Source organism: Paramisgurnus dabryanus, chromosome 10, assembly GCF_030506205.2.
Source record: "Paramisgurnus dabryanus chromosome 10, PD_genome_1.1, whole genome shotgun sequence".
Classification (NCBI taxonomy): Eukaryota; Metazoa; Chordata; class Actinopteri; order Cypriniformes; family Cobitidae; genus Paramisgurnus; species Paramisgurnus dabryanus.
In genome coordinates, this window is record NC_133346.1 from 39,035,565 (window position 1) to 39,107,653 (window position 72,089).

The window sequence follows — 72,089 nt, forward strand, 5'->3', positions numbered from 1 at the left end:
TCTGCAGAGGCATCACCTCATTACATTGATACTATGTTGTCTTCGGCATCTTTGAGAAGTGTGGTGAGTCAGGAGCCAGTGGAGAGGTGTCTAATGACTCTTGGCACAATACAGAACATGGCTTTCCCACCAGATGATACAGATCGCAGAGCTTTTGTTGAATATCCCTCTGCTTCTAGAGGGATTACAACAAGCTTGCATCTACCACTACCACCTTTGAAAACAAAAAAGCAGAATTGTAGGTTTGGCAGGTGAATACAGTGTAAGACTAGCCGAAGTCCTGCACACCTGTTGCTTTGTGTAAGAGTCAGCCCTCACAAAGGCTCTCCATCTTTGGAAAAGTTTCCTTTAGGATTCTTGAGATCTTGAAGAATAGCAAAAAGTTAAGCAATCAGTGAAACCAAGACAGAATAATATTATACAAGATTAGCTGTTAATATGGGGTAATGAATTTAGTCATAAATGGCAGACTGCATGATGTAAACAGAAACTGGCACAAAGATTTGTGCATAAAGAGTTGTTTGTCATAGGAGATGGCACACTGCAGGACTGTGTCTCAAAACTGACATTGTCAAAGGTTTGGAGGAAAAATCTGATTGTATTTGTCAATAATTGTGGCATAGGTCTCCAGGAATTGTAAAATTTACAAAATTTGTGACAAAACTACAAACCTTATAAAAAGACCTATAAACCTGTTAGCTACATTTCAATAATTTATGTATCATTTACTTACTTAAAAAAAAAAAAAAAACATTACTGATGTGCATCTGGGCACTGCTATATTTTAAGATATGTTAATGGAAGGTGTTTTCAGCTCCAACATGTGTTTTAGTTGAACACAAAAGATATTTAGATAAATGATGGTAAGCACACAGCTGATTGTAACCATTGACTTCCATAGTACGAAAAACAAATATGATGGAATTCAATGGGCACTGTCAACTGTGTGCTTACCATCACTTATTAAAATATCTTATTTTGTATTTATCAAAATAAAGAAATATTACAGGTTTAGAACAACATGAGGATGAGTAAATGATGACAGAATTTTGGGTGAACTGCCCCTAATGTCCCAAACCGTGTCAGTAAATTGTACCTCTGTGTGTTCACCAGAGGTGGGTAGAGTACCCAAAATCTGTACTCAAGTAAAAGTACAAGTACTTACACAAAAAATTTACTCAAGTAAAAGTAAAAGTCACAATCTTAATTATTTACTTGAGTAAGAGTAAAAAAGTATTAGATGAAAAAACTACTCAAGTAGTTAGTTACTCGTTACTTCCAATCTGATGGAAAAGAAGTGTAAAAACACTGAATTTCAGACTATTTGGAGGGTTTTCACAAACCTCTCCTTGAAAGTCTCATTGTTCTGCTTATATACTGCTTATAAACCTAGGTTAAAGTAAAGCAGCCTATCTCAGTCCTGCAACATCACATAACGTGTCATTAAAAAAAATCTCAAACTCACACGTTTTTCTGATGGTTAACTGTGTCTTTATTTTCAAGTTCACAACACAATCTTGGCAGCATCTGCCTTTAAACAAGCTAACAGTAAACAAAAAAGAACGTGTGTGTCTGTTTGTTATCATGTTTTTATATGAATAGGTTATTAGGGCCCGAGCACCAAGGAGCAGGCCAGAATGGCCTGCACCAAAAGGTGCGAAGCCCAATTGTTTTTGCCCGGATTTATTTATTTATTTATTTTTTACACTTTTGGGCATTTTGGATGCCTAAACATACTCGAAAACTCTTGAAGTTTGGCACAGACGTCAAAGTCGTCCGTCATTGCGACCGGGTAAAGGCTGGAACACGGGCGTGGTAAGGGAGCTCCGTAGCGCCCCCTGTAATGCAAAAAAAACATTGGTGCACAAATCGAGCAAACATGTACGCACATGTACGAAAGTTGGTACGCATATAGATCTCACCGACCCGAACAACTTTCGCACTCAAACCTATTAGCTCTGCCCAACAAGAAGTCGGCCATTTTGGATTGTTTCAAAAACGCATGTGATGAACTTTTAAATACTTCTCCTAGGGGATTTGTGCGATTGACACCAAATGATGCCGAGACATTGGAGATGCTAAATTGCGAAGGGATTTTTTATATCTCGAACGGTTCTGCCATGGTGAGGCGACAAATTTATGGCAAAATCAGAGAAACAGGAAGTGTCTAATATCTAAGGCAAAACATTTCTTATTGGGATGCCATGCGGGGTGTTTGTTTGTCTGAAGATTCCGATCGCATCGATGTGCCTATTGTGAGTCTCAGGTATAGCGCCACCACCAGGCGCCAGGAAGTGTGTCAGTCATGAACTTTAAAATACTTCTCCTAGGGAATTCATACGATTGACACCAAACGTGGTGAACATGATGCTGAGACATTGGACTTGCTAAATTGCGAAGGGATTTTTGATATCTCGAACGGTGTTGCCATGGCGAGGCGACAAATTTATGGCGAATTCAGAGAAACAGGAAGTGTCTAATATCTAAAGCAAAAAATGTCTTATTGGGATGAAACGCAGTCTGTATGTTCGGCCAAGGATTCCGATCGCATTGATGTGCCTATTGTGAGTCTCGGGTATAGCGCCACCAACAGGCACCAGGAAGTGTGGCAGTCACAAAAGGTAGATTTTTTGACAGTTCCATGCGATGTTCTTTTAAATACTCCTCCTAGGATTTTCATGCGATTGACACCAAAAGTGGTCAACATGATGCTGAGGCATTGTAGATTATAAATTGTGAAGGGATTTTTGATATCTCGAATGCTGCTCCCATGGCAAGACGTCAAACTTTACTTTAATTTCAGGCATATTTAAGGCTCTTGGCGTGCTTAAATTAACTTTAAATTTAGCACAAACATGAGAGTTGTCGGCTGTTAAAGGGATACTTCACCGATTTAGCATTCAGCTTTGTGTCTGTAGAAACCCGGCAGTATTACTGAATGACCATGTTTCCCTCCATCATTTCCCCCTGAGAGGAGAGATATCTGCATTTTGGTTCTGCAAAAAAGTCCTCCGATGATGCAAAAATCGTCATATTACATCATCGGAGGACTTTTTTGCAGAACCAAAATGCAGATATCTCTCCTCTCAGGGGGAAATGAGGGGGGGAAACATGGTCATTCAGTAATACTGCCGGGTTTCTACAGATACAAAGCTGAATGCTAAATCGGTGAAGTATCCCTTTAAGTGTTGACAAACAGGGCAGATAAAGGCGTGTCTATTTAGTGGCTCACTAGGGCCCTCGTTTGTCTAAAATGTGGGGTTTCTTTTACCTACAGTACCCAAATTGGTCAGTAGCAACTAGGGGTGTGACGAGACACTTAATCCACGAGACGAGACGAAACACGAGATTGGGTTCACGAGAACGAGACGAGACGATATTTTTACAGTTTTTAACCCTCTGGGGTCTAATGGGTTTTTAGGGCCCTGGGGAAGTTTTGACATGCACTGACATTTGTGCTTTTTTCAGTTGCTTAAAAACATAATAATGGAAAAAGTCTCATAACACTGTGTTCATCACAAACTGGGCAACAATATTATATAATCAACATGTATATACATGTTTGTATTTTTGAGAGAAAAATGTTTATGCGTGGTTTTTGAAAAAGCAAAAATTTTATGTCACTGATATAAATCCACAAAACTCATTCTAAACATGTTTTCCCAAGACTTTTCAAAACAGGATCTAGTAGTCTAGAGTTTTTTCTTCAAAATGATGTGAAAATCATATGGCCTACTCAATCACATAAAGAAAGATATTGATTTACAATTTCTAAGACACTTTTTCTTGGGAAAGGCTGTATGCGTGGAGGCGGAAAGCTCCTGAATAATCAGTGATTGACAGCTGAGAGACAAAAGAGTTGAATAATGAGCCACATAATGAGCCTTGTGGGGATGTTCAACAGGAATGTAACTTCCTCTGTAGTAAAACCATGAAAAGGTTTACTTTTCAATATAATGTAAATACACACACACACACATTATATATATATATATATATATATATATATATATATATATATATATATATATATATATATATATGTATATGTTACTCACCCCTACTGGCTGAACTGTTTTGTTTTAAAACTCAGCTTTAATATTAAAGTCATGAAAAGTGCAATATCATCATTAAATTACATAAAAAAAGTAAAGGGGTGAGTAACAGTTGCAGGTTACCATGGTGATGCGTTGTGTGTACTCCAGAAACTACTGAGCTACGCAGAGGAAAGCCACTTAACTCTGTTTCTCCTTGCTTTGTTTTTTCCTGTTAACTCAGGTATGTGAATTTACTGTACAAAATGAAACCTGGTTTATAGTCATGAACAACAACTACATGCAAGTGCATATCTTGATAGTATATAAGTTTTAGTAAATCGATTTCTAGTTAGTTTATAGCGATGGGGAATCTGTATTATGTTTGTCATTCAGTTGGACTTTAAAAATATAAAGGGGTTTAGGATACAAACAACAGATACAGAAATTGTGATTTTATTTGTATATATGTATATATTTTAGAGACTTTCAGCATACAATAATCAATTTTGTAATGTAACTTGCAGTTTGAGTAAAAGTAAACTAACAGCTGTATCACAATGCAGGAGATACAAAGTATAATTTTGACTGGTCACATTGAGCCAGTGTTTAAACAGATTTATTCTGAGTTGAGAAGTACTTTTAATGTGTATTAAGAAGATGCATCTTTTGAACTTTTTATTGTTTATTGTAGTAGTGCAGAACTGTGTGTTGATAGATAATTGTAATTTATGTGTGACATGTGATTGAAGATATTAAAATAGGATTTATTGTATGTTGTTAAATTATAGATATGTGTTAATAAAAGAAACTACTGAGCTACGCAGAGGAAAGCCACTTAACTCTGTTTCTCCTTGCTTTGTTTTTTCCTGTTAACTCAGGGCATTTCAACTATTTAAATTTAGTAATCTGTTCGCGAGTCCCACGTGACCTGGGACCCGTAACATATATATATATATATATATTGTTGGACTTTAAGGCGTCCATTGCATGTTCATAATTTAGAGGAAAGGCACAAGATACGAATATCTAAGTTCAAATATTTATTGATCAGATATGAAAAAGTTTAACAGCGCGCTGGGTCCTCTCAAGTAGCGAACAACCAGCTCAGGAAGTAACATGCATATTTATAAAATATGTGACGTCGATCTTTCTTCAGAAAATCTCCACCCACAAAGGCCGTTCCCCTCGTCCATCTGACTCCATCACCACACCCAATTTTAGCCTGTAGGCAAAGATGGACACACATAGACAAAGAAAAACAAACTGTTCTCCTCTCATCCCTGGGAGCCCTGCAGTTCCTCTCTAGTACTCCTCCACTTCACATAGCATGTTATAATGCTTTCTTAAAAACAAATCATTAATAAAACATTCATTTATAAAAAACATAAGCTGTAAGATGAAAGTGATTATTATGTAAAACATATTTCAATATCATGACATCATTTCATTATTCGTAAAATAGGTTATATGAATAAGGCACACATTAACTTCTTTAGATAGATAAACACATATTAAATCTTTTACTGCAATACTACTTCTAAGGAAACACTTTAATCATTATTAAAAACCATCTGTTAGGAAAGAAAACACACACACACACACAGGAGATTCTGTTCTTCAAGGTTGAGCTGCCCTGCCCCCATTAGGTTATTCTGTATGCAACCTTCATTTCATTGGTTGATACAAATTTATCAAAGACAACATCTTATATTTATTACATCAATTATTCAATGATTAATACTGATTAAGTAAGAAATACATTGCATATTTTATCCTGTGAACATAAAATAGTTGCCTGTTTGCTTTTCCCCCTCAGGCCTCTCTCTTATCTTGATCAATGCCAGGCGTAAATTCCTAGCTGATGCTCCTTGCAGCTTTTACACACATACAAAAGCTGGTAACTTTCCACTCTCAAACATAAACACCTCATTTTTACATAATAGCTCAGTGCATATATGAAACACACAATGTTTATAGAATAAAATGATTAATTAAAGAAATATAAAATGGAACAAAATCAATTTCCACAGTCCTTATTTGGACATCTTTGTAACTTTAACACTTTTAGCAATCAGCATGAAATGTAGGCAGTAAATATGTAAAACATAATTATTCAACAACACAACAGTACTCCATTGTTCATGAATTGGTTAAATGCATTCATTAGTTAAACATACTAATTTTTACTTTCTCTAAATATAACATAATTATAAAGCAAACAACTTGTTTATTGAAACCATCTGTTCTGCGTGTTTTCCCTTCAGGGCTTTGTTATCAGCGTTTTCGGGTTTCTCCCCCAACCGAAACCATAGCCTCTCAACTTTACACACAGACAGTCTCTCACATATCTCAGCACAGAAAGCATAATGGCACATATCAATTATATATGACATACTGATTAATAAAACAACATAAAAATCACACACATACAAATTATATCAAATTAAAGAACACACCCTTTGCTTTCAAACAAACAATAAACAAACAAACAAACAAACAAAATGGGGAAAAAACGTTTCATTATATATTTACTTTTTCCACTTAATTTAACCACTGAAATATGGATATTTCTCTTCAAAAATACAACATTTTGAGCAAAAAGCTTAAAAAATTGCGTTTTTGTAAACAAATTTATGTTAGATATCAGACTCAGAATGACTATCAAACATAAAGGCAGTTAAAATAAATCTTGAAATCTTTTTAACTTCAGTTTTTGATCAATTCGGTTTTGGCGCCATCCAGTGGATAAAAGCGGTATTACACTTTCACTTTGAAATTCGTCCAGAAAGGCATATTATTAGTTAAATATTAACTCATAATTGACGAGATAACTCGTCAATGGCGGGGAATGAGTTAAGAAGCTTTTTCTTGATGAGCAAATTGACCTAAGTAAATAAGTCTAGTTTTAAGACAAATAATATACAATTTAAGTGAAATTGTCTTTAAAACAAGCAAAATTATCTGCAGATGGGGTCAGAAAAAAATGTGTGAAATAAGATTTCGTTTTTCTTAAACACTTAATTCAAATAAAATTTTCTCACCCCATTGGCAGATATTTTTGCTTGTTTTAGGCACAAATTCGCATGAATTGTATATTTTTGTCTAAAAACTAGTATTATTTTCTTAGGTCATTTTTCTTATCAAGAAAATTTTTAAGACACTGATATAACTCCACAAAGCTCATTCTAAACATGTTTTCCTAAGACTTTTCAAAACAGGAGCTAGTAGTCTAGAGTTTTTTCTTCAAAATGATGTGAAAATCATATGGCCTATTCATTCACATAAAGCAAGATATTGATTTACAATTTCTAAGACACTTTTGCTTGGGAAAGGTTGTATGCGTGGAGGCGGGAAAGCTCCTGCATAATCAGTGATTGACAGCTGTGAGACAAAAGAGTTGAATAATGAGCCACATAATGAGCCTTGTGGGGATGTTCAACAGGAATGTAACTTTTTCTGTAGTAAACCATGATAAGCTTTAGTTCAGAGCCGGCCTTAAGCATCTGGTGGCCCGTTTCAATAACTAATAGGAGGCCCTCCCCACATAAAACATAAGCATAATAGAGCAAAAAGCAAGGATTCCTGTTGGTTTGCATCAATGGTATATTATTTTATTACGTGCACTTTTAGCTTCACGAACAGGCAGCTCAAAAGAAATGATCCAACCTTATTTAATTACAACTATACAATTATAGTTGCCTCGCCCTTTCATGGACGCTAAATTCTCTGCTTAATTGATTTGCGCAGTATATTTTCAGCTGTCTGGGCTGACTTTAAAAAAAAAACATCTCAAACATCCCCTCAACTTGAATTATTTAACAAAAGCAAACAAGACAAGTGTCTGACTGACACTGAACCGAACTTATAAATAAGGATGGGCTCCGCGTTTTTTCAGCACCGTAGACAGCTCACCTGGCGGCGAGCGTAGATTTCACCTAAACCTTATTAGAAATCCACCTTTCTGTGTTTGGGTGCTGAGAATTCCCTGATAAGTTTATCTTTGTCCAGCGATTTTGTCACCTCGTGCTCTATAAAAATCTGAACGAGAGCTGACGGCATCTATGTTCAATAGGCTATTATAAAAACAGTTTACATTGTTATGCGGGAGCAAAACAAAAATAGACGTTTTTCAAGCCACTGTAAAAAAAAATCACCCCTCATTTATCTAAAGTTCTTGGTCATTATGTTCATTTAATGGAACATTGTGTGGATATTGCGTTAGAGGAAAATGCCGTCATGCACAAAATATATTAAAGGCAGTCAGTAAATGCACACAGATGTTATACACATATTTTAAATACAATTAAATACTGCATTAAGGTTAGTATAAAATCCAATAATATTATTTAAAAAAAAAAACCCATTGAAATCAGTCCCTAAAATAATGTATTATTAAAAACCTGGAATCGCACTTGCACAGACAAGCCTGATGAGAGAGCATGGTCGAATTCAAAACTGCGTTTTTGCGCCCTTCGGGAAGGGAGCCGCTTAAACTTTCACTCCAGATAAAATGAAAATGACGTTGCTTTCATTGCTCTATTCTCCAAGTGTATTTTAGCGGTCACAGTCACGCAATGAGACACAATTGCGCAACTCTCTGCACAGCTCTGATATTTGAAGGGAATAAATAGGGCATATAGCGATGAGTACTTCAAATTGATATTCTCTCCATTTGTGACGGAAAATTTGTCGGAATGAATGCGCACGGGCTAACTACGACAGGTAACACATTTAAGAAATGTCGGTTTTCACAAAAATAAGGCTATTAAGCTCTCGTCTAGTGATCCCGATGCTAAAGAATAATTAAACCTCTAGAATTATCCACATGTGCACGTTTTCTTAGAGTTTTTATGAAGCACTGTGATGCTGCTGTAAACGATTCTACATTGATTTATAAAAATGAAAGAAATTACTTTTAAAAATAATTTAAATGACATATAATAAATATTAATGCAGTTCTATATTTTTTTTATAAAATACATTCATTTCATATTAATAATCCGATTTCTACAGGCTAAAGCGCGTATGAACGTCCGAGAGAAAATAAAGAGCAGAAATTAATTGATTTAAAATGAAAGATATGTAATTGCTTAACATCCACAGGCACTGACAATGTGAGCTTCCCCGTGCAGGAATCATAGCCCCACGTTCAAACATTCTTGCGCCGGGCTGGGGCCCTCCTTTAGGGCGGGGCCCGTTTCAATTGAAACGGTTGAAACATAGCTAAGGCCGCCTCTGCTTTAGTTTTCAATATAATGTAAATACACACACACACACACACATTATATATATATATATAATGAAATATTATATATATATATATATATATCTAATGAAATATTTTCTATTAATTTCACAAGTATAAGTTACCTTTTAAAAACCATAGTAGCCTAATCATGGTAAAGGTACTGTTTGGCCATCGTAAAGTGAACACACTTCAACACAGGGTTTGTGTTTGGTTGGCCTGCGAGAGGTTTACTTTTGTGCAGTAAAAAGCTCAAAAGAACAACTGCCTATCGTTGTCTGGACTCTTATTTGTGTTTTTGTAATCATTATAGTAGAAACACAACAAGGGACACGCGTGATAAACTTATCAATGTTTGTTTACAGCCGCCGCCATTACCTCACTAGACACTTTAACGTTTTAAATGATGTATAAATCATATCTGTATGTCAAAAATCAGCAGAGTAATTTAAGTCTCTTTGCGGAGTGATTGAAAAATAAAGAGTTTGCGGTGCCGCCGCCACCTTCGACCCCAGAGTGTTAAGTCTCATTTACTCAGATTCAATAATCTGTACTGAGAAGTCTCAGTTTGATGCAGCCACTAAAACCCTGTTTGGGGCTTTAAAACAAAGGAATTGTTGAAGGTCCTTTCTGAGAAACATTTTGAAGTCCTTTCTTAAACCAAACCTAATGTTCAACTTTATGATCCTCCCAGAACCAAAATGATTCCTCAGGTTACCAGGTTTTGTGACACGAGTATCCATCTAAATAGGAAGGTCAAGGAAAACTTTTGAGGAACCTCAAAAAACTTGCAAAGGCATAAACCCATTAGCCTGGTATAACCAGACTCTCGTACATTCATTTCATTTGTACAGAGAGTCTGGCCAGGCTCCATTGGAAAGCGTTACTTCCGTTAAGGAGGGTCCATTGTTGAAGTTTAAAACTATTGGATCTGCCCAGAGTCACTCAGGATCTGCCAAAGCCAATCGCTAACATGTGGTCGTGACGTATATCATGCACCGGAACCGTCCGGAAACAACAAGTCAGAATAATCAGACAAACAAAAGTTAGCAAACCTGGTTCTTGCTCCGGCTTTAACTTCTGTATATTCGGCAGTTTTGCAACAACGGACCGAATAGCTTTTCTCACGTCTTTGTCTCTGTCCCCCTACACATCTAACTGTGTCAATTTTTTGCTCCAAATGAATGGAAGTTCTTCTCCAGTCCCCAGATGTGGCAAAATGGTAAACTATCTTGTACAATGTACATAAACTACATTCAGAACATCTCAAATAAACATCTGCAGTGATTAGTTATATAATCCATTTTGCAAAATGTAAACATTGGTCCAGATAACACCATAGATGCTCACAAGTCTCTGAGCTCGAGTCCAAGTCAAGTCTCAAGTCTTTGAGCTCGAGTCAAAGTCAAGTCTCAAGTCTCCGGGCTAGAGTCCAAGTCAAGTCTCAAATCTCGTTTTAACAAATAAATCTCTAATAACAAATAAAGAAATTACAAACATTTATAAAAAGAAACAAAGTTGCACATTAAGTAAGGTCTAAAATTAGCATTAGGTACCGAAATCGAATTAAATGTGATTTTCTCTTTGTTTTGGGTTGTTTGATTAACATTAATGAAACAGACTTAAGTAGGTTAATTAAGGTTACTGTCTCTTCAAGAACAAATAAGCACAGACTGGTTTCTGACTGTATAATTCACTTAAGACATAAACATTTAATGGCGGATATCTGTTACATGTTGTACAGTGTTAGACACAGTTATTTACTTTCGTATCCTTCATGGCAACTTTGAGTAATGCTGCACTGCGAGATCTGCTGTAATATGATTCCATATTGTTTACATGCAAGGCAATTCCATACATTGCGCTTTACACATGACACCGTTTTTATGAGCGTCTCCGTGTACGCGGCGCGAGCTCGCACACATGGACACCATATGCAATGTGTTTTTAAAGTTCATACGCGCTTACAGAAACGCGTTATAAACAGAAGCTAGAAGATAAGGGGATGGGCATCTGAAAGAAGTCATCTGAAAACAGCTTTTTATAAAACTAATCACTGCAGATGTTTATCTGAGATGTTCTGAATTTAGTTTATGTGCATGATAGTTTATCTGAATGTAGTGCTAGGGGTATTTCTGTGGACAATTTATGCTGACAGCTGTTCATAACTCTCTTACAGGTCTGCATCCCTCTCATCAGTACAAAACTATGAAGTGGAAAAACATATTCACAATTTTTGGACAAAAAGTTATATGGTAACATGAGCCACATGAAGTTTGCAGCTCTGTTGTTTATCAGTTTCTTATACAAGTTAAGTTTTTGAATAGAGTTTGTTTCCAAATAAACTGAAATGTCCTACTGACCTTCATTTCTATTTTGATTATATTGTTAACTTCTTAATAAACCTCAAACAAACATGTATTTATTTGTCCTCACATTCTTTACTGTAGTTCCCTCTCATGTTCCTGCCTCATTATGCAGCTCATTATGCAAGCCTTTGTTTGCTAGCTGTCAATCAATCCTTCTCGCATACGGCCCCTCTATACAAAAAGTGTCTAACAATTTCTAAATCAATATAGTTTTATGTGAATGAGTAGGCAGGATGATTTTCACATCATTTTAAAATAAAAACTCTAGACTACTAGATTCTGTTTAAAAAAGTCTTGTTAAAACATGTTTAGTATGGGTTTTGTGGACTTATATCAGTGACTTAAAAATTTAGCTTTTTAAAAACCATGCATAAACATTTTTCTCTCAAAAATACAAACATAAACATACATGTAGCTCAAATAATATTTTAGCCCAGTTTGTGCTGAACGCAGTGTTATGAGACACTTGCCATTAATATGTTTTAAAGCAACTGAAAAAAGACCAAATGAAAGAGCATGTCAGAACCTCTGACAGTGTCCCAAAATGGTCCGACCCCAGAGGGTTAATGAGGAATTGGGCAGACAAAATTGAGATGATGTCTATAGCTATGAAAATCCAAATGAGGCTTATGAAATTTTTCTGGGAAAAATATAAAAAATGTACAATAAAACTTGTCCACTTAAAGTAATCAAAGTCAATTATAAAATACAGAAACCTTGGTTTACTAAAGGCAGCATAAGGGCATGTAAAAAGAAAAAATAATTGTAAATTTTTTTATATCTAGAACAACAGATGCTGAAAATAAATATAAAGACCATAAAAATAAATTGGTAAATATAATTAGAAATAGTAAAAAAGAATATTATAAAAATTATTAATAGAACATAAACAAAATATAAAAGGAACATGGAAAGTGCTAAATAGTGTAATACATAAAAGAAAATATAAATCATTTTGTTAAAGATAATAGAAATAAAAATAATGTTAATGAAATTGTTAATGAGTTTAATGATTATTTTGTTAAAATTGGTTATAATTTAGCAAATAAAATAGTGCATCCACATAATAAATCCATAAATATTGATTCTATCCACAAGAGTTCAAACTCGTTTTTTTTTTGTCCAACAAAAGCTCAATAACATGGTTTTAAAAACTTTATAAAGGATTGGTAATGAAAAGAAACTTTACTGAATAGTGATGATAATGTTAGTAGTAATAGGGATAATAAAAACAACAACAACAATAATAATAATAATAAATGCATGTTCTTCTAAATATATATTGAGAATATCCTATATTATTATATAAAATTAATGTCAATTAGTGCTGCTTTTGTGGAGTAAAGGGTAGGCATAATAAGCTTACACCTTTTTGGTCAATAACACTGTTTTTTTTTATCTGAATGATTTTGTTATTATTTTGTTTTGTGAGGTCATATATGTGTATATGCATGTGCACAATTGTATGTTTGTTCCTGTAGGTTTCATGCTTTCATGTGCAAAATGGAATTTTGTTTGTTGACAAAAGAATCAAATAAATAAAATAAATAAATAAATGTCAAACACGTATGTTTATGATTGGAAATTATGAAGTATTTTCCAGAATTTTTGAAAATAACCGCCCCTCCACTTTTAAAAAAAAAAAATGCGCATGTGCAACACTCTACCACAGGAGTGGGGAACCCTGGGTCCTGGAGGGCCACTGTCCTGCAGAGTTTAGTTCCAACCCTAATCTAACACACCTGAATTTCATTTCCAAGTAATCCTGAAGACTTTAATTAGATTTTTCAGGTGTGTTTAATTAGGGTTGGAACTAAAATCTGCAGGACAGTGGCCCTCCAGGACCAGGGTTCCCCATCCCCTCTACCTGCTCCCGATAGGGAATGCCTAATAAACGAGTGCACGAGAGAGAGAGGATGCACAAGCCTCCTCTTCTCTTCGCTCTGTTTACAAGTTGCTCCCGGCATGGCTCATACATTGAGATGTTTACCATGTTCTTTGCGGTTCGTGATTTGTGCCAGGGCTAGCATCGCTAATCATTGCTTACATCAACTTTTACTAGCAGTGATTTTAAATGGATTTCTCCAAATAGCATGACAAACTTTACCTGTTGAGTAGAAACTTCACGACTGAGGCATCAGTGGGAAGCCCAACCTGTGCTTTAAGCACACGCCGGCATGTCTCCCCAAAACACTCTGGGCCCGGTTCCCTGATAATGCTCACTCTTAGTGCGCTAAGAAGACTCAAAAAGATATATCTTACCAAAGTTGTTTAAGTTCCTAAGTGTGTTCCCCGAAATGTCCCTTAGGAAGCTTCTTAACACGCTGCCTCTAAGTTCGACTTAACAAAGGCGCTGTCCCAAGTGAAGGTGCTGAATTATTTGGGATCAATCAGGGATCTATTTTCCACTTCATGCGAAGGTGCATTATGACGTTAAGAAAGACAACACGTTCTATGCAAATGTCACAGGTCGGAGCGGACCACAGATGTAACAGGTCACGCCCCTTCCTAGTTTCCACCTCGAGGAGGTCCCAAAGCTACCCCAATGACCAGACACACAGAGCGTAAGTATAATTAAAACGAAACTTTATTTAAATTAATTAAAACGACTTTTGTGAAGTGGAAAGGGGGAAGTTAAAATAATTCTCCTTCTGCTTCTCCAGCTAGTTCTTCCAGGGGAGGGGGAGACAGGGGGATGAGGCTCCTTTAGCTTGATCTCTTGTACCTGTAGCACCCTCCTCTTCTCCTGGAGGCAGAGTTAAAAAGAAGGGATTACTATTAGTTTTGGGTTCGGTGAACGTGGCTACCTGTGACTGTATGTCGCAGCGCTGTCTGATAGCTGTCGATCTTCTGATGTCTTCCTGCAGAGCACCTTGGATTCCACCCTCCTGGGCGACGTATGCTTCGGTCCAACAACCCAGCGCAGTGCACAAGGGTAAGTAGTTCACAGGTAACCGGTTCTTCACTCTCTCCTTCTGCCAGTTCATAGCTGTGGGCACAGAATACACTTGACAGGTAACTGGGTCTTTGTTCTCACTTAAGCACTCGTGTGGATCAGGTAAGTGTTTCGCGGGTAACTGCACTCGTACTCTCTCCTTCTGAGGGCTCGTAGCTGTGAACACAGAATGACAACTTTACAGGTAAACTGGGACTTTTCTCTCATGCAGGTAACTCGTAGCAGTGGACAAGGTAAGTACTTCTCAGGTAACTAGACTAATACTTTCTCCTTCTGAGGGCTCGTAGCTGTAAACACAGAATGATACTTTACAGGGAAACTGGGACTTTCCTCTCATTCAGGTAACTCGTAGCAGCAGACACGGTAAGTACTTCTCAGGTAACTGGACTCGTACTTTCTCCTTTGGAGGGCTCGTAGCTGTAAACACAGAATGATACTTTAATAATAATAATAATACCTTACATTTATATAGCGCTTTTCTCAGTACTCAAAGCGCTTTAAATATGAACAGGGGAATCTCCTCAACCACCACCAATGTGCAGCATCCACCTGGATGATGCGACGGCAGCCATATTGCGCCAGAACACCCACCACACACCAGCTTATTAGTGGAGAGGAGATAGAGTGATATAGCCAATTAGTATGAGGGATGATTAGTAGGCCAATGGGCAAGTTTTGGCCAGGATGCACACCCCTACTCTTTTTCGAAGGACATCATGGGATTTTTAATGACCACAGAGAGTCAGGACCTCAGTTTAACGTCTCATCCTAAAGACGTTGCTTGTTGACAGTATAGTGTCCCTGTCACTATACTGGGGTGTTAGGACCCACACAGACCACAGGGTGAGCACCCCCTGCTGGTCTCACCAACACCTCTACCAGCAGCACCCTGGTTTTCCCAGGTGGTCTCCCATCCAAGTACTGACCAGGCTCAGCCCTGCTTAGCTTCAGTGGGCGCGCTGTCTTGAGCTACAGGGTGATATGGCTGCTGGCTGGTTTACCCTTTACAGGTAAACTGGGACTTTTCTCTCATGCAGGTAACTCGTAGCAGCAGATACGGTAAGTACTTCTCAGGTAACTGAACTCATACTTTCTCCTTTGGAGGGCTCGTAGCTGTGAACACAGAATGATACTTTACAGGTAAACTGGGACTTTTCTCTCATGCAGGTAACTCGTAGCGGCGGACACGGTAAGTACTTCTCAAGTAACTGGACTCATACTTTCTCCTTTGGAGGGCTCGTGGCTGTAAACACAGAATGATACTTTACAGGTAACTGGGACTTTTCTCTCATGCAGGTAACTCGTAGCAGCGGACACGGTAAGTACTTCTCAGGTAACTGGACTTGTACTTTCTCCTTTGGAGGGCTCGTGGCTGTAAACACAGAATGATACGTTACAGGTAACTGGGACTTTTCTCTCATGTAGGTAACTCGTAGCAGCGGACACAGTAAGTACTTCTCAGGTAACTGGACTTGTACTTTCTCCTTTGGAGGGCTCGTGGCTGTAAACATAGAATGATACTTTACAGGTAACTGGGACTTTTCTCTCATGCAGGTAACTCGTAGCAGCGGACACGGTAAGTACTTCTCAGGTAACTGGGGCTTTATGGTCACTCTACTGGCTCGTAGTTATGTTCTCTATCCTCAGTAATTTCAACATCCAATACTGCTCGTGGGCGGTGGACTTACGGTAACTACACTGTACACAGTAGGTAGATGTACTCACAGACCTTTGGTAGGAGAACGTCTTCGCACGGGCCTTCCCAGAGGCCTCCTGTACATCGGGGGAGATTAGCACTGTCACAACGAGCCGAACGCTGCCCTCTCCTCTCTTCCACTTACGGTTCCAGAGATCTAGACAGGGGCGCACCTTTGAAGAGGCTCCGCAACAGGTAAAATTAATCCACACAACGCTTTTGAAGCAGTACAACTTTCTTCTTACATATGGAAAGACTTTGGATTTCTACTCACAAACAGTCTGGTTCCCCTGTATAGTTCACCACCGCCTCCACAGAGCCGAGACAATTTCCAGGGTCTATAAATGACGTTGCACCTGTCTTCACGCAGCGTCGCCGAACAGCATATATTAAAGAGGTACTTCACTAGCCTCAACGATTTCTGGTTCCCCATGACTAGTTCCGTCTAGAGTGGCTACTGACAACATAAACACAGCATTCCACTGCAATACTTCAAGTGTACACACGCACAGCAAAGACAAGGACTCACCCACTGCACTCCACACACTATGTGAAAATAAGGTCGAAGCCACGGTTTCTTAGAACTTGCCTGGAGACCTGTTGGGCGTTGTAATAGTGGAGGACCAAGGGATGGACGTTGCTGTCGCGACTGCTTCACCTCCTGGTATTTGTATGCTTCCCGGCTCACTCACCACTCTGTTCCGTGATAGGGCCGTTAACCGTTCGCTAAGGGCTCACAACACACGTTGAGTAATGCACTTTCCACAATGATATCCAATATAATGTCCCACGTACTCACAGTAAATATTAACACTCTCTCCTTGTTTCCTTCTCCTTATAGTTGGCTGATTCCTCTTCACCCCACACGTAATCCGGTGAGTAGTTCCTCCAACCACTCAAACACATCAACCACTCAAACACATCAATGATGCATGTATGTCATCTCATTCAGAACATCAAGGAAATTCAATATACTCAGCCCAGTGATTTATATCCTTCTCTCTTTCTTCACCCAGCAATTATCCTCCTCTGCCGTTACCAGACGTGACTTCGCACAGACCTTCGCTCTGCACACCGTATCGGTTTGGTAAGCACCCGACAAACGAACCCACTGAACTAACTGCACCAATACTTGCTTGAGTTTCTGAAGCTCTCTTTATACTCCTTCATTTCTTCTCATTGTCCAATCCTCAACCGCTGCGTTTACTGCGCACACCTGTGTTCAATACGGCGTGATTCGCCTCCCGGCGTTTACCGGAAGTTCCGGTGTTTCCGCTTACCCGTCCCGGCGGAGACCATGTCCGGGCGGAACCAATCTTCTCTGTTTTTAGTTCCGCCCCATGAAATCGTCACCGTGTGACAGAACATTATTCAAATTATTCCAGTAACATTTATTTTAACATAGTTTAAGTTATCCGTAAAATATAGACTATTAATTAAATTATCAAATTGTCAGTAATACGGGTAGATGAACCGGGTCGCCTATCCCGCTAATCATCCACCATCCTTATCCCGTTGTGCCACTTCTTGACATGGGTTTAGACTGTAGACATCGCGCTGTAGAGATGACAGAGCATTAGGGAGATATTCTTACGAAAGAAGTTAGTAAGCGATGTTAAGCATTATATATTTGTCAATCATCTGTTTTATGCATACTAAATACATGTTTATCAGCAGATGGGGAACATTGTGGAATGAAAATAAAGACTTTAACACTCTGGGGTCGGCTGCGGCGCGGGCGCCGCAAACTCTTTATTTTTCGATCACTCCCCAAAGAGACTTAGATAACTCTGCTGATTTTTGACATACAGATATGATTTATACATCATTTAAAACGTTAAATTGTCTAGTTTTTTTCTGTCCACTCCCAATAAAAACAGTATGTTGTGCTTTTCGCAAAAATTAAGAAAATAAACATGATGCGCGTTTTGTTCTCTCTCCCTCAGTGAAGTCCTTTCAGAAACACGTCAGAAAAATTAACTGTAACTTAACGAATATTTGTCATATAAACAAAAGATAAATGTCTACATAATGCTTGGAATGTCTGCTTTTGGAAGATGTAAGTGAAATCGAAAACAAATATTGTAATTCGTTGTTAACTGTATTAGAAGAGAGAGATGTACCCTCTTTCTTCTGTTGCTTCATTATCTATAATGAGCCACGCCCCGCTCCATTGAAGAAAAGAGCAGAGATCATCCATATTCATTAGTCAACCCCACAGTCAATGGACATTCCGTCCCTGCAGCCATTCACTGCTGTGTTGAGTTTTAATCCGAGTGCTGGAAACATGACATCTACTTGTTTACTTGTGACTGTAACTAAAGTTATCTCCAGACGCGAGTGTGACTCGATCGATGTCCAAACGCACACACAAACACACAATACCTCATATTTGAAGCGCTTTGTGGTATCATTATAAAAGAAGCGATTGCACACATCACATACTTGTTTACTCGCGCCTAAATCTCCAGACAGACGCGAGTGTGTGTGCTTCGTCAGTGTAACGGGATCGATGTCCGACATATAAATCCTTATTTACTTGCGGATGTGTGTCAGTATCTCCAGACGTGAGTGTTTTCTTTGTCTTCCGTCAAACAGCTGAGGCGACGGGAACGCACATACACAAACACGCGAGTCAGGAAACTCGACGCGCTTTTTGGTATTCTTATAAAATACGCGATTGCAAACAGTACAATCCTTATTTAGTTGCGTCTAAGCGCATATCTCCGCACAGCAAGTTTATTAAACACAGGATCACTCGCATGTGCACACATTCACTGCTTTCATGATCAACACGTGAGGTAATGGCAGCGGCTGTAAACAAACATTGATAAGTTTATCACGCGTGTCCCTGGTTGTGTTTCTACTATAATGATTACAAAAACACAAATAGGAGTCCAGACAACGATAGGCATTAGGCAGTTGTTCTTTTGAGCTTTTTACTGCACAAAAGTAAACCTCTCCCTGGCCAACCAAACACAAACCCTGTGTTCACTTTATGATGGCCAAACAGTACCTTTACCATGATTAGGCTACTATGGTTTTTTAAAAGGTAACTTATACTTGTGATATTAATAGAAAATATTTATATATATATATATATATATATATATATATATATATATATATATATATATATATATATATATATAAATATAAAATATATATATATATATATATATATATATATATATATATATATATATATTAGGGGTGTCACGATTCTGCAAATCCTCGACTCGATTACATTTTCGATTCTAAGGTCACGATTCGATTCAATTCTCGATTTTTACTTTTTTTTTGAAAGACAAGAAATGACAATTAAAATGCCATTAATATTTATTATAATTATTATAGTTACACATTAGCATACACATTGCATGCTTTTCCTCGCATGTGGGTTTATGGGCTTTACTTTACCTGAGAGAACTTGTAGAAAGGATTCCGTCTTGCACGCACTTAATGCGCACGTCTTGGACTGGCATGACATAAAACCAGCGGGTCATATGATAAGCAGCTGCGCTTCTCTCTGTCTCACGTGCACGCGCTCTCGCATCTGTCCGAAGTCTAAACATAAACTAAAGTAGTAATCCTTACGTATTTGTTCAGTTTTATGCGTTTCATGGGAGCTGAGGCAAACTATCCCTGTTTAAAATATAATCCGCTGCATCTTGGCGCCTCATTCTCACGCACGTGCAGAGAGCTGCGCTCTGTCTAAAGGCAGATCAGTAGGTAGTAATCCTGTTTATGATATGCATTTCAAGGATTTGTAGCAATACATCCCTCTTGTTTAAAATGTAAAAGAGGTTTTTCCCCGCTTGGCAAGCCGTCCGGACGTGACATGTGGGCGTGGCAGATCGACGATCCCATTTTTTAATTCGAAGTTCGAGGCTGTGACTTAAAGGAACACGCCCACATTTTGGGAATTTAGCTTATTCACTGTATCCCCCAGAGTTAGATAAATCCATAAATACTTTTCTCACCTCTGTGCGTGCTATAACTCTGTCTGACGCAACCCCCGCTAGCTTAGCTTAGCACAAAGACTGGAAGTGAATAGCTCCAGCTAGCATAATGCTCCCAATAAGTGACAACATAACAATAACATTTTCCTATTTATATCTTGTGATTTGTATAGTCACATCGTGTACAAATAATTATTATTATCATTATTATTATAGAATAAGTTAAAAGTAATAGCACAAAGCAAATTGTTTTTGCACAATGAACCCACAGACAGTAGCCAACTATTTTACAAACCAGGTCACTGTTTGTCAAAAATTTAAACTGATTCAATATCAAGGCGAATGGTACAGTCATGAGTTACCTCAAGCACCCCTCTTTTGTTACTGGGGTGATAGAGCGCGTTCGTGACAACATAATAATTACTAACATTACATAGAGCCCGGGAACAACTGCAATAGTAGTGACCACCCTATTCACGTTATAGTGTCAGTAACATTACATTACATCTAGCTAATGGCACTGTTACAGTAAACTAGTCATCTAAAAACATAACGGAACACTTACTGTAGCCGCAGGTGATCCATTTTGTCCTGTTTGTACGATCGATGGGATGGCTGTATCCTTCAGCACATGTTTCATTGTCCGTGTGGCAAATTCCGTTTTTTGAAAATAGTCGTAATACATTAACTATCTTAACTATCGCTAACTCCGTTACTCAAACTCTGAGCAAACTCTCTGCTCCTCACCACGGGGCTTCTCACTCAGGTAGCAGCACTGCTTCGCCTGAGAATATAGTTCCCAGTATTATACAAATAAAAGATGTCTGTGTCTCATATGACCTTGTTATTTGTACACGATGTGACTGTACAAAATCACAACATATAAGTAGGAAAATGTAGGTGTATTTTTTACTTAAGTGGGAGCAGTATGCTAGCTGGAGCCATTCACTTCCAGTCTTTGTGCTAAGCTAAGCTAGCGGGGGCTGCGTCAGACAGAGTTACAGCACGCACGGAGATGAGAAAGGTATGTATGGACTTATCTAACTCTGGGGGATACAGTGAATAAGCTAAAGTCCCAAAATGTGGGCATGTTCCTTTAATTTCGATCGATTTCGATATAAAATCGAAATCGTGACACCCTTAATATATACATATATATATAAATATAAAATATATATATATAAATATAATATATATATATATATATATATATATATATATAAATATAATATATATATATATATATATATATATATATATATATATATATATATATATATATAAATATAATATATATATATATATATATATATATAATGTGTGTGTGTGTGTGTGTGTGTGTGTGTGTGTGTGTGTGTGTTTACATTATATTGAAAAGTAAACCTTATTATGGTTTTTCTACAGAGAAAGTTACATTCCTGTTGAACATCCCCACAAGGCTTATTATGTGGCTCATTATTCAACTCTTTTGTCTCTCAGCTGTCAATCACTGATTATTCAGGAGCTTTCCCGACTCCACGCATACAGCCTTTCCCAAGCAAAAGTGTCTTAGAAATTGTAAATCAATGTATTGCTTTATGTGATTGAGTAGGCCATATGATTTTCACATCATTTTGAAGAAAAAACTCTAGACTACTAGATCCTATTTTGAAAAGTCTTGGGAAAACATGTTTAGAATGAGTTTTGTGGAGTTATATCAGTGACTTAAAAATTTTGCTTTTTCAAAAACCACGCATAAACATTTTTCTCTCAAAAATACAAACATGTACATTGATTATATGATATTGTAGCCCAGTTTGTGATGAACACAGTGCTATGAGACTTTTGCCATTAATATGTTTTCAAGCAACTGAAAAAAGCACAAATGTCAGTGCATGTCAAAACTTCCCCAGGGCCCTAAAAACCCCTTAGACCCCAGAGGGTTAGGGTCTCATGTTAAGGTCTTATAACTCCTCGTATTCATTTGAAACTTCACTCTCTCTCGTTCGTTCGCTCAATCACTCTCTCTCGTTCGTTCGCTCAATTACTCTCTCTTGTTCGTTCGCTCAATCACTCTCTCTCGTTCGTTCGCTCAATCACTCTCTCTCGTTCGTTCGCTCACTCACTCTCTCTCGTTCGTTCGCTCTCTCTCTCTCTTGCACTACGGTAAGGTTAATCCTTTAGAACGTTAATTCAATCTTTAGAAAGATTATTTAAACTACAAGTTATAAGATTGTAGGCTCCTGTTTGTGTTTGAGGGAATACAAACGCGTCATGCTGTCAGTCATTCTTTCTCTCTGTCTATTGCACTCGTGAGGCCGTTCATGATTGGATAGCACAGTTGAAGGGGCGGTATCATCATAATAAGATCCCCTACCTACGTCATGGAGGGAGCGAAATCTGAATGACCTATATATTCACATGCTTGCAGAGAGAGCCTTACCAAAACAAAGTTACAGGGTTGCTTTTTTATGTTTTCTAGGTTGGTAGAAGTACTGGGGACCCGATTATAGCACTTAAACATGGAAAAAGTCTGATTTTCATGGATTGTCCCCTTTAAGATTTTTCTAAATTTGTTAGTAAATATGAGACCAATTTGCTTCCTTTTTTACAAAACAGTTTTATTTTGAGTATATTTTATTCTATTTTTTTATTTTATTCTATTCTATCTTTAGGATACAAAAAAATAACTAATTTAAATAAAATGGGCTGATGCAAAAATGAGTACACCCTGATGAATATGTTAGCAAAAAAATTAAATATAGTGTAATTACCAGGAATTCACTAGGAAATTATGAATATAATTAATCATCACACAGGTGGCCACAGAATAACTGGCAATTGAGAGTGATATTTAAGAGAGAAAATCCACTCTCATGTAATGGTGACAGAATAGCACCACATGGTAAAGAAATGTCTCAAAACATAAGATATAAAGATAATTTTATTGCACAAAATGGTCAAGGTTTCAAGATAATTAGTTAAGCATTCCTAATAAGTTTGAATACTGTCACGAAAGGGATCCAAAAATTAAAAAGGAATGGACTTGTGAGAAGCTCTCTGCGATGTCCAGGATGTCCACTGAAGTGACAGTAACACCTCGTCAAGAGTGTTCTGTGATGAGAGATGTTGAAAAAAATCATCATGCAAGTTCAGCACAGTTGGCTAAATCATTAGAAAGTCAAGCTGGGGTGTTTCCTGTGACGAAGAGGGATGCATGGCTGTCATCCACAAAGAAAGCCACTGGTAAAGCCAATGCACAAAAAGCCTTTTGCTAGAGCTCATATTGAGAAAGGTAAAGACTATTGGGTCTCTAGCTCTCTATACTTTGGAGTAATGAGACAAATAATAATCTTTGTGGTTCTGAGGTGTCCAAACTGTATGGTGTGGCAAGGGTGAGGAGTACAATCAGGGGCGCAATGAACAGTTTCAAGGGGGGTATGCGAGACAGAATTTTGGGCCCCTTTCTTTAGATGATTGTTTGATTTTCATGTAGCTATAGAAAATTACTCAATTGAGTGCGTTTATTTAATTTTACAAGTCGCATTTGCACCTAAAAATAAATACATGAAGCAAAAAAAAAAAAGATTTAGGCTATTCGAAAAATGAATACAATTTTAATCTGGAATTGCAGAAAACATTTACATGACTGATTTTAAAGAGATCACTAAAAGAAGAATAATGAATGGAGATGCATTTCTGAATCTATGGAAATCTATGGAAGGCGCTTTGAAAGTCACGGCAGTCAAGTTTTCTGTGCGGTTTTAGAAGCGAAATGTGTACATTTATGTTTAGCCTATAATAGTTCATTCTTCAGAGTTCAATTTAATTCATAGTGATGATCTTTATAGTCCATTTAGTCCATTTAAAAATGTTCTTACAAACCGATTGTATTCATCAGAAAACACCACTTATATTCTCTTTATGTCGTTGTTCTCTGTGCGTGTGGTATGTTTCCCGCAACCCCTGCACGCGTCCTCCGCTCATGACAAAAAGCGTGGTCGGCAAAAGTTTTAAAAATTAATATGACGTAGATTTTTTTTTAAAGTGTGTGCCTCGCCCACGCACGCCCTTAGCCAGTGACACAGAAATTGATTTTCAGTCAAAAGCATGCTGCAATCATCAAATGTGCTGCTGATGGGCATTTAATTTCTGTGCACTGAAGGCTGTTTTTTGAAAAGCAATAAAAGTGATATAATCCATAATATGATTTTGCACATCCAACAACAACTATATTATTACAAAAATAATACTGCATGTTTTGGCATTTGATAGCATATTGCAGTAGTTTATATATACGTAATGATGCACGGTGTTCTTTTTTATGTTCTTTTTCTTTAATATTCACAACACATATCAACAAAACATTCATTAAAATTAAGAGACTAATTATATTAAACGAAATTTATTTTAAGCAAACATTTGAATCAAACAAAACTTAAATTAAACTCGAAAATTATGTCTTATGATTCACTCTATTTTTACCGTCATATTAGCCTTCAATCCATTACAACGCCCAATATATAGCGTTTAAAATTACAGTCTTAATAATCAAATTAAATTGAAACAAAACAGTAACAACATTACAACAATATTTAAACAAAACAATACTTAAACATAAATATAGAACAGACATTCTCTATTCGGATACATGTTAAAAACAATCTGATATAGCGTTTATAATAGCTGCACTAAGGGCTACACCTCCGTTGCAAACCTGAATAAAAATGAATCACTTTCACTTTGAAAATGATGCGCTGTCACATTAAAACCAGCTCTTAGTCATTTAAAATTTAACTCAATTACAATGTCTAAGACAATTCTCCTATTTCAAGTTTATTCATTTTAATTTAATAAGTCCACAACTGCAGAAAATAATATTTTTAACTACGCCTATTAAGTAATTGTCCGTCTTATAAATGCAATGGCCTATTTTTCAGCAGTCGCTATCCTAATATTTCCTTAAATAAAGGCCTTGCTGTCCTTTTGTTTTAACACAAATATTTTTATTTTTCATGAAACATTTTATGGTTTACGGATCAGCATGAGCGCTTTGTGTGGCATGTGAGATCTTACCTTGAAATGCCAAACAGTAGGGCTTTCGACTGTTTGTGGTAACTTAAAAGAATTGCATCCCTGATCCCAAACCAAAATGTTGCCTACCCACCCATATCCATACCTGCACAATCAAATTAAAAACCACCAGAACCACCAAATATGTAATTGCATCTACTAGGTCATGCTTGCACGCTGTTTTAAAAAGTGTCTCAATTTTACTTATCACAAAGTCATTTACATTAGTTTTATATTAATTTACTTTACATTTTACTATAGTGTTAATAATTAAACGTGTACGACAAAAAAAAAATGGAAAAGTGATGAAGGTGGGGCCCCCTAGCGTCCTCATGGGCTCATATGCCTTGCATACTCTCCACCCCCCCCTAACGGCGCCCCTGAGTACAATGAAAAATGCATGGTACCAACAGTAAATCATGGTGGTGGCAGTGTTCTTCTGTGGGGTTGAATGAGTGCTGTAGGTGTCGGAGAGTTGAACTTTATAGACGGCATCATGAATACACAGATGTACTGTGAAATATTTAAAGAGAAGATGCTACCATCACTCTGTGCTGTTGGTCACCAAGCAATCTTTTAACATGATTGTGACCCAAAACACACATCTAAGGTCACTAATTCATTTTAGAAGAAGCACAGGGTAAAAGTGATTCAGACCTCAACCACAGGTTGAGGTATGGGGAGTTCTGAAAAGACAAGCAGAATGTCATTTTCCATTCAGGATCTGAAAGAGGTTATTGTTCAAGAATAGAGAATAAAAGATGTAACTGTATGTTGTCAACTTCTTTATTCAATGTCAAGAAGAATTAGTGCTGTTTTTTAAAAAAAAGAATGGAGGCCATACAAAATATTAGATTTTTTTATTTATTATTTTTTTTTAAGAATCTTTATAGGGTGTACTCATTTTTGCATTACCTCATTTGATTTAAATGTGTTATTTTTCGTATTCTTAAGATGGTAAGTGACTTTCACTCTTATGTTAAGAAACATAAATGTTTAATAAAACTGGTGTGTAAAAATACAGCAAATTGGTCTCATATTTACTAACAAATGGAGAAAAATCTTAATTTTAAAAGGGGATGTACTCATTTATGCTGGGCACTGTGTATGTGTGCATTTATGTAATTAATCTTTATTGTTCTTAATGATAAGTCAATTATTTTTACAGTATGAATTATATTATATGTTAGGGGTGTGACGAGACACTTAATCCACGAGACGAGACACGAGATTGGGTTCACGAGACGAGACGATATTTTTACACTTTTTAAGAAACCCTCGATGATAAAATAAATGAATAAGAAACTGAAATCATGTTATTTTTAAATGTTTTAACTAATCAAGGACTGCCCCTAACAATTATTTTACTAACTGATAATGAAGTAATTTGTTATTTTTGGGTAATAAAAATAGACCCAAGTGAGCAGTAGCCTTTAAAATTACATAATAACGAAGATGCAATAATAATTGGTTCAAATAAAGTATTAAAACCAAGTTACATTAAACAACATTACATTAACAAACACATTACATTTGTGGTCTATAAATAAATAGCATTATGTATATATTATAACAAATGCCTGCAGGGGGCGATAGTAGACTCATCTCGGATGCTATCTTCACTTTCACTTTAGACGAAAAAAAAAACGCTTATTTTTTAGCCAAACAATGTTTAAATCCATTTGAATATTTAATATACGTCCATTTCTTTACAATAGAAATGAACATGCAGACATTAAATCATGTAAACTCTGTGATGGTTTAATCTGCTGAGACTTCACATCTGACACTGATCTACAGAAAAACACAACACGTCTCAGACTTCATACGAGCTCCCAAACGAACATTATTGGAAACCCAAACAAAAAAGCAAATGCAGTAAAAGACAGAATATAATGCATGCACTGTAAGAGGCTAATTATACCAACCACGCTTTAAACGCTTGGAAACGCAAGGCGCGACGCACTGCCTTTAAAAAAAAAAAGAGCAGTGCGTGTCGACGCGGCTTTTAATATTGCTAGGCAACCACCTAGTCAGCTGTCTTGTCAATCAAATATTGAAGCGTGCGCTCTTTTGCTGTTGACTGTCATATTAGCAGAAACTTTAAAAAGAGGATGCTTGATCTGACCTTGTTTGAGGGTGAGAGGTGCACAAACACGCAGGAGAGAGTGAGCGAGTGGAGTCCGGTTCTTCAAAGCAACTGTAAACTTGCCTCACCACAACGTAAGGCCCGCATCTCCCCTCATTCGAGTGGACAATGGAAAGACGCGAATGACGTCGGGCGCTTCTCCGCTCTCAGCGTTCCTTCAAAGGCGCGTGCTGCGGCCGGCGGCAAAAACCGCAAGGCGCTCAGCGCGCATAAACAGCGCGCAAACGCTCCATGCCCCATAGAATATCATTTAAAAAAGGCGCTTGCAACTGCCTCCTCCGGAGGTCGCATATGCAGGCTGCATACGTCATTAAGGTTTATTTCAGATCATTAACTGAGCATTACATTCGCAAGTCGTGAGCATATTACAACAATTTGCGATTAACTAAATTATTAGTAAACTTTATAATTGTCTCTAAAAAGACAGTCTTTATGAAGTAAATGCAGTTTAAAAATGCGACCTCCGAAGGATGCAGCCTTTTTTTTTGAGAAACGGCCAGAATTTCACCTACACAAGAAATCTCGCGAGACACACTTAATCTCGCGATACACATTTAATCTCGCGAGATCTCGTCGCACGAGATCTCGTCACATCCCTATTATATGTATATATGTATATATTTATTATGTATACAAACATAACTTTTTAAAACAAACAGTATAATGTAATAATATGTTAAAGGTCCCATATGGTCAAAACTGAAATTTTGTGGCTTTTTTCATGATAACTGAGGTCTAGGGGCTATGTAAGTACCATATAAGTTTCAAAATAGTCATTTAAGGTTCAAATGTGCATGGCCTGCTTGAACTAGCTGTGAGTTAAAACGTCTCGTTTGTACTTCCGTATATTTGCTACGTCACCGAGTAACAGTCGCCGCCTTCAGTCTCCACCCCGAGCACTGTCCACAGTCCACCGCCCCACCCCCTTTCTGTCACAGAAACACCAGAGAGAAGAACGAATTGTAGAGTAAGGCGAGGAGGAATATCGCACCATGTCAAGAAAACGCTGTTCAATCGAGGGATGTTTTGAAAACAAATCATTGCACAAGCTTCCGAAAAACGTGAATATACGAGACCAGTGGCTAATGTTCATTTTTTCGGAAATTCCGCAAAACTTCAGTTCAACAATTTCCGTCTGTTCCAAACATTTCTCAAGTGACTGCTTCGTCAATCTGGCCCAGTTCAATGCGGGTTTCTGCAAGACTCTCCTGATCAAAGCTGATGCAGTCCCTACTTTGTTGGGTCCGACTTCAAATCCACAACCCGTAAGTAAACTTTATACACATTTTAAATTATATAATGTAGCAGAGAAAAACGAAATTCTATATAAGAAAAGATTATGCAACGCTAACGTGATGCTAACGCGATGCTTCGTAACTTTACAGTCTATGGTAGCAACAACTTTTTATATAATATGGTGAAAGTTACAAACACCGTCGCTGTTGGTGTCTTTCGTTTTTGAGTTAAACACGTGAGGTTCAGTCATCTCAGTCTCCGTATTTGTGTTTTACTAACATTTAGTACTTCCATGGGTAACTGTATTTCAACTGTTGGACAGATACGGCCTTAGTACATCATGTAAATCAACTTTGTTGTTGGAGGGAGATGTAGGGGAGGGTTTTATGTGTGTATGAATGTATTTATTTATATAGTTTATTTGTTTTGTTTTCAAAAATCAAAGTGATTTATTTTTAGGGTACCTCACAAGATTCTCAAACGACCATCACCACGACCATCACCCACAAACATGCAAGCACCCAAATTGACCCCCCACTAAGGAAAACAGTTGGCACACAGCTTTCACTTGGAACACTAGCAGAACATGTGAGAAGCAAAGGTAATAAATATTGTTTGTCTTATAAAATAAATAAAAAAATCTCAATGTAACTGAGCTATTTGTGTTGTAAAGTGTACAGACAAAAAGGACTGATTACATGATTGCATCTGGCAGTTGATACACAGTCAAAAGTCTTTTCATTTCACATGATCATGAATTTACTAAATTACAATGTCCATTTTTATATTTGTGTTACTAGCCACACAGACAGACACCTTTTTAGGTGAAATGCCACTATTCTCAACACCATTGAAGGGGAACGTGAGTGGTGTCCTGGGTTCAAGACCAGCAAAGAGACCACGCCTTGAGGAGGATGAAGAGGAGGACACATCAATTGATATTCCTGAGCCTCATGACTCCACATACAATCCAGAAGATTCTGTGACTATAGTCACAGAATCATCACAGGTGTTGTAACTGTAATTTTTTTTAAAACAACTTATTAACATTACATACAAGTCCTCAAATTACTATTATAAAATGTAACTAGAAATAATGTTTTCCTAAAAATTTCCTAAAAGTACATAAAATAGAATTTTCCATCGCTTTGTTTTCGACTAACAGACCCACAAATGGATACAGCGACACCAAGTACATTGTTTATGGAAGCTGCCTCTTTGAGCTTTTTGAGACCTGTCCTGTGTGCCAACGAGTTTGTGATGTCACCCCACTAAGACGTGGAACTTTCTTGGCCATAGACCAACTGTGCCCGCACTGCCAGTACTCCAGAAAATGGAAGAGCCAGCCTGTCTTTGGAAGCAACCCTGCAGGGAACTTGCAATTGTCAGCTGCCATATATTTTAGTGGTGCATCTTTCATTCAGCTTGAAAAGGTATTTTCAATTTATATTTATTCTATTTTTCAAAAGTTCTATTTTCATGTATATGTGTGTGTGTGTGTTTACTTTTTTCCGGATCTGTGTATGTAATACCTTGTGCATTTTCTTTCATTAGATTTTCAATGCGATGCATATAGCGTTGTTTAAATACGACACTTTTAGAAGACATGCTCGGATGTACCTGGAACCAACCATTATCCATAAATGGGGGAAGGACCAGGAGACACTTCTGCAGCGTCTGAGCCAACATGACAAGGCCATAATTGGAGGTGATATGAGGGCGGACTCACCAGGTATAAAATTCTTGTTTGTCATCTTCAAAATGTTATTAATGCTATATCTTTTCAGAAATAGCATTATTTTTTTTATTCATTTTTGCTCTTTCGTGTTTTCCCTCAGGACACTCTGCAAAGTACGGAAGCTACAGTGTGATGAACCTTCGGGAAAAAACGATAATTGATATTCAATTGGTGCAGGTCAGTGTGAAGTGCACGAGAATGAAAATATTGCTAGTGGCTATTACTTGATGACGTGGATATGTTCCAAAGTGATTTTGACAGAAATATAGTCAGTATAGACTTTTTTTAATGTTGAAAAACTTGATTATGATTAAGTTCCATGTTATAGTTTCTAGACATCAAGCAACCATTGCTAGAATAACATAGAAATATATTTTAAAACACCCATGTCTTTTCTATACCACCAGAGTAACGAAGTTGGTGGTAGCTACCATATGGAACTGGAGGGCCTGAAAAGGAGCCTTGCGATGCTGGCAGCACGTGGTATCGAGTTGGACTACATTGTCACCGACCGTCACCCACAAATACAAAAATATCTCAAAGACAACAATATCAAACAGTTTTATGATATCTGGCATCTGGAAAAAGGTGAGGATTTTTTGCTAAAAAAATGATTGTGTGATTGTGTACTCTGTTTGAATTAACATTGTCTAATTTGCCCTTTGTCAAAAAAATTTCATTGGTATACAGGCTTGTCAAAGAAACTGGACAAGATTGCAAAAGAGAAAGACTGTCAAGAGGTGAGAAAATGGCAGCGTAGTATCAAGAACCACGTATACTGGACTGCAACATCATCCACCTCTGGACAAGAGAAAGTGGCAAAGTGGAAGTCACTCGTCAACCACCTGCAAGACATCCACACTCACGAAGACCCCCTCTTTCCAAAATGTGAACATCCAGAAAAAAGCAGCACAGACCCGAGCAAGTGGTTGCAGCCAGGTGTGTATATAATATGCACAATCCTACATCTGTCTATGATTTATTTTTGGTTGATACATTTTTATTACAATGTAAACATGGAATACTTAGACGCTACTATGTGTGTTTTTATTGTTAATGTGTACCTGTGGCAGGTTCCAAAAGGTTGTTACAGCCAGGAGGTGGTAGTGGGGACAAGCTCCCACTACCTAAAAAATGCTTCCTATGGCGTGCATCTCTAATAGCCTCTGACAACCAAAGTCCAGCTCCTGGCCTTCACGTGTGGCTTGATTTCTAAGCTCGGCGGAACTGTTTCAACTAACAGGAGAAGGGTCGTAGGCGGATCACTGGCGCCTTAAAACCAGTTGCTTAGGGCAGACGGAGCTCATAAGCCTAGGAAGGCAATTCGTCTAGGGGAAGGAAAACCTTGATACTAAAACCTCCACTGCCTTGTGGCTATATCCAATCATGGAAAAGGCTATGGAAGGATATCCAGAGACAAAACCCGGAGTGGAGCCCCGTAGGCGGGTGGATGTCAAAAATGGCTTTCACCCGACAACTCCTGCAGCAAAGCTGGCCCCAAAAGTAATGTATAGCATTCCATTGGACTCTGCCAGTGAAGCCAAGAGGGGGGCTCTGTCGTTTGGGCAGCACTAGGCCTCCATATATACTTGCCCAGGTTATTTGCGCCCTGGAGAGGCCACTCCAGTCTCGCCATCTGGCGAGAGCACAACACGGAAGACAGCAGTTACGGGTTATAAGTCCCTGCTCAATTGGCGTAGAGTGGGACGCCACGGGTTGTCTTTGATGGTGGGAGGGATCTTAGTATTCCATTTGTCAACTACCGCCCGCCTCAAGCCGGGCAGCCCCCGGCCAGTTAGGTGTTGACACGCCACGGTCTGCCTGCTCCAGTGGGTGCCTGGAGATAAGAGCAGCGCTCAACAAGCTGACCGTTAACCTTGCACCAAACAAAAATAAAAAGGATAAAACGAAGATTCCAGCTCTTCGTATTGCAAGCTGGAATGTACGCACTATGCGTACTGGACTGACTGAAGACCTTCAAGCCATTGATGGCACTCGCAAGACAGCAGTAATTGATCGTGAATTGCTAAGGCTAAACATCGACATAGCAGCTCTGCAGGAAACGCGTCTGCCAAAAAGTGGGTCATTGAAGGAGAAAAACTATACCTTTTTCTGGCAAGGAAAAGGTGCAGAGGAATTCAGAGAATATGGGGTGGGGTTTGCCGTCAAGAACAGTCTACAAAGTATGATTGAACCACCAACAGGTGGTACAGAGAGAACCCTTACCCTACGTCTTTCAACAGTACAAGGTGTTATAAATCTTATATGTATTTATGCACCAACACAGTTAGCCTCAACTGAGACCAAAGACCAGTTTTACGAGTTATTAGACCATATCATCAAGGGCATACCATCATCAGAACAAGTCTATCTTCTCGGGGACTTCAATGCTCGGGTTGGTGCAGACAGAGAGTCTTGGCCAAGCATCTTAGGTCATCAAGGCATAGGAAACATGAACGAAAATGGTCAGAGACTTTTAGAGCTCTGTTGCTATTACAACCTCTGCGTGACAAACACCTTTTTCCAGAACAAGGCATGTCACAAAACATCTTGGAGACATCCCAGGTCAAAACACTGGCATCAGCTAGACCTGATTATTACTAGGAAGGACTCCCTGAACAGTGTTTGTAACACCAGAGCATACCACAGCGCCGACTGCGATACTGACCACTCTCTGGTAGCCTCCAAGGTCAAACTGAAGCCCAAGAAACTTCACCATAAGAAACAGAAATTTCAACCAGAGATCCATACAAGCAAAACTGCCTACGCTGACAAAAACCAGGAGTTCATCAAGCGACTTGAAGAAACTTTGGCCAAAAGAGAAGGACTTAATGCAGAAGATCAATGGAATTTCCTTAGAAACACCATCTTTGACTCTGCACTCTTGACATATGGAAAGAAAGAACACAAGAGCACGGACTGGTTTGAGGCCAACATTATGGAATTGGAGCCAGTTATTGAAGCCAAACGGGATGCACTGATCAACTACAAGCGAAACCCCAGTCTGCAAAATATGCAAGCACTGAGAACTGCTCGCAATGAAGCAAAACGAACAGCAAGACGCTGCGCAAACAATTACTGGATCCAACTCTCAGACAACATACAGGAAGCCTCAGACACTGGCAACATTAGGAAAATGTATGAGGGGATTAAGCAGGCAACAGGCATACCAATAAGAAAAACTGTGCCCCTGAAGTCCAAAACAGGAGATGTCATCACTGACATGGACAAGCAAATATGTCGTTGGGCTGAGCATTATTTGGAACTCTTTTCCAAAGAAAACATTGTTACCCAAGAAGCCCTCGACAGCTTTGAAAACCTGCCAGTGCTGGATGACCTGGACACTGAGCCAACTTTAGAAGATCTCAGCAAAGCCATTAACGAATTAGCCAATGGCAAGGCACCAGGTGAGGACGGCATACCACCGGAAATCATCAAGTGTGGTAAACCAGCTTTGCTGGGACCGCTGCATGATCTCTTGTGCCTCTGCTGGAGAGAAGGGATGGTGCCTCATGATATGCGAAATGTTAAGATCATTACACTCTATAAAAACAAGGGTGACCGCAGAGATTGCAATAACTACCGGGGCATCTCACTGTTGAGCGTGGTGGGCAAGGTGTTTGCTAGTGATCTTAAAACGACTGCAAGTCCTTGCTGACCGCATCTATCCAGAGTCACAATGCGGTTTCAGGGCTAAAAGAGGTACAGTGGACATGATATTCTCTGTGCGTCAGCTTCAAGAAAAATGTAGAGAACAGCGGATGCCACTCCTCATCGCCTTTATTGACCTCACTAAGGCGTTTGACCTTGTGAGCAGGAAGGGTCTGTTCCAGCTGATGCAGAAGATTGGTTGTCCCCCACAGTTGCTCAACATCATAGCTTCTTTTCATGATGACATGAAGGGGATAGTAAGTTGTGATGGCAAACCTTCTAAACCCTTCAACATCAAGAGTGGCGTCAAACAGGGATGTGTCCTTGCCCCAACCTTGTTTGGCATCTTCTTCTCCATGCTGTTAACATTTGCCTTTAGACACTCCACAGAAGGTGTTCATCTACACACCAGAAGTGACGGAAGGTTGTTCAATCTGGCCCGCCTGAAAGCCAAGACTAAAGTCCGCTCAGTACTGATTAGAGAGATGCTGTTTGCAGACGATGCAGCCCTGGTGGCGCACACTGAAGAAGAACTACAGCAGCTGCTCAGTCAATTTTCCCATGCCTGCAAAGAGTTTGGGCTCACGATCAGCATTAAAAAGACCAATGTCATGAGCCAAAACGTCCCTTCACCACCATCAATCAAAATTGAAAACAATGTGCTGGAAAACACTGATAAGTTCACGTATTTGGGCTCCACCATCACCAATCACTTGTCGCTTGATAAAGAAATAGACATGCGTATTGCAAAAGCTGCTATAATTTTGTCCAAACTCAGCAAGAAAGTGTGGGACAACAATAACATCTCATTGAATACCAAACTCAAAGTATACCAAGCATGCGTTCTCAACACATTGCTGTATAGCAGCGAAACCTGGACGACATATGCCATTCAGGAAAACCGCTTGGAAAGTTTCCATCTCCGCTGCCTGCGACGAATCCTTGGTATAACCTGGGAAGACAAGATCACAAACACATCTGTCCTGGAACAGACAAATTCCCACAGCATGCACACTTTGCTCACTCAACGGCGGCTCCGATGGATAGGTCATGTGCGCCGTATGAAGGATGGCCGTATTCCCAAGGATATACTATATGGTGAACTAGCAACAGGACACCGTCCTGTAGGCCGACCAGCACTGCGTTACAAGGATGTTTTCAAGCGTGATTTGAAAGCCACTGGTATAAACCCTGATACCTGGGAGTCACTTGCAGAAAAACGCAGTGCATGGAAAACCATAGTAAGTGATGGAATCCAAAGGGGAGAAATGAAGAGACTCCAGCAGTTGAAGGACAAAAGAAGTCGCAGGAAGGAGAGGAAATCAAGCCATGACTCCAACCTGCCATCCAGCTTTGTCTGCCTAAATTGTGGCAGAGACTGCTATGCACGAATAGGACTACTGAGCCACTCCAGATGTTGCCAACAACAAAAAAAAATAATTGACTGAACATAAAGGCGCAGCCATTGTCTTTCGAGGCAGAAGGGGCCTACTACCTGTGGCAAAAATAAAATTTTTAATGCTTATCAATTTCTGTACTATATATATTTGTACTATCTTTTGCTAAAAGTAATTACAACACTTCTGTAATATTGTTTGTATTTTAGCTTCTAAACCACTTTACAAATTGGATAAAACATTAATGAACAAAAGGGTCCTGAAGGATGTCGAGAAGTTGAGTCCCCATCATCAGACTTCTTCCTTGGAGGCATTTCACAGTGTAATCTTACGTTTTGCCCCAAAGAACGTTGTCTTTCCTTACCTTGGAATGCTGTGCAGGTAATATATCTTATAATATTCATGTAATGATTATACTTTTATATTATACATGTGAAAAGACTTGTAATAATATTCATGCAGTGAAAGAGATAAAGCATATTTTGTAAGGTCATCAAAAAAAATTTTTTTAAATGACTACTGTTGCTAACTACATGTTACATGTTGTGTCTACAATGCTGTAGACTTCAAACATAAAACATATTTGATGGTTTTTGTTTTCAGGTTATACTTGGCGGCCATGCACTTCAATGAGAATGCTCACCGCACACAAGCAGTCTCAGCTTCTGGAAAGCCTATTTACAAAATCAAGTTCCCAAAATCTAAGAAGGGGGTATGCACTGCAAACCCAGAAAAACAGGGCAAACATACAGTAAGTATAACAATCTTAATTTAACTTAAAAGTGCAAAGTGAACATAAGGGTAAACAATAAGCAATAAACAATTGCTAATTAGGGTAAACAATGTTTTTTAGACTATGTACAGGAGCTGATGGAAGTCCTTTTTGAGAATGTCTTTGACGACCCTAGACCATACATCATGGAGGTAGAGAAGATCAAAATACCAGAACCACTTTCCTCTCAGTATGAAAGACCTCCCAAGGATGAAGTCATCGCTGGCTACATGTCACGCTTCAGTCGAGAGGTGGTCTAAACCCTACGTAGCTGCCTGTAATTTCAGGGAACTCACGCCGTATTCGCAGGACAACACATGAGGGAATGACAACCCTAACTCTCCGGCCCAAAAAGCCCCAGCACCAGCTGACAAAGCTCCTGTATGCCAGATACCTGTAACACCTGTTGGTGGAGGGGGAATGAACATTTAGTGTGCATTACAGACAAAAAAATCCCTATTATCAATGTATATATTCCTAGATAAGGAAACCTTGTACATATAAATATGTGTAAATACGTTACATGAGGTATTATAATACCAGAATTGTGATGGAAAATTCATGTTGAAATTCCATAAATTTTACAGCAATAAGCAACACAGTGTGGTTGTTCTTATCATATTATAAATACAGAAGTATCATTGTAATAAAGTTTGTACTATTTACCAAATTCATTGTAATTTGTTATTATATGTCACATGGTACCAAAAACTTTACAACGCAATTGTAAAATTTTAAATGCATCGTAATTTCATTTAGGTTATATATATATATATATATATATATATATATATATATATATATATATATATACACACACACACCACTAAATAACAAACTCTTCATCAAATGTATACATTTATTATTTACTTACCATTGTGTACTTAGTCGCAAACTCCCGTAATCAGCCCGGTAAATATTGTATGCATTTTGTAATGAATAAACATCCAAGCATACAGGCTGAAGACCAGGATGGTCAATCATGCAGTTTGGAGGTGATAACACTTGATTCATTCTTCTTAAAACCTAATGAACATGAGCATTTTTAGCATTTGTTAGCAGAAAGTAAAGCATTTTGCAAGAATAAAGCATTGTTTTATAGTTTTACGATTTTACCTTGGGTGTCTCCTTACAGCATGTGTTCTCGCGTTCTGTGGACATCCGTGCACAGTTACCACAAGTACACCTTTTGGAACAAAATGTAAGCCAAATTTAGATTTACAACTTATTGTATCAGTACAAAAAATGTATTTGTATTCGTTGATATAAAAAATAATTACCATTCTGACACGTCCTGTTGTAAACGCGTTTGAGGAGGTGGTCTGTTCTCTACTGTCTGCGCCGATTCCGGGTCTGACTCTGGCTCAAACATGTAAGGACAAAAAATATTTCCCCGAGTAGTCTCCATCATTTACTTATCGGTTTTTCTATTGATATTGTGTGTATTACCAAGGCACAGCGTGACTACGGCATACATGACACTAGTTAACTGTGGTTGGCCCGGCTGAGCGTCACTCAGAAAACAACAGGCCAATCAGCAGAGAGGCTCATGAATATTACTTAGACGGGCCAAAACCAGGTGTTCTGAACAGAGCTCATGAAAGAGGAGCTGGAAAAAATATAGAGACAGTGGCCCTCATTTATCAAAAGTACGTACACCAAATTTCCAGCGTACACCTGGCGTACACCCAAAACCACGGTGACTTTGAGATTTATCAATATGGACGTTGGCGTACGGCACGCTCAAATCCTACGCCAGCTCAGGAGGTGGTGTACGCACATTCTGAGTTAGTGCAGAAATGCGCAAACAATTCCTAACACCACAAAACGCACTAACAAATGAAAATATATGATATATTATGACCCACTGTAAAAAAACAAAAACATAGTAATTATAAACTTCAGTGTTTATTTTTATGCAACATGTACTTCAATGTTTAATTTGTGAGACTTTACCGAAGCATTTGATTTGTAGGCATATGTATTCCTTCAGTTGAGAGCATGGGCGCTTTACCTGACGTTTCAGGGCAAAGCATGTGAGCGGAGCGGAGCCTTGAGCGGTGCGGTAATATTCCATCAAAGCGCCTCTCTAAAAATTCCGCTCGCTCAGCACCGCTCGTTGAACCCAGAACGCCCTTTAATAATTTGCTAGTTCGAGAATCTGTAAAAACGTCTAGCAATAAGTTATGGAATTCAAGCCTTCTACATAAATGTAAAGTAAAAATCAAAGTTAAGATTGGACAGGAAGAAAACATTGAAAAGAAGTGCGGAGAGACTGTAAAAGTCAGCAAATATTCATCCTGGAATCTGAAGCGGCACATTGAAAGAAAGCACAAGGATGTGCTACGAAAACATGGTAATAATGCATCAAAAGGTAAGCTAGTTACATACTATTCGATGATAAATAAATAGCTACACATGAATAGGTAAGGTAAAATGCTTGTGTTGAATGGAGCCATAAATCCGATCATGATGACATGCGGACAAAATCATGGCCACGAATTATCTTTTATGCTACATTATGAACACTTCTTTTTCTTATTTAGTTTAAAGTATGGCCATAAATATAAAATTCGTTCCCAATATTCAACAGTTTGTTCCTTGGAATTAATTATTATAATATTTCGGCATTACTATTACAATTATTATTACTTCAAATTATGAATTAGTCTAGTAAAACATGTGGATGTCGTGGAAACAAATTGTTAATTTGAATTATATCCGGAGCTCCGTATCAAACTGGATCTTAGCTAACAAACAACTCTATGTGAATACAGAAAAACACACTACAAAAGTTACTACATCATTTTAAAATATTATTTAAAATAAACTTAACCGAACCATTAAGCAGACTTATAATTTAGATGTAGGCAACATTAAATAATAATAAATAATTATTCTTCTAAATATCAATTAAGCGTCATTAATAATAAAAATAATAATACAATTATTACAAAATGTCATGCAATTATTAATGTGTTTTTAATCCCACTCTTTAAACTCCCAAATAAAACATTTTTGTTTCTTTCCACTTCCCTGGTTTCTCGTCTTTGCCGTCTTCCATGTGTCAATGTCGTAAAATGAGGGCGTGGGGGAGGTGGAGACTTGAATTTATATGGGCTTGTTATTCTAATGACGATCGTTTTCAGCCGCCGCATTTATGAAGGGCAGATATTGCGTACACCTGAATTTCAGAGGTACGCACAGCTTCATAAATCAGGCGGTGAGAGGAGTGTAAGCATAATCGTACGCCAACATATACGCCCGTTTCTACGCAAGAATGATAAATAAGGGCCCTTGTTTTTGGGTACTTTTTACTGCAAATATTTATTCTTAAGGACATAATAACCTAAAATATATCCCTAAAAGGGCTAATAATACGGGACCTTTAAAATACATACCCTAATATAAAACTGTCAAATGTATGATATATTTAATACATTATATTATAGAGTACATTATATTATTACTTTTTAGAATAACCAATTCAAATCTTTAATCTTTCTAAATAAATTTTAAATGTAACATGATGAAAACGCTATAAACATAGAGGGAACAGTCTTCGAACAAACTTTGACACAACACCGGGGCCATCTTTAATTCATTAGTTTTGATATCAAACAAAGTCAACTGCATAAATAGTTCTGTATCCATTGCAAACATATTTATTATAAGTCTTAAAACGTCCATAAAATAAAATCATTGTTAACATACCATAGTTTGACTTGTACTGTGCTGCGCTGATTTCTAAAGACTGCTGCACAGTGGCGGTGATAGTGTTTTGCGCTCAAACAACGCTAAGAGAGAGCTTCCCAAACATATCACCCAAACGTTACACAATCCCCAACACTAGACCTACTCACCAAGTTTATCCATACCCTCTGTCTAGGATACAATTCTATTAACACAGCTCACACACTGGAAGCAATGTTCATTTAGGCTTTTTCAGGTTTCTTAGATGCTCCGAACTCGCTATTACCTATTTTTTTAACCAAAAATGTACCCCACCATTTCATATTTATCCTTAGTTTTGTCATCTATTATCTCCTACTTTATGAAACAGATTAAGACAGACAAGTCCAAAAAAAGCTATTTTATTCATATTTTCAACCTTCATTTACCCATCCAACCTTAACCAGTCCTATATTCTTTTTCAGAAATTCAACAAGTAAGGACCCTTCAGACAATTCAAACCAACCAGTCATACGCTTTTGGTTTCAAAATCATCTCAAATTATTCCTGCCACAATCTGGCATCCCAGCTGAACACCTTTCAGGCCACTCTTTTCGCATAGGTGCTGCAACCACAGCCGTCCAAAAAGTACTTTCACAGCAACTGATTCCAGTATATATAGGTTTCCATTAATGTTGATCAGGTGGACACCTCGTTGCTAGACATAAAGCTCTACTGGGGCACAGGCCCCCTATTTTTTCAGACTTTTTTTGAAAGCCTGCTGTGTGCAACACGCATATACAATTTTCTTTGCTTAACCCACTATTTATACACTGCAAAAAGTACTGGGAAAGATAAACATGTAGCCTATTTAAAAATATTTTAGTATCATCTTCTTATACTTGACATTATTAACATGTTTGGTGGCATGAATATTTGGAAATAATGGCAGCGGGAAAATATTTTATTTTCAAATTTGCGTTTTACATTATACAAAGATTACAATGATTAATAACTTTTTACAAGAACATTTTAACAATAACAATATTTCAAGAAACAAGTCATTTTATTACTGCTACTAAAATAATCTCAGTCATAGTTACTGCTAACTGTTTATGGAGTGTCCTAAAGCTGGTGAAGTAAATATTAATTTCATATCTGAAAATACAGAACAGTATATCACATACATGTAGGGCTGTGCCGATAAACGATATCACATCGAATCACGATGAAATTTAAATCGATAACGATGATAAGCTCCGGACATTTTTACTCGATATGGATTGATCAGTACTTTTGTGTAATGTTGGACTTACGTCCGTTTCTCGTCATGGATCGCAAACAACGACAAGCGCCTTATTAAAGCACAAGCAGGTTGCATTAAAGCCTGGATCATAGCAGACAGAAAAGGTACAGTACTTTCTTCTCACGTCCATCTTGCACGCACACATGTCTGCAACGCTTTGAAAGTACAGGACATTTACAAATTTAGAAAAGATAAAATAAAGTAGCCGATCCACCTCTGCAGTGAATATACTGTAGGGGTTGTGCACACCAAAACTTTTAAACGAGGCTGAAAACGCCTGGACAGTGCCGAATGCCAGCTGTTTTTCAGCTGAGTGCCAGCTTTCTTCAGCCAAGTGGTTTGGTAGCTGTGATACTTCAGCTGTGAGCCGGTTGGTTGCTGTGGTAATGTCCCGCCCCTCATACACTGTGATTGGACGGCCGTGTGAGAACTGACTTTGACGAGCGGAGATTTTGACTCGAAGTTGAATATTTGTCAACTCTCGGCGCTCAGCCCTGAACGCAGAAAAACCACCGTGCGGCGGCTTTCATCGCGGAAGAAAACCGCTAGCTGCTGGCTTATTTCTAAGAACGCTGAGCTTCCATTGGAAACAATTAAAAACATTGCTTTGGTGTGCACGCGAGTGTATGACTATGTTTTTCCACAACGCGACGCGCTTGACCTCTGTTTACCAGCGTGTATATCTCATATAGCTATGTTCCTCCTCTGATACGAGGGCTCACGAGAGCAGTAAACACATGTGTGATCACTAAACAATGTTTTCTTTTTTAGTTTAAGTGAATATAAACAGCTGTATGTTTATCAGTATATTGAAACAGTGCAGTCTTTAAAGCTGCCTTGGGGTCTAAAGTTACAGTAGCCTGCTGCTTTCTGTGTCAGAAATGTTTATTACAAACAATAAATGAAAACTCCTCACTACTATTAGTATTAACTGAATACATTTTGCACACATTTAATTCATAAAGTGAGGACTGTGCAGTGTATTATGTGTATTTATTGCTATTGTTAAATCATGTTGACAGACAATTTCATAACTTATATTTACATTTAATACAGATGGCTGAATAGTAAAACAAGATGAATATAGTCTTATGATTAAGTGGAAAAATTTAAGATTTGGTTGCTTTGTCATTGTTTTAGTGACAGCCAAAATACATCGGCCTATGTGTAATACATAATTATCCAAAGATGATGAAATTGTGGACAAAAACGGTAGCACAAATTCTGTTATATGGAAGTGGTTTGGCTGTCTAAAAAACATTTATTAAATGAACCCTCTTTTTTTGTGGCTTCAGTCATTGTTGGCATACACTTTTAAAGCTGGAAGCATTAGCATCTTATATCGAAATCGTATATCGTTATCGGTCAATATGGAATTTTTATTCAGAGATCACATTTTTGCCATATCGCCCAGCCCTACATACATGTGTTGATTTTCTCAGCAACAATGCATTTTAATAGACTTGACAGAGGGTTTCCTAAAATTTTTCCTATAATGTTTGAGACCTGACTGGGTGAGGATGTAGTTTGTCTTACCTCCCTTAAACTCATCATCTCTCCTTTCTGCTTCCCTTTCCCTGCTTTGCACAAAACATTCATGTTTATATAGGCTGCACGAGCCAATAGTGATTGAGTCAAAATAAGATTATCATTATTATAAAGAAAAATATTTTAGTTTCATCGTGTTTTTATAAGTGATTTCAATCTTTTGTGGACTTTTGTATGCTAATATGCGCGAACGCGTCAGTGCGACTGCTGTGGCGCTTTTACAAGCGTGACTTACATAACTGCATAAAAAAACACACTGCATTGTAACAAACATAACTACATTTCATATAGATCAGTTTTTGCCGCCATTATCTTTGTAAATAAATACACTAGAAAACTGCTAAAATTTAAACTTGAGATTTACAATGGGGCACAAAAGATTTACACTGGGGCACATGCCCCAGTAAAAGGGGTCTAGCGACGCCCCTGACCGTGTTCCTCCCAAACTTTGTTAATAAAACATAAATTAAGTTTGTTTGAAGCTGCAAGACAGATGTCCTTCAGGATCAGGGTGGAGACCCACACTTTAGGCAGGTTCAGTGTATGTGCACATGAATGCATGCATCATAACTGTTCACACAAATGTCAACAACTCTAAATAACATTTAGACAGACACAATCGATTTTTGTTTTTACAGACAATGTCTTTTACTTTGTTATTTTTTTCAAATCTGCTTTAGGCTGGCAAACTATTCTGAGTCCCAGTCTGGAAAATATTGGCTAATTTTATACATCTAGGGCCCCATTTTAACGATCTGAAACGCAAGTGCGAAGCGCAAAGCGCAAGTGACTTTGTGGGCTGATCTTGGGCGCCGTTGCTATTTTCTCTGCGGGAGAAAAACTCTTGCGCCAGGCGCAAATCAATAAGGGGTTAGTCTGAAGTAGGTTCATTATTCATAGGTGTGGTTTGGGCGTAATGTCAAATAAACCAATCAGAACGTCATCCAACATTCCCTTTAAACGCAAGTGCGCAAGTTCCATGGTGGGTTGCTATTATTATGACGGATCTACCAGGCGCACGCCAGGAGCGCTTCACAGCCGAGGAGACCGACGTTCTTGTAAGAGTAGTCAAAGAGAGAGAAGTTGTTTTGTATGGGGATGGGAGAAACCCGCCCAAATCAGCGTCGGTTAAACAGTTGTGGGAGGAAATAGGCACAATTGTCTCATCAGCTGGCATCCCCAGGACGTTGCGTCGCAAGCGCTACAATGATGTCAGGAGATGGGGGAATCCCAAGCTTGCCAGCATAAATCGGGCACGCCGTGTAACGGGAGGTGGATCTGCCTCTACACAGGACCTGACGCCAGCAGAGGACATCGCTGCGTCCACCCTCACCGCTGAAAGCCAAGAAACGCAAGCAGTCCAACCCCAAAGTACACTTACAAATCAAGTTCACATACATTAAGGTTTCTTATGAAAACATTTTAATTATTATTTACATAAAATAAACGTAATACAGCCACCCAACAAACTTATGAAAATATTTTAATTGTTATTTGCATGATCATTTTTTAACGCAGCCACACAAAATAAATAAAAACCATCACCAACATGCTCACAAAAATGATTTCCCTTATCTCATGTGTTAATATTTTTTATTGTAACAATTTATGATTTGCAAAAATAACTTTTGCATCTGTATAGATTAGATAAGCAAAGTGTGTGCGCGTTGTGCACGCTATATATTATGGTCAAGCATGCACCCTTAAAATAGCATAATGAACAACGCGCAACGCGCCACTGACTTTAGACTATTTTTTTCTAGTCAGTGGCGCAATTGTTTTTTGAAACTGCAAAATAGCATCAGGGATGGTTTGTGCCGGAACACGCCTCCTTTTTTGCGCTGAACCGCCCAGGGAGCGCAAGTTCATTCCCTAGTTTGCCAACGTGCGTCTGTGGAGGGAAAAACCCGCTGTGCGCCGGTGCAAAATACGAATGATACATGCGTCACTGACTAAGTCAATTGCGCTGGCTGCAAGATAGGGCCCCTAATCTTAATGTTTTATGCTTGTTGTCTTACACAAGTAGTCAATCTGATGGCGTAAAAAGGCAGGTTTTTGATCTCTGTGATTAAAATGGGCCTTCTAGAAAAAAAAAACTTTGGCTGATTTGTTCTAGATGCAGTAACAATATCTTTGCTCATTTGACCTCTTTGTCACTGAAATGATCAAGATAGAAATATACCATTTGAGAAATAAATTACAGTTAACTCTGAAGGCCATTTATATTTGTTATGCTTTGCTATTCAAAACGTAAGGGTCTTGTTAACACCTATATGTTGCATCCAAAGAAGCAATAGTCACTCTTTATGCAGGTCAGTGTCATTTATGCACATAAAAATATTTCATTAAAATAATGAATTAACTTTTACTTATAAAGCTAAATAAAACATTTTATATAACGGTATCATCATAGTTTGAACCGAGCAATCCCAGCATTATGGATATGACATTTTTAGTTAGAACTTAAAATATAAATTCACAGAGAATGCCTTCAATAACAAAATATTGAACCATCTTTTTGTTTATTTCCTAAACCCCTGATGATAGATATCAGAAAAATATCAGTCTATACAAATGTTTTCTATTTTAGATGAGGGAAACATTGTGGAGTGTTATGGAGGCACAAACTGAATGCAATAATACCCAGCACATAAAAGAAAGGATGGCTCTTAAAAGAACATTTAATATTTATTTTAGTTTTTGTATTTGCATAAATAAAAAAGAAGCATCGTTATGGATCTCAGTATGGTTAAAAACTGTGGATAAAAAACATTTTATAATAAGGTTGGCATTTGCATGAACTGAACTATAGATTTATTAGTTATATGGCAAAGCACTCTCCCAAATGTGAGCATAATATTTTGTTGACCATTTTAAACAATGCTAGTAAACCCATAACCTTAATTATTTTTATAGTCCAATAGTCATGCTGTTTTAAATATTTTGGATAGATTTAGGATGTGTTTAACTGACGTTCTAAACCAGGGGTAAATATAGCATAGATGAGAGGATTCAGAGCTGAATTAATATACAACATCCATAATATAAAATAGGCTATAACAGAAGTCATTCTTGTGACTGGTGTTAAAGTTAAACTATAATAGGGAATCCAGCAAAACAGATAAACCGTCACAATGATTCCTAATGTCAGAGCAGCTTTGCTCTCAGATTTCCTCCTCACTGAACCTTCTGTTAGATGTTTTCCACTCCTCATCAGAGAGTTGATAACTTTAACCTGCTGATGTGCCACATAAAAGATTCTCAGATATAAAGTTATAATGACCGTACAAGGAAGCAAGAAAGACACAAACAGGTCAATAATTGTGAAGGCAAAAAGAATCATATACGTACATTCTCCATTACATGTGTATTTTCTTTGTGAGGTATTTATAACAATTGAAATGGAATAAACTGAAGAGCAGAACCAGGAAACACAGATCATAATTATTGTTCTAGTCGTTGATATTTTCTGTGGGTATAGCAGAGGGTGACAAACAGCCATATAACGGTCAACAGCTATTAAAACTAAATTACTCAAAGATGTATTGACGAGCAATCCCAAGATTATTAAAAATAGTTTACAGATAATGTCTCCTAAGTATCAACACATTTCAATCAACCTAATCGCCTCCAATGGCATGACAATAAGTCCTATGAGCAGGTCGGACACAGCCAGAGAGAGAATGAGTATGTTGGTTGGAGTTTGAAGCTTCTTGAAGTGAGAGATGGAGATGATCACCAGTAGATTCAGAAATACAGTCCATACTGACAGCAATGAAAAAAACACATACATAATATTGTATTCATATGTTGAGCGTTTTGTCTTGATGCATGATGAGTTAATGGCAGGAAAGCAGTATTGAGTCTCATGATATTCTGTCTCATAGCCCATGAGTAAAGTCTCCTCCTGTTTAGAGTTTGATCTGATCCTCTTTACTGTTCTTTCATTTATATAGTATCTGAATCAGACTGACCTACCCATTCACCACCCACTCTGATGCAACATTGTTTTTCAATGGATATTATTTTGCCTTTTTTAACATTTTCCTTTTTATATGTTTGTAAATGATGAGCTCAGTGTCTCTAAGGCCTCATTTACACTGCAAATCTTGATACCCAATTCTGATTTGATGCCTATATCCGATTTGTTTTACTGTGCGTTTACACGTTCTTTCAATTGTGACCCATATCCGATTCATGCGTTTACACTTGACATACATCTGAAACATTGCGCATGTGTAAAAGTGTTCTTGCGCCACATATCAAGATGGATAAATAAAACACAACAAAAATGTGTCTGTGTATTTTTTAATGATTTGCTTAAGGCCGCATCACAAAACCCTGTGTTCTTGATTTCTTAATTATATATGTATGAGATTTTTAATGTGTGAATTAAACGCAATTCCAAAACATTAGGTGTGTTCGAGATCATCCGGCGCTGCTCAGACCGATCGGCGAGGTTTGCCGCTTGCAGTCGAGGGAGGAACTGAAGACGGAGCCGTCAAGCCGGACACCTGCTGCTTGCCGTAGTGACGTCAGGGTTCCTACAGGTTTCTTCAAGTTAAATTCAAGTCTTTTTAAGACCTTTTTAAGACCATTTATATAAAAAATTAATACCCATTTCACGTCCCTACCAGCAAAGAAAAACTAAAATACTTAAACTTGTGTTCATTTATTTTTCCGATGTGAAATGGGTAAAAAGATTATAAGCCAAGCAAGTGTGAAAATTTTTTTTCAGTAGGCCATAGAAAGTTTGCCAAACAATGTAAAGTTGTTAAGGGATTTCTGAGATTTTCTTTGATTTTTCCCACTTCTCCTTTGCCTGTTGCTGTGTTGTGTTGCAGTCTATGATTGTGGTGATCTTCATTTACTGAAGGTATCACGTGTTCGCAGTATTTTGTACTGTGACCCGGGACTGTTTTGCGTTCTCAATTATTGGATCCGCCACTCTTTATTTATACTACTTTATTAAACAAACAGAGATGCAAACACATGTATGTTCAAAAAAGAGAAAGGTAATCTAAGCCCTCACACCCAGGCAAATATCCAGATACTTAGGCTACATTTCCACAGACCCCTGCCATCCCTACCAACCTAGGTATATAGAGAAAAATGAAATTCGAAAATCAAAAGACGCCGACATTAATTTGGAATATTCAATTTCATTTTTTATGTTAAACCAAAACTCTTATTGAACTATCTAGCACTTCTTCTTGCTTTACTCCTTCTTCCTCTTCTTCCTGGCCACCTCCTGCAACGTATCCAGGGCCTTCCATCTGGCTGCATTCATTTATATTAATTTCACATTATATTTCATAAATCCAACCATAAATGAACAAAGCTGACAATGTTTGTCAAAGCATCACAAAACACTTTACTGTTTTTGCACTGACATATGAAGCAATACTTGTGTAGATGACCCCTTTTATCAAACTCTTTTGAATACAATAATATGTATAGTATATTAATGATAGAAAGTGCAGGTCTAGAGATTATAAATGTAATCGGTGTGTTATGGTTTATGTAGTTTTCTTTCCTTTTTTAGATAGAGCAGAAGCAGTAAAAGTGCCTCTTTTAATTCCTCTCTTGCAGATTAAAAGAGCTTTATCCACTTATTATTTTAGATTCAAAAGTCTACTTGCTGTCCCAGTGACTGGTGACTTTATATTAGAGCTTTGCGTTTTTTATATCTAGAGTCAGCTTGAGCTTTGCTCGTGCAATGGGCTTAATTAACATTCACATTGCTTTTTTGCTACCATCTTTGTGATCTTTGAGCAAACTTTTTAGATATAAAAAGATGGTTCATTAATAAGAATATTATTAAACAAAGGGACGGAGAAAGAAAGTGCAGCGCGTGGTCGTGACTTTCAAACCAAGCCAGTTGTTATCGCAATAGAAACGGAGGCACGCAGTTTGAAACTGCACGTGAACATTAGCGCTGACTGACTCTGATCACGGCCGTTTTCCTATCGACTCGGGGTTTACACTTAATGTTAATCGGACCCGGTCCTCCGTGAAAACCTCTATGAATACAACTCTGCTCAAGTTCAGAAACATGTTACGCTGAACTCGCTTCATGTCGCACCCAATTCATCGAGAAACAGAGAGCATGTGAACGTACAGCAGACTCATCGGGAGAGACACGATGTGCTCGCAACCAAAATGCCATTAATAATAAAAAGGCGCAGGCGCTTAAAAGCGATGTGTTTGCATCCCTGATTTAATCAATATGTGGTTGACAAAGAAACTTTTAAGGAAAAATACAATATGGAGAAGTTACATACAGCACAATTTTTAAGACCCAGACATCAAAATTTAAGACTTTTTTAAGTCTTTTTAAGGTATTATTTCCAAATTCATAAATTCAATGCTTTTAAGGCTTTTTAAGACCCCGCGGGAACCCTGGACGTGTGCGCCGTGTTTCCTTGCTTTTAAACGCAAATGAAGTGAATTAGATGCTGAATTTGATAAAAACAAACCTTTTAATAAAAAGTTGCAACCAGAAACATTTTATATCGAATATTTTAATTGCTGCTTATACTGTATACCAGAAAATAACGGGAAACAAGCCGATATTATTAAAATACCAATAGAGTTTGTTACTGTCATTTTTATTTTATTACACGACACAATATAACATATTAAAGTGTTTTTTCCTGTTTTAAAACATGAATTTATAATGTTTATTAGTGGAACTAAAGGTTGGATTAAACTTGAAACGCACATGATCGTTGTCATCAGTGAGGCGCGACCAATCACGTAAAGCTGTGTCGTCATCACAACTCCGTTTCTCAAAACCTAAGTACGCCGAACTCTAAGCCGTTTCTCAAAACCAAGTACGCCGAACTCGGACTTGTGTCCTTCGTAGTTCGAACTTGCAAGTTCAGACTCGGAAGAACGAACTCCTGACGCAAAATGCATTCTGGGAAACCTCGCTGTCATAAGTCCACACAAGTCTCCTCTGATGCATCCTCGATAAAATGGGCGGATCAAGAACACATCCGGGGATTTTATGTGAACTTGGGCTTGATGCGAACTTAGAATTGGAACAGTACTTGGGCCGCGACTGATGACGTTTCACAAGTCCACAAGAACACAAGTACAGACAAGAACACATATTGAGAAACGGCTTTAATCTTTCAAACACTTTAAGGTCAGTAAAATGTTCTATGATTGGTTGTTAATAATCTGTTCAATGATTGGTTAAAGCCTACGCAGCTACCACTCACAAAAAGATAAAGTGCGTATTTCAGTAGAAAAAATAGTCATCCCTATTCTCTTCGAAGATCAGAACACTTGATGTATAAACTCTAGAGAAAGTTGCACAATTGTCTCATAGTGTGGCCAATTCAAATACACTTGGCGTATAGAGCATTGAAATACACACGTCAGTTTCTCTTTATTTGGATCGACTCGACTGTGTGACATCCCCTTCCTGAAGTGCCCTTCAAGGGCGCTAAAACGCCATTTGGAATTCATCTCGCTTTCTGCATGAACTTGACTGCGCGTCCCATCTCAAAGGCCGATAAAACAGCTGGAGTACTAATAAAAACATCAGTAAACATATAGGTTTCAGCAATTCTTCTGAAGCAATGTTACCATATTAGCTTTCTCTGGTAAAATAAACTGCCTTCAAAGCAAGTGTAATTGCGGCATTCCAGCGCTTCTCTGATCTCATTTTCCAAATTGTTATTTTAAGTAAGAATGTAAAAATAACACTGAGACTTACGTTATTACAAATATGTATTGTATTTGTATTATTAGGGATGTGCAGGTGGAGATTTTTTCACCCTCTGAACTTATTAAACACACCGCATATTTTAAACGAAAATATATTTGGCAAAGACGTTCATTACTAGATTACTTTTGTTTTGAAGTTATTATTAAATATTTCCATTTCTTGAATAAAAATATATTTTTTAAATGTTTGTTTATTATTATTATTAACGAAAAACTCAAAATCAATAAAACAGTACAATGACAAACTCGCTAAACAGCTTGTTCATTAATAAAACAAATTTGACGGATGGTATCTGCGTTCTAACACAAATAAATGAAAGACATAATTTTCCATTACTACGAATGCTTAGTATTTCTTTATTATAATTTTATTATAACAGAACAACAATAAATTACTGAAATGACTCGCTTTATACAAAGGAGAAGGTTTAACAAAAACGAATAGACGAAAAACATTTTACCTGCCTTATTACATAAATAGATCTCTAGAGATCCTTAGATTTTTTTTAAAGAAATTATTGGTTTGCTTTTTTCATCTATATAAAACTACAGCAATATAAAAAGTTAGGAAAGAAATGCAACTTGAATCCTATGTATCGTAAGCTTCACGACTTTCACATTTACTTGAATGTTGTAAGTCAGGAAATTATTTTCACCGAGTGCAGCATAATTCTGTTTAATAATCATGTGCCGTGCTGGTGTCATTACCTTTTTTCCAACCGCAGGGAAGTACTTAATTGTCGCAGTTTTAATGATGTACAGAACGTAATGCCTCAGAAAATCCGATCTGCCCGTTTACACTGCAGTCGCATAGGCACATATCTGATTTATATCTGATTTATTTCCACATATGAATGAGGCCTGAAACGGATCTCAAAATATCCGAATGTATGCATTCTTTTCGTGTTTACACTGCCATAGAACACATCCGATCTGTGTCACATAAAAGTAAAATATCGGAATTGGGTCACATTTCACTGACAGTCTAAACAAGGCCTAAGCCAACATTGCAAGGTGGGGCCCATGTGGGCCCCATATGGGCTTTCTGTGTGGGCCCTATAGGGTTTGTCCATGGGTTCCACTATGCCCCCACCTGGGTTGCCCACATGAATTTGATATAGAAACTGAGTGGGGCTTATATGGGGCCCAGGTGGGCAACACACATGGGGCCCATATTGGCCCCACCTAATGAAGCCCACATTATTTACCAGGGCCCAGTATGGGTTTTTAATGGTTACTAGACTGGTCCCTTAATATGTAATAATTATACTTTTTATGCTTAATTGTAATTTACTTAAATAATATATTTGTTTTAAATTGAAAACTAATAAAAGCAAAATTATTTCGGTTTGGTAAATATCAGTTTTCAGCATACATATTCAACAGTTCATTCATCTATAACAATCACAAAACATGAAGGAGGTGCAATATGAAAAATGAAATAAAAAAACTGTAAAGGTTCAATATATCAAAATACTTTATTGTCAATTTATAACACTTTCAATGCTAAAATAATCATCAACATTTCAAAACTGCTAATGCAGGAAATGACTAACAATTTAACATAACACTTAAAAAAAGCATTGAAAGAAGTCAAAATCTTTTCTTTCCGTCCTTGCACGTTTGCTTTGATTCATCGCTGTCTAGTCCGTGAACTTGTTCCGTAGTATAAAATTCTCTAAAAACACAACTCAGAATAAATTACAAGTGTAGCGGTTGTGAGAGACTCCTGCTGCTCCGGTAGAAACTGTACCCTTGGTCACAGAGTGACTTTATAGGGCGGAACCTAAAATTGGTGAAGATTGGTTCCGGGTCGCTAAGAAGCGAGCGGAAAGAGTGCGGGGCCGAAGGAGGCGAAAGAAAGGAGTGGAAGTGATTATGTTAAAGGAGCACCACGGAAAAAGACGAGTGCTTACAAACTGATTCGGTGTGAAGAGCGGAGGTCAGGAGAAGAAGGAGACAGGGACAGGAAATTATGGGCTGAGTATATGACTTTCATTGATGTTTTGAATGAGACAGCATATATGCATCATCGATGTGTTTGAGTAACAGTTTGAAGAACTACTCACCAGAAGTATCGTCAAGGGCGATCTCCAGCAGTGGAACACGTATGGTGCGAAGAGGATTTGGCCAACTACAAGGAGAAGGAAACAAGGAAAGAGTGTTATCATCGACTGTGAGTACACAGGACATTAAACTGCACATTATTGTGGAAAGTGCACTATTCAGCGTGTGTTGTGAGCCCCTGGTAAACAGGTCAGCAACCCCATCACGGAGCAGAGTTTTGGGTGAGCCATCCTGCATCCATCCTGCTTTGTTGTCCAGAAGTGATAGTTCTGAAACTGCGGTTATTTGGATTGAAGTTGAAATTAATGAAGAGTTCTAAACATCTGAGGAACCCAAAAAATGACAGAATGAACCTTGCGTCGAGTATGTGGGTGGTGTTAGTGGAGTGGTAACCTCAACGAAGGGTGGAGATGCATTTGGTGAGTAATTCTAGGATTATTAGCTGTCTTGCTTCAGGGCAAGTGGGGTGAGTTCTTTGGATACCTAAAATGAGCATGGATGTTTGGTTTCTAACTATTACTAAGGTGAGACAAAGATAAGTTTGTGGAAAAATTGGATTCTGTTTAGGTATCCTTTGATGGAGCTGGCTTGGAGGTTTTTGTGGTGGTTGAGGTAGGATATGAATGAGGTGATGGTGTGTGGTAAAATCAGGTTGTAAGAAGAGTTGAAGGTCTTGAAACACTTTCAAGTGGTTAGGTAGGTTTGAAGGGTTCTGGGGAATACGGCTTGGAGTGGGTTTACTCCAGGGACTCCGGTTTCCGCCCACATGCCAAAAACATGCAAGTTAGGAATATTAGAAATGCCAAATTGTCCCTCCCCCAACCTGTGTATGGATCAATTTATCTGAATAAAACTTGTGTATGGATTAACTTGTTCTCGCCATGAATATAGCCATAGATGCTGGAATGGCGTAAAGAAATAAAGGAAGAAGAACAAGAAGAAGAACAGTGAGGTACCGGAGGTGGGTGTGGATCTGTTTCTGGTGCTAGCTGCCTGAATTTCTGGAAGGCAAAACGAGAGAGGGAGTCAGCTATTAGATTTTCTGAGCCAGGAACGTGTTTTGCTGTTATAATGAATTGGTCACAGGCAGAAATCCAAATCAGGCATCGTGGGAGAGGCATTAATGTGGGGGAATGAGAACGGCCTTTATTAATGCAGTGTATGGCAGCTTCGTTATCGCAGTGCATTATGATGTTGTTGGTGGACCATTCATTTCCCCAAAGAAATGTTGTGACGACTAACAGATACAGCTCCAATAATGCTGAGGAGGAAACTGGCTGTGGTAAATTTAACAGATGGGGGCCCTGTGGATGTGAACCAGCGGCCTGGGTAATAACCTCTGAAACTTACAGAGGGGGCTTCGTTTGTATAAATTGGATGTCAGCGGAGAGAGTAACCAGGTTATTGTAGAAAAAAAATGGCTAATTTTATACATCTAAACTTTATGTATCTGATAGGGTAATAAAGCAGGATTTTGATCTCTGTGATTAAAATGGGCCTCCTAGAAAGAAAGAAACATTGGCTGATTCGTCCTAGACGCATTTGAGCTCTTTGTTACTGACTTGATCAAGATAGAAATATACCATTCGAGAAATCAATTACAGTAAACTCTGAAGGCCATTTATATTTGTTATGCTTTGCTATTCAAAATGTGTGCAGGGTCTTGAGGGTACACCTATATGTTGCATCCAAAGATGCAATAGTCGCTCTTTATGCAGATCAGTGTCATGTCTTGCACGGTCATGTAAGAAATGTTCAGTTAGCCAACAGTCATTTATGCACATCAAAATAATTCATTAAAATAATTAATTAGCGTTTACTAATCAAACTAAATAAAACATTTTACAGAATGATATCATTGTGCCTGAGTGGTAAGGCTAAACATCGTAAGTTGTTTTTTATTAGAATACACCTTAACACATGTAGTCTATAATTATATATTTGGCCTGCAGTTTCCATAAACATTTACAGTTGACAGACGTTTGTATTAATAGCGACTTACAGTGCAATATATATTATACATTATTTTCAGTATGTGTGTTCCTTTAGTTTGAACCAAGCAATCCCAGCACTATGGATGTGACATACATCCGAATGTCACTAAACATTATGGAGCGTTATGGAGGCACAAACCAAATGCAATAATACCTAGCACATAAAGAAAAGATGGCTCTTAAAATAACATTTAATATTTCTTTTATTTGTATGTACGTTTTTTGTATGTGCATTAACGAAGAAGATGCAACGTTATCAATAATAGGGTTCAGATTTGCATGAACTGAACTATACTTTTATTAGTTATTATGGCAAAGCACTATTCCAAATGTGAGCATAATATTTTGTGTTGAACCCCATCATTAACTGTTTTTAGTAAATCCAGAACTTTATTATAATGAACAAGTCCAATAGCAGTTATGCTGTTTTAAATATTTTAGATAGATTTAGGATGTGTTTAACTGATGTTCTAAACCAGGGGTAAAATATAGCATAAATGAGAGGATTTAGACCTGAATTAATATACAACATCCATAACATGAAATAGGCTATAACAGAAATCATTCTTGTGATTGGTGTTAAAGTTAAGCTATAATAGGGAATCCAGCAAAACAGATAAACCGTCACAATGATTCCTAATGTCAGAGCGGCTTTGCTCTCAGATTTCCTCCTGACTGAACCTTCTGTTAGATGTTTTCCACTCCTCATCAGAGAGTTTATAACTTTAACCTGTTGATGTGCCACATAAAAGATTCTCAAATATAAAGTTATAATGACGATACAAGGAAGAAGGAAAGACAGGAACAGGTCAATGATTATTAGTGCAAAGGTAGTCATAATTGTACATTCTCCATAACATGTGTATTTTCTTTGTGAGGTTGTTATAACAATTGAAATGGCATAAACTGAAGAGCAGAACCAGGAAACACAGATAATAATTATTGTTCTAGTCATTGTTATTTTCTGTGGGTACAGCAGAGGGAGACACACAGCCACATAACGGTCAACAGCTATTAATACTAAATTACTCAAAGATGTAGAGAGGAACAATTCCAAGAATATTAAAAACAGTCTACAGATAGTGTCTCCAAAGTACCAACACATTTCAATCAACCTAATCGCCTCCAATGGCATGACAATAAGTCCTATGAGCAGGTCGGCCACAGCCAGAGAGAGAATGAGCATGTTGGTTGGAGTGTGAAGCTTCTTGAAGTGAGAGATGGAGATGATCACCAGTAGATTCAGAAACACAGTCCATACTGACAGCAATGAAAAAAACACATACATAATAATGTATTCATATGTGGAGCGTTTTGTCTTGATGCATGATGAGTTAATGGCAGGAAAGCAGTATTGAGTCTCATGATCTTCTGTCTCGTAGGCCATGAGTAAAGTCTCCTCCTGTTAAGAGTTTGATCTGATCCTCCTTACTGTTCTTTCATTTATACAGTATCTGAATCAGACTGACCAACCCATTCACCACCCACTCTGATGCAACATTTTTTTTTCAATGGATTTTATTTTGCCCTTTTTTATATTTCTCTTTTTATATGTTTGTAAATGATGAGCTTAGATGCAAAATCCTCTAAGTGTGTCTAAAATGTTTTCTTGTAAATATTTTTTTTATCAGCCTTTTAATGGATACTGTCAACAAACCTGAATGGCCTGAGGCTGGGTTTAAGGGAAATTGAAACAAAAGTATTTTAAAAACATATAATAAATGCTGAGAGCATTCCGTTAATTTCATTATCTTATTTCTGATGGAGGTGCATTTAGCATGTTTTGCATCTTAAGCTCCTTAAATCTACCTGTCATGTTTCAGTGTAAAAAATGCCCACATGTTCTCAACCGGTGTTGCATACAGAACCACTGGTATGCAACATGACCCTCACTGAAAAAAATCTGGGTGGTTATTAAAGAATTGTAATTTAAATCTGTAATATTAACAATAAAACATTAAGTTTATATCTTTACATGAATATATCTAGTTCATATCAACATATGTTTAAAACACAATACAATGTGATTTTTTTCTTGAAATAATGTATCTAACGAATCCCAGCCAATATTTCTAGGTACAACCACGCAACAAACAATAACCTTGTTTAATTTACTCAGTACACAATAATTACACTCAATTGTGTGCCTTGTTCAATTCATGCTGTATTTATTGATATAAATTTTTTGACAAATTGGAAAAAAATGGGGAATTTCCTATTCATTTCATTTTCAATTGGGGTCATATTGACCCCAAGGGACAGATTAATAAATAAAAAATATACCTTTTAGAACAACTGAATTAAACACAGTTTTTTGGGTATTAAAAGATAGATTATTTAGGAAAATTCACAAAATTTTATATCTCTCAGATGAAGGGAACCTTTTTTTAAACTAATGAAATGACATTTGGGGTCAAATAGACCCCAAGGACCATTTGAGGGTTAAGTAGTTTGTAAAGATGGTCTACGTAATAAAATTAAGCAAAAAATTCATCATTTATCATTTTAAAGTTAACCAAGCAGGAACAAATTATCAGTGCTGGATTGACAATCTAGATGTTGAATTCATCTGTTAGTTCTCCTTTGACTAGGACTGCGCTTTTGGAGTTGTTTTATATGGTCTTGATTGCGCTCTCGAACATTTTTCTTCTATTATTCTTCTATTTTTCTTTTCTTCTATTGAGACGAATGCTTACTTGAAATCTACGAAGGTTATGTAGAGAGGTTTTTGTCATCAGCACTTTCAATCATTTTGCGTATAATGTGTACTTGGTCAGTACAACTTCTTCCTCGACGAAAGCCTGCCTGATTGGGTCTTAAGATCTTGTCAATAGGCTCTTTTATTCAATTGAGTAGAATTTTGTTGTAGACTTTGTTGCCATCGACATTAGACTGATTCCTCTGTAGTTGGTCATGAGAGTGATGTCACACGGTGACGATTATATGGGGCGGAACTAAAAACCAAGAAGATTTGGTTCCGCCCAGAGATAGTTTCCGCCGGATGGGTAAGCGGAAACACCGGAACTTCCGGGTGAGCACCGCGAGGAAAATCAAGCCGATTGAGTGCAGGTGTGCGTAGTAAACGCGGCGATCGGGGATTGGACAATGAGAGGAAAGGAAGGAGTATAAAGAGAGCATGGAAACTCAAGGTTAGGGTTGTGTTTTTGTGGTACAGTCGATTCGTTGGGCTCGATTGGTTGGGTGCTTACCAAGCTGTTGTGGTGTGAAAGCGGAGATCTGGGTGAAACTACGTCTGGTAACAACAGAAGAGGATATTTACTGGGCGAAGAGAGAAAGAAGGATATATATATCACTGGGCTAAGTATACTGAAACTTCCTTGCTGTTTTGGACGCATTGACATGCATGCTTCATAGATGTGTTTATATGACAGTTGGATGAATACTTACTGGATCACGTGCAGAGTGAAGAGAAACCAGCCAGCTTGAAGGCGAAGGAAACGAGGGAGAGAGTGTTATCATTTACTGTGAGTACAAGGAGCCTAAATTTGGATGCTATTGTTGAAAGTGCATTATTCAACGTGTGTTGTGAGTCCTCAGCGAACTGAATAGCTGCCCTATCACAGAGCAGAGTGGTGGGTGAGCCGGGAAACATATAAATATTGGGAGGAAAGGCAGTCGCGGCAGCTACGTCCATTTACTGGTTCTTCACCATTACAACGCCCAATAGGTTCCCAGGCAAGTTCCCAGAAGACTGTGGCCTGACCTTATCTTTTTCAAAGTGTGTGGAGTGCTGTGGGCGAGTCCTTGACTTTGCTGAATGTGTGTGCACTTGACGTATTGCAGTGGAATGCTGTGTTTATGTTGTCAGAAGCCATTATAGACAGAGTTAGCCGTGGGAGAACCAACAACCGTGAGGCGGGTGAAGCGCTTCTTTAATTATATGCTGTCCAGCGACGCTGTGTGAAAACAGGTGAAACGTCCCTCTCCAGCCCTGGAAATTGTCTCAGCTCTGTGGAGACGGTGGTGAATCGTACAGGGAGCTCAGACTATACGTGAGTAGAGTTTCAAGGTGGTATCACATGTATGAAGGAAGTTGTATTGCTGCTCAAGCATGGCGTGGATTAACTTTGCCTGTTGCGGAGCCTCTTCAAAAGTGCGCCCCTGTCTAGATCCCTGGAACCATACGTGAAAGGGAGGAGAGGGCAGCGTTCGGCTCGACTGTGACAGTGTTGAAGAAGAAGAAGAAGAAGAAGTTTAATTTATATAGCGCCTTTCCAAAGCTCAAGGTCGCTTGTAGTGTTGATTTCCCCCATTGTATCAGAGGCCTCTGGAAAAGGCCTGTGTGAAGACGTCCTACTACGAAAGGTCTGTGAGTAAATCCATCTACTGTATACATGTTAGTCCATCGTAAGCCCACCACCCACGAGTAGCATTTGGGGTAGAAACTTCTGAGGATAGAGAACCTAAAGAGTCAGGGGCAAAAGTTTCCAGTCACCTGTGTCATACTTACCACTGTGTTACAGCCACGAATCCTCCAAAGGAGAAAACTACGAGCCCAGTTACCTGAGAAGTACCTACCGTATCCACTGCTACCAGCCACCTGTAAGAGAGAAAAGTCACAGTTATCTGTAAAGTGTCATTCTGTGTTACAGCCACGAATCCTCCAGAGGAGAAAACTACGAGCCCAGTTACCTGAGAAGTACTTACCGTATCCACTGCTACCAGCCACCTGTAAGAGAGAAAAGTCTTAAGTATCTGTAAAGTGTCACTCTGTGTTAAAGCCACGAATCCTCCAGAGGAGAAAACTACGAGCCCAGTTACCTGAGAAGTACCTACCGTATCCACTGCTACCAGCCATCTGTAAAAGAGAAAAGTCTGAAGTGTCTGTAAAGTGTCACTCTGTGTTACAGCCACGAATCCTCCAAGGGAGAAAAGTACGAGTCCAGTTTACCTGAGAAGTACCTACCGTGCCAGTTGCGGTCAGCTACCTGTAAGAGGGAAAAACCTAGTCACCTGTTAAGTGTATCCTGTGTCCACAGCTACGAGCCGGCAGAAAGAGCGGAGGAAGGCCTAGCTACCCACCTACTACTTACCTTTGTGTGTTGTGTTGAGTTACAGGACCGAAGTGTGGATCGCCAGGAGAGTTCATAGCAAGACCTCAGTGGATTGAGTTCGCTATCAGATGACCTACAGCGACATGTAGCCACGTTGATTGAGTCTTACCTTAACCTAAATCTCTTCTTCTTAAAACTCTGCCTTCAGGAGAAGAGGAGGGCGCCACGTGTTCAAGAGAATCAAGCTGAAGGCGCCTCGGCCCCCTTATCCCCCCCTCCTGGACGATCTAATGAAGAGCAGAAGAGAGATTATTTTAACTCCCCTTTTTCCCCTTCCCAACAACCCATTTTAAATAATTTAAATAAAGTTTATTTTAAGTATACTTGTGCTCTGGTTGTGTGGTCATTGGGGTGGCTTTGGGACCTCCTCGAGGTGGAAACTAGGAAGGGGCACGACTTGTTACATCTTTTGGTCCACCCCGACCTGTGACAGTGAGATCACCTTTCTTGGCAAGAGGACCTATGATGTTGGTTGTTAGTTGCCTTGGTGAAGTGTCTTGTTTGTATACATCATTGCAGATTTGGTGGAGAAGTTCAATTATCACCGGGCCTCCATATTTGAGCGCGCGCTTCAGGTGTAATTGAAAAGTCACATCCTGGTGCTGTACCGTTTTTAAGCTCTTTTATGGCTTCAAGGGTCTCTTGATATGTGATGGGTCCAACGTTTATATCCAGTTCATTTGGCGCTGGGAGTATTGAATATGCTATATGGCATTTGATAAATTAGAATGAACATTAAGAAGATCTCTAAAGTAGTTGCTCCACTCTAGGCTTGTGCCGGTGTTCGGTAATACGGTTTGGTAATCCTTTAACCGGTTCAAATTACACTGCACGGATGCTGCATAGGTGTCACTCATACGCAGGTGCACACGTTACCAGACTCTTGTGGAGAAGGATGGCGGAAGGATGAGTGCTGCTGACTATTTTTACACATTCTAAAAAAGTATGTATGGAGTGAAAAAACAAAGAGGGAGTGCTGATGATGGACAATTCCCCTATGTGTGGACGGAAAGGGTCAGCAAATTACAGGAAAACTAACTTTATGCATCTTTAAGACAATCATCCACAGTTCACGGAGATAAAGGAAAGATACATGCCATCATATTTCATATCTTATGTCTAAATAATAACAGTTACGTGTCCGCTTAGCAATGCTAAGGTCCGCTAGCTAACGTTATGTTGTTTAGTTTGTCTAATAATATTACGTCTATTAAGCTAACGTTATATTAGCTATCCTACCACTTGCTATCTGATAAGACATTATTATTAATTATAGCTGACACTGAGCCTGACAGGTAACTTTTAAGTTAATTACTTAATAAATAGACTACAATTAATGTTAGTGCAAAAAGCAGCTGATAGAGTTCTTACCAGGTAACGCAAGTTTGATCATATAATCCAGTACCTTTCCACTGTTAAGTTATCTTTTTACAAAAAAATGATTTTAATCTTCTAAATTGTGTTTTATGTATATTTTAATTGTGTACATTATGTATATTTTAATTTACTGTTAAATGCGTTATGAATTGAGTTAAGGAATGTGTCACTGTCTGACTGTCAGTAATAATGACCATTTAAATATGTTGCGTAATTTATTTGACTTTGTATGTTGAATACACAGTACAGTGAATACAAATAGGCATATTTAGCTGTATGTGTTCTTTAACTAAAATGAAAGGAACACATACATTTATTTATCATATTTAATCATACAAACAAGTAAAAAGACAAACTATCAGTAAGCTTTACCTTCTTTTTATTCTCTATAATTGTCTAAAATGCATCTTTAAAGCATGAAGTAATGTTTTTCTTCTCTGTTTTACAGAGTACCCAAGCATCTAGCAGTGCTGCTACTGGCTCATTTTTAACTGAAGCCATACAGTCAACAGTCAAAGTGGCTTTCCAACATCAGACTGCATATGGACTGATGCTATTTTGCAATTTAATAATTAAAACCACTAAAGTTGACTGCTTTTGCAGTTTGGACTTTATTCTGTTTGAATCAGATTGGTTCAGTTTACATATTTCAACTGGGTATTGTTTTATTTATACAATTTTAACAAGTTTAAGTTATTAAACATTTTATTTAAACTATAACAATGACATTTGCTCATCTTTTCAACTTGTTTTTGTAATGCATTTCAACACCGTGTAATACCGTCTACCGTAATCAAACCTTCATAAATCACTGCAACATGAAAATTTAACACCGGCACAAGCCTACTCCACTCATCTCAGCTCTTTTCATGTCTTCCCACCAAGTTCGTTGATGACCTCCCATGTTATTTGTTGATGATCTCCTATGATGTTCTAAGGTGACCAGAGGCTGCTGCTGATTTAAGTTGTTGTAGCTTGCCTTCGACTAGTTAAACTTGGTCATTTGCATAGGCCGATTCCAACTCTTGATTGAGGTTTTGCCAGATTTCCTTGTCTCTCTCCAGACGACTACTTTTAAAGGTCTTTTTCGTTCGGTTTCTCTTCTCTAGTATGCTTATTGTTGCTTTTGAGACCCAATGCTTGACCTTGGGTTTTCTTTGCTTTCCGAGCAGTTCGCTTGCTGTCTCCTCCATGGACCTTTCAAAGTTGTCATCCTTGGTTTGTAAGCTGTTGACTTCATTTTCTTTGTAGAGAGCATCAAAACGGTTTCTCAATGCTATGTTGAACTGGGCTTGAAGGTCTTGATTAGTTTTGTGCTTCTCCCCAATCGAAATTGGTTCTGATACACCTATTCTGTCGTTTAACTCATAGCTTGATCTTGATGCGGGCACTGACGATTCTGTGATCTGAATCTTGCTTGAGTTGGTTTCTGTTGGCCATTTCACAGAAGTCAACTAGCCTCTTACCATTGTTGTTACTTTCTTCAAGGAAAGTGTGAGGCCCGATTGATTTGGAGTTGGTCGAGTGTCGGTCCTTGCCGATACGATAGTTAAAATCTCCTAGTATCAAAAGGACATTGTGTATTGGAACATCTTTCGCACACTTTTGGAGATCATCATAGAACTTATCTTTCTTGAAGTCGCATTTGTCCTTGGTTGGTGCATAAGCTATTACTATTGTTGTTGCTGGATTGCCTACGAAGTTTGTCCTTGGTTGGTGCATAAGCTATTACTATTGTTGTTGCTGGATTGCTTACGAAGTTTGCCACCACAATTTGTTCAGATATCTTCACAATAGAGCTGATACTCTTTGAAAGTCTAGTGTTCATTAGAATACCTATTTTACCTTGACCCTTTGATGTAGCTGAGGAATAGTCAAAACGGCCGTCTTTGAGCATCTCCTTGTACGTGTCAACTTGTTGATTCGTTTGCCACAGATGTATGGCGAGACTTCTATTCCATTTTACAACCATGAATTAGCTGATGTAGTTTGCCGGTCTTCTTGAGTTTTCGAACATTGTAAGTGTCATGACTGGTAACAGGAGTAAGGACACAATTGCGGAGATCACGAGACATGGTAAGATTTAATGATAAAACGAGAAACAAAACACGAGGAGTAAAACAACAGGCAGGTAAGTAACACAGGAACACTCAAACAGAGAACAGGTACAAACATGGAATCAGTAACAATGATCCGGCAGTGAGTATGGCACAGACAAGGGTATATATATACACACACACTAAATGACAACAGGTGAAACAAGACAGGCACTCAATGAGTAAGTGTCCAGGTGATAAGAATCAGAACAGACACAAAACATGACACTGAGTAACTGTGACAGTAAATTGATATTATTGTGGCCGACCTTGGTGAAAACGGGACCTTCAGGTTTGTGTTTAGTTGATGATGTTGTTGTTGTCTTTGAATGACTATTGCATTATTGAGAGCATTTGCATGCCCTGTCATAAGCTGAGATCTCTGTTGAGATTTCAAGCAGCAACCAAACAAAAACGAGTTTTTGTTGCCCAGAATGGGTGCTTCTTTTGTTGATTTCGGAATCTTTGAGGGATATTACTCAAATTAAGGGGATTAGTCCTGGATTTGAAACCTGGTGCAAGGTAAGGACTGGCTGTACTGTAAGGAAAAGTTTTCAATTAAATGTTACATCCCTCAACTCTAGACAGCCTTGGGTTGTAACATTTATTGGGGGCTCACCGGGACCTCTCGCACCCCAAGCGAGAATCATACCCCTAGACCAACGAGCCCCCAATAAATGTTACGACCCAAGGCTGTCTAGGGTTGAGGGATGTAACAGTTAATTGAAAACTTTTCCTTTTGGGTGTGTGCGGTTGGATGGCAGGAGACAGACATGGGAATAAACTGAAAATGATATATTAAATGTGAACAAGTGAACAAAGTGACAGAAGGTGTAAATAGTAATAATAATAGTAATAATAATAAAAAGAATAAGGAAACAATAATGAGAAATAGCAAAATAATATAAGGGTTATTTACAATATTTACAGGGGTTGAACACAAAACACAGAGCCAGAGAAAAGGGGACAAGAGTGGTGTTAAAAAAAAAAACGAAGCGAACTATTTTTAAAGACCTCTAAACTAACTAAAGAAAATAAAAATAAACAAAAAGGTCTTCAGCGTATACATGCCCCAACTAAACTACTCTAGCTAGCTCAAAAGTCGGGAAAAACATACAATGGTGGCACTCAGTCCTAAACTAGTGTGTCTAATACAAAGTTAATATTTCCCTACGTGTGTACAATGTATGTTGCACAACAATCTAACCTGTCTGCCTTTCCCCGGCATGGGAAACGAAACGCCAGTACATTCAGGATAAAACAACGGGTAAATGGAATAACGAAAACAAGAATGAACTGACATACACAGGCGGGGTAAATGTAACAAGCGAAACAGACAGTACACAGTAACAGAAGGGGTATGGTAATTGTACAGTAAATACAGTAAGTAAGCGCAATGACTGACGCTCGTTTGAACTGGCGTCCTTTTTAAAACTGTGGGAGAATGGAGATTGGTGGAACCTGATGTGACGTCATTTATATACTGCAATGATTGACATGTTGATGGTCCAACCGGGAAACTGGGTGGATCTGGAGACAGAGACAGCAGAGAGAGAGAGACACAACAACAAAGACACACCTACACGGACGTAACACATACAGTCTTGTTCAAAATAATAGCAGTACAATGTGACTAACCAGAATAATCAAGGTTTTTAGTATATTTTTTTATTGCTACGTGGCAAACAAGTTACCAGTAGGTTCAGTAGATTCTCAGAAAACAAATGAGACCCAACATTCATGATATGCACGCTCTTAAGGCTGTGCAATTGGGCAATTAGTTGAATTAGTTGAAAGGGGTGTGTTCAAAAAAATAGCAGTGTGGCATTCAATCACTGAGGTCATCAATTTTGTGAAGAAACAGGTGTGAATCAGGTGGCCCCTATTTAAGGATGAAGCCAACACTTGTTGAACATGCATTTGAAAGCTGAGGAAAATGGGTCGTTCAAGAGAAGAACAGCGTACTTTAATTAAAAAGTTGATTGGAGAGGGGAAAACCTATAAAGAGGTGGGGAAAACCTATAAAGAGGTGCAAAAAATTATAGGCTGTTCAGCTAAAATGATCTCCAATGCCTTAAAATGGAGAGCAAAACCAGAGAGACGTGGAAGAAAACGGAAGACAACCATCAAAATGGATAGAAGAATAACCAGAATGGCAAAGGCTCAGCCAATGATCACCTCCAGGATGATCAAAGACAGTCTGGAGTTACCTGTAAGTACTGTGACCGTTAGAAGACGTCTGTGTGAAGCTAATCTATTTTCAAGAATCCTCCGCAAAGTCCCTCTGTTAAAAAAAGGCATGTGCAGAAGAGGTTACAATTTGCCAAAGAACACATCAACTGGCCTAAAGAGAAATGGAGGAACATTTTGTGGACTTATGAGAGTAAAATTGTTCTTTTTGGGTCCAAGGGCCACAGGCAGTTTGTGAGACGACCCCCAAAGTCTGAATTCAAGCCACAGTACACAGTGAAGACAGTGAAGCATGGAGCATGATATGGGCATGTTTCTCCTACTATGGTGTTGGGCCTATTTATCGCATACCAGGGATCATGGATCAGTTTGCATATGTTAAAATACTTGAAGAGGTCATGTTGCCCTATGCTGAAGAGGACATGCCCTTGAAATGGTTGTTTCAACAAGACAATGACCCAAAACACACTAGTAAACGGGCAAAGTCTTGGTTCCAAACCAACAAAATTAATGTTATGGAGTGGCCAGCCCAATCTCCAGATCTTAATCCAATTGAGAACTTGTGGGGTGATATCAAAAATGCTGTTTCTGAAGCAAAACCAAGAAATGTGAATGAATTGTGGAATGTTGTTAAAGAATCATGGAGTGGAATAACAGCTGAGAGGTGCCACAAGTTGGTTGACTCCATGCCACACAGATGTCAAGCAGTTTTAAAAAACTGTGGTCATACAACTAAATATTAGTTTAGTGATTCACAGGATTGCTAAATCCCAGAAATTTTTTTTTGTACAAAATACTTTTGAGTTTGTACAGTCAAAGGTAGACACTGCTATTTTTTTGAAAACACCGCTTTCAACTAATACCCAAATTGCACAGCCATAAGAGCGTGCATATCATGAATGCTGGGTCTTGTTTGTTTTCTGAGAATCTACTGAACCTACTGGTAACTTGTTTGCCACGTAGCAATAAAAAATATACTAAAAACCTTGATTATTCTGGTTAGTCACATTGTACTGCTATTATTTTGAACAAGACTGTACATGTATGTAGCACTTCGACTGAAAGCCTAAAGAAAGATGTTTCAATCACTATACCTGATGAATTCCTGATTCTTGGTTTTTTCTCACAAGAGTGTATCCCAGTTACCACCACACAGACCATGGTACTTCACAATTGAGCTCCTTTTGGGTGAACCAGTGCTTAAAGGAAAAATCTATTTACTTACCATCCCAAAACAAGAAGCAATGGAAAAATACATCAGTGAAGCCCTCAACCACGGTTACATCTGTACGCCAACATCCCCTGCTGCATCATCATTCTTCTCCAAGCTTGACTCATGAAGGGCGTATAATCTCATAAGGATCAAAAGGGGAGATGAGTGGAAAACTGCTTGTGTGATCCCTACTTGCCACTTTGAATATTTAGTCATGACGTATGGATTAGTTAACGCCCCCTCCATGTTCCAGGATTTCATGCATACCATCTTCAGAGACCTCCTGAACCTGTGTTAATCTATATTGATGACAACTTCATCTATTTGAATAATCCTGCTGATCATCCCCAGCATGTGAAAGAATTTTTGAAACGCCTCTGTAAACACAACCTGTACTTAAAGGCTGAGAAATGTTTCATTAATCTTTGTTACGTCCCTTAAGATTTAACTGGGGTATGAAAAAGGGCGTGTAACATATTAGAAATAAGAACATAAATATGAAATAGATGAAATAACTAGATTCAAAGGATTGTGGGAATTGAGTGATGGAATGAAACAGAGTCAAGTTCTAATTAATGGTTTCTTTAGTGAATTTGTATATACGTAATATACATTGAGAAAAAAACACCATAGTTTGGTGAAGGAATATTTTACAAAGATTATTTACAGGACTAAACAAAAATAAACAAGCAAAAACAATGGAACACTGGAGAGAGAGAAACAAGAGCGGATCCAAAGCAATGAAACAATCAAAACAGACTAACTGATACCCTTAAAGTGCCCATCTTATGACTGCTTTTCCACAAGTTATATAGGTGTATGAGTTCCATAAAGCATGTTTCAAAAGTTGTTTGCTCGAAATAGCTTGTAGGAAAAGATTGTTACCCATCTCTAGTAGCCTCTGTTTCAGGGCAGTTCAGATTGTGCCGTTTTGAGCTAGTCATTACATATTTATGAGCTGCTGCTCCTTTAATCACGCCCCACTACTAACGTCATGTGCCCGTGCGCGTGCTCAGTAGTATCGTGAGCAGTACAGACCATCCTGTGTTATTATTTTATATATTATTATTATTAACGGTTTATGTTGCCAACAGACAAATCATGCAGAAAAGTATCACTAATAATTACACTACAGGAGAAGAAACTCATGACACACAATGATTCCAGAGTAAATTGTGATGTTACGTTAGCAGTCACAACAATAAACTCGTTTTCCCTGGACAATGCTAACATATTCCCATTATAAAACATTTTCAAGCGCATTATTTTCGCAAATTACAGAAATTAAGACCCGGCGGGGGATGTATACTGCTTGTGGACCGCGTGCTAATTGCTAGAAGCTAGCGAGAGGTCCGGACCGTAAAGTTATAAGAGGCTCGAGCCTCGGGGGTTAGCCTCGTCAGAAAAGCCGGGGCGGTAAGGCCCGGTCTCGGTGTGTCAAACTCATCTTGACACACAAAGATTCCAGCGTAAATTGTGATGTAGCAGTCTAAACAATACACTCGTTTTCCCTGGACAATACTAACATATTCCCGTTATAAACATTTTCAAACGCATTATTTTCGCAAATTAAAGAAATTAAGACCCGGCGTATATCTCTATGCGGACCGTAAAGTTATTAGAGGCTCGCCTCGTCAGAAAAGCCGGGGCGTACGGTCTCGGTTAGTTTGGCAAAAAGCTTTTAGCTCTAGCATCATAAATGTAGTATTTTGTGACAGAAGATGACAACATGCAAAATATAACGTGACTTCTTACCTTCTGTGATGAAACAACACGATCGCGAATCGAATCCAGTCTGTTTCAGATGTGTGAATGATCCATGAAAGTCCAATAAAATACATCCAATTACCATTTTTGTCCACAAATGCTTATAATCCGTGAAATATAGATACATAGTCTGTTGTTTACATCAGATTTAGCATGAAGGTCTTATCGCCTACAATCTGAGGACTGTTTGCGTCGTAACACACTGTATATAAGATTACTCCGGGTTCCAATAACCACGCGTTAAAACTTTGTTTTTAAAAGTAGGTGGGAGTATAATCCATAATATCCAAATAGCGCTGTTATTTCCGTGAGAGATGATAACAGCACATAGCGTCTCATTCAAGTGACTGCTCTATGCTCTCTAGCTACCTGGTGGGTGGAGACCTGCGATTGGGGTTGTGGGCGGGAAAATTCAAACTGAATGTGACGAAACGGTTTGTTACGTCACAACGGAGCTGAGTTTTAACTAGCGCAATCTGAGACTCAAGGCAGAGGACATTCAGAAACCTGTATCTCACTCAAAACAGCATGGATGGATTTTTTTCCAAGTTTGTATGCGTGTGGGAGCATCAGAGACACAAATGAACACCCCAAAACCCAGAAAAAGTGAGTTTTTCATAATACGGGCACTTTAAATCTCTTATCTAATAAAATAAACCCAAAACAAAAGAGTCAGTTATTAAACTACACTAGTTTACAAACATAAATACAAAAGTAGCATACGTTTCTTACCTGGTGTTTCTAACAGAAATAAACTGAGTGATGCAAGGTGTAAGTCATGTGACAATCTAACCTATTTTTCTTCTCTCTGTGTCCAGGAAGAACAAACAAAGAGTCACAGTTTACACACGTAGAAACACTTTTTAGATCAAAGAATAACTGAATCACAACATTGAATGAATTTAGTCAAGAGGTAGCGTGAAGCATGAGCTCCGAGCATGCGCTGTTGTCCTCTTGCGACATATTTGTCTGAACTTCACGAAACGGTACGTACGTGATCTTTGGACCAAGCCTCACAAAAGTAACTAAAAGGATTTTTGATTTTCAGAACCGTTTGCCCATCAAAGCCCAAAAGATACCGATGGTGTAGTCGCCAAACAGGGAGTAGTTCATATCTCAAGAACTCTTTCACATATTGAAACAAACTTTGGACATAAACTTGACTCCAATGTGAGGATGTCCAAGATAAAAAACATTGTAGTAACATGTCTATATTATGTTGTTTTCACTTTAAAATGTCCAATTGAACCCTATGTAAATATAAAAATTTGCCTTTACCTCTAGATGGCAGCCTTTACGTCCAATCGTGTTTAATTGCCTTCACACGTGACTAACTACCCTGACTGCGTGATTATTGAAAAAAAATATATATAGAGTATTATTTGATACTAAATCCGATGGAATATCAATATTTCTCATATATGTGTGTGTCTCAGGAATGCTTTCACGTATTGAAACCAAACATTGTACATGAACTTGGGACACACAAATCACATTAGTGACCGCACCAGAGCAAGCACACTTTTGCAGTTCCTCCGGAAATGCATTTTCTAGTTCAGAATGCGAGTGTCTTTAAACAAGTATGAAGTCAATAGGTGATGGTTTTATGTCCATTTTGTTGATGAAAGAATGTAAAGATTTGTTCTTTAGTAAGCCAATACTTTGCAACGCGAAACCCAGAGTCCGTTCTTCGTAAGTGGATTACTCAGCTGGATTTGATTGTTGATGATTTGGCTTGATCTTGGATTATTTGGTTCTTCGAAGCTCATCCTAGAGTTGCTGTCATAGCAACAGATCCATAAGCCTAAACCTGCTCGGGTCTTTTTCTGGGTTGTAATGGATTACATGTAATCTGTAATCTGTAATTAGATTAAACTACATTTGAAAATACCTGTAATCAGACTACTGTTACTTTTTTATGGATTACATATTATTTACACTATGACAGTATGATGTTCCAATTTAGTAAATCTCCTATATTTTTTTTACATTTTTCATAACAAATTTACCTACTGCCTATATACGTTCGTGACTGTTCAAGTTTTTCCGGGGACAGGGGTAGGGGTGTGGAAGTGCACAGGAGAGAAGCAACAACGAGACAAGATGCTACATGGGGCAGCACTCAGCATTTGATCATTGAATGCAAAGGTGTTAATTTGGCTAGCAATAATTTTATCCAAACAATGTATCTATATGCAGTGTTGGGAAAGTTCACTTTCTACATGAACTAGTTCAGTTCACAAATTTTAAAACGAACTAGTTAAGTGCATAGTTCATATTTCAAAATTTTGAACTAGTTCACAGTTCCAAAAATCAACTAATTTATAGTTTTTTTCCCCATATTATTAAAAAAAAAATGATTGCCATTATAGCCCATATGTGACCAGTCAGGGAAAGTAGGGACACAAGTCAGATCTGGGGCATTTTTAGTTATTCATATATTCTGAAAGTGCAGTTTCTAAGCTTTCTAACGATGTGTAGCAGATGGAAATCTGATAAGATTTGGAAAAGTTGTGGTCATTTGAATGTAACACAATCAAGAAAGAGAATGCTGAGAAATTTGAGAAAGAAAAAAGTTAACACTTTCCCTTTTCCCTGGCTGGAAAGACAAAAGGGCTCATTTACATCTCATTTAGCTAAGCCATACCCCCTGTAAAGCCGTTTTGAGATACAGATGTTCTAGCATCATATGTAGTATTTTATTACAGAAGTCCGAATGAACAACATGCTAAAATAAACAGGACTTTTACCATAGCTGCCAACTCTCACGCATTCACTGTGAGACACCTGCATTTGACCCCATTCTCACGCTCTCACGCCACACATCCATTTTCTCATGCAGGCTCGTGCCCACCATTGACATTCTCATTGAGTTTAATAAAAATCATGAAATAATTGCCTAATATACCTAATTGTACATACTGTAAAACGCCTAGCTATCTCTATCTGGCCTGCCTCAATCAACATAAAGCGCTCGTCAAAGTCAAAATGATGCGAAGGCCAATCAAATCAAAGAAGGTGGAGTTATTGTTTACAGATGCCGGAGCGCCAGCTACAAACTACAGAGCGAGTGCGCGGCTGCGCGATGGTGAAAGAGCAACGCACGATGTAAGTAGCTAAACCAGTGCTCGCCGTACTGACACTTTTATATTTAAGCGTACCTTCACTGTCTTTTGCGTGCCACCACTTCTCATGTTTTTGGTACTTTGCTGCAAAAAAAAGCAAAGAGCATTTCACTTTATGTGGCGCTGCGCAGGAAGTTCGGCAGCGAGGACATCAGAGTACCGCGAGAGCAATTCGAAATGTTACAAAAGGGTCCGCCTTTACCTTTGCTCTCGCGTTACTCTGATGTCATAAGCCGATCAGTCAGCGCCGCACCAGTCGAACACACAAAGCGTCAAGGTCTGGATGAGAAGCAGAGACCTGCCCGGATTCCACGCACACAGATACCCTCAGAAAACAGCAATTTTAATCAACCATCACTCGTGTGTGCATGTTTCCAAGCAGTACAAGCCTGTGTGATGTTTGCTGTGACAGTTTTTAATAAAAGAGAAAAAAGTCAATTGATATTTGACATCTATAAACAATAATATATACGAAATATAATTATATGGTCTTGACATGCACATTATCTGTTGGTTTAGTTTAATAAAAAGTACTCATTTGGTTTATTTGATTGTGACAGTCCCTCTATCACCAATCAATCACAAATCATCACTTTATGCTTCTCTTTCTCAGTGGATAAACTGAATCAAAGCTGCTGTTATCTGCAGTTATACATTTT

General features: G+C 38.2%; 1 protein-coding gene and 1 pseudogene across 1 annotated transcript; both read right to left on the reverse strand.

The window, feature by feature from the left end:
• Window positions 1-15,483: 15,483 nt before the first annotated feature.
• LOC135718535 (5S ribosomal RNA) lies at window positions 15,484-15,600 on the reverse strand (annotated as a pseudogene).
• A 39,405-nt stretch (window positions 15,601-55,005) lies between these two features.
• LOC135745109 (trace amine-associated receptor 13c-like) lies at window positions 55,006-55,974 on the reverse strand. The gene has a single exon (XM_065263493.2). The coding sequence runs from the start codon at window positions 55,972-55,974 to the stop codon at window positions 55,006-55,008; it is 969 nt and encodes a 322-aa protein (XP_065119565.2).
• Window positions 55,975-72,089: the final 16,115 nt, after the last annotated feature.

What these genes read in the sequence shown, in the direction of transcription:
- LOC135745109 (XM_065263493.2), bottom strand. Translation starts at nt 55,974, where the DNA reads ATGGCCTACGAGACAGAAGATCATGAGACTCAATACTGCTTTCCTGCC.